Here is a 72,089-nt window from a genome sequence, read left to right as displayed (position 1 = left end):
CATATTGTGCAAGACAGCCAAAAAACGAGCACCCAGAAGAAGCTAGAGATATGGCGAAAAGGAAGTACTTTTTGTTCCTCTTCCAAGGTTGATAAGATTCTAAATGTATTCCAAATTCAATTTTTACTAAGAATAATAGAAGGTGAAACATCTGGCAGTCCATGAGCCACTAGTGTGCTATAGGGACTTGCTGTGTTCTTTGCAGTAAAGCCAAGAAATGGATCTGGACCATGCATGTTAAAGTCTTAATTTTCCTTTATTCATAAAAAAAAAAAGAAATAATCTGTTACCTGTTGTAAGGAGTTTCTAACTTATAGCAATTCATGCTTTGTCTGACAAGAATTCCTTCTGTTAGTGATATTTTCCACTATATTACATGACCCAGCTTTTACAAATGTGTGTTGCAATTGCTTGTGTTTATCAGTCATTGTATAGAGGGCTTTAGTGCTGCCAGTTGCTATATGTGTGTTTAGCTTTTCTGCTTACCATATGTCATGCATGGTTTTTTCTTTTTCTTCATTCTTTCTTTTATTTCCCCCTCTTCAGAGGTTATCAGGAGCAACATTGCTGGTATTTGCCAATAAACAAGATTTGCCTGGTGCCTTATCAAAAGATGCCATCCGTGAGGTGAGAAACAAGTCTTGTGACGTGTATGAAAATGCTCATACTATTACTATTATATACATGATCTTATGTAATGACATCAAATGCAAATCGCTGGAACCCAAGACAACCAGCCAGATTTAACATGGAAGTCCAGTCAAAAATGATTTTTTTTTTTTCTATTAATTATAGCTGATTGCTAAGCTTAGAAAGCCTAATCGAGGCCAGACAATCGGCTTCTTCCTGTTCCTCAGGGACAACCTTTATTTCTCTATCGTTCATTGACGGACTGAGCGGCTCTTCTTGACCTTAGGGTTATATCTCCCCTTTAGGAGAGGACTAGGCAGAAAGTGTTAAAAACAGCAACACTTTCACAGTACCGGGGGCGGTCCTACTGGCTATAACCCCTCACACTGCATCCAGCAGCTCAGTTTTTTCTGCCTAGTGTAAGAGAAGGACCTGGCTCCCGGTGGGACCATTGGTCCTGGGAATTATTTCCTTTTTTTTTTTTTTTTTTCTGCATTTTTGATTCCTGTGATCTACAATCAACAACCAGGCTGGGTGACGGGCTGGATAATATAGATCAGGGGTCTCAAACTGGCGGCCCTCCAGTTGTTGCGAAACTACAAGTCCCATCATGCCTCTGCCTTTGGGAGCCTTGCTCTTAAGTTTCAGCCTTGCAATGCCTCATGGGACTTGTAGTTTTACAACAGCTGGAGGGCCACCAGTTTGGGTTTCCTGATATAGATCCTTGTAGTCTCCCCAATCTGGCCATCGAGCGTGAGCAGGCCCTAGCTACGTGCTGCGTCGGCCACGACATGCTCCGTCTCATCCAGGGGCGGCTGGTGAGCTATATGCTCCGGGCACACATATGACCGGGCTACTACTGTCTGTGTGCCATAGCTGGCAGCTGCCCCGTACTGCTCGGGTGATGGGTCTGTCTGTGGAATGCATCCAGCGGTCCCTGCAGGAGGGGTAAGTATGGTTCCACCTGTCTCGGCAGGATGGAGCAGCTGGGCATTCCCTGGGAGGTCGACTAGGGGGGGTCTCTCACTCTCCCTTTCTTCTGTCGCTTCCCTCCTCCCCATGCTATGGGCTGCTGTTTGACTGGGCACATGGGGCTCTGGGTCCTGGCAGGGGCTGCGCTGGGTTTTGGGGGTTCTGCTCGTCCTCTTCCCTTTTTCTGGGCCCTAGTGGGGTGTTTGGGCTGTGTGAGACATGGAGAGACCTCCGCGGACATATTTTTTATTTTTGTAGCCGCAGACAGTTTTTGCCTTTCAACCATTTTCTTGGTGCCCTCAGCCGGTGGCCATTTTCTAGTATCCTCAGGTAGTTTTGCCTCTACCGCTGGATGCTTGTTTCCTTCTAGAACAGCACGCTTTCCAAATGGACACCCCGTGGATGACACGGGGAGAGCGGACAGCAGCAGCACAGTGCAGTACCTCAGTCAGGGTGCTGAGTCCTGCTGGGGGCCCCTCAGTCTGTGGCAGCTAAGAGGGTGGACTTTTTGTGTGACTTACCTTAAGTCCCTAAGTGGTAACAGGCGAGTGTGGGTCAGCATGGCGTCAGAAGCTGGCGCTTCTTCCCCAGACATCTGTTATTGCAACTGGTTCCCCTGCACCTGCAGGGGCTATGGATACTCTGTCAGCGGTCCTGGAGGCCTTTGTTGCCAGGGTGGAAGTGGCATGCGGGTGCAAGGGGGGTAAATGCCCCCTCCCCCCATCGTCTTCTGGGGAAAGCTCTGATTCAGTCTCGGGCCCCACTGGGGCAGGTGGCCCCTATTCTGATGCATCAGAGGATGCGGACCAGGGCCGTTTGGACAGTGAGGATGACTCCGTGTCAGTGCAGGAAAAGGCGCTTGTAGGAGCACTTATTACAGCGGTGCAGGATACCCTAAAAATGCAGGATACGGTGGGGGCATCTACAGAGGTGTCGGTCCCTTTCGGGTCCCACAAGCCGGCCCGCACAGCTAAGGTGTTTCCTTACCCAACTTATTTTGATAAGTTTTTATTTACAGGGAGTGGGAAAAACCGCAGTGGGCCTTTTCAGTCCTGAAACGCACGGTGGTGCGTTACCCCTTTTGAGGAGAGTCTCCTGAAGAAATGGACATCTCCGATTGACTCCCCGATATCCAGGTTAAATAAGGTAACCACGATTCCAGTGGAAGGGACTCCTGCTTTCAAGGACCCTGCCAACAAGGTCCGAGGCGGTTGCCCGGTCCATGTTTACTGTGGTGGGGTCAGCATTGCAGCCAGTGTTGGCCACGGCCCTGGTACCGCAGACTCTTACTGACTGGGCTAAATTTTTGCACCGTGAATTGGAGAAGCCACAGGCTTCTCCGGTCTGCATGGAGCTGATGGACCAGTTGGTGCAGGGCCTTAAGTATGTCTATGATGTGGCCTTAAATACAGCCCCCTTTGCTCTCTAGAGCTTCAGTATCGGCAGTTGTGCTACATCACCTGATTTGGCTGAAATGCTGGTCTGCGGACCAGGCATCTAAGAAAGCACTGGCAGACTTGCCCTTCCAGGGAGAGAGGCTATTTGGAGCCTTGCTGGATGACATTATTAAAAGTGCCTGCTGAGGGACAAAAGTCCCTGGTTTCGCAAGCCAAACAAGCCTGTGAGCAAATCTGTTAGCGCATGAAGGGTTTCCCCCTGACTCTCGGGTGGGGGGGTCATCTTTGGGAGTTTGCAGCCCGATGGACCTCCCTACTTTCCGACCAGTGGGTCTGCGAACTGGTTTCATCAGGATACAAGATCGTTTCTTGTCCGCCAAACAGATTTTTTTTTCCTTCCAACCTTCATTTTCTTCCGGCTCGTTGAGAGGCCCTGTTTGGGGCAGTACAGGATCTGCTACTGCGCGTGGTGATGGTACATGTACCGACACCGGAAAGGTTGCAGGGATTCTACTGCAATCTGTTTGTAGTCCCAAAGAAGGAAGGGGTCCATCCGGTCCTGGACTTCAAGACCCTCAACAGCTTTGTGAAAGTACAAAGGTTCAGGATGGAATCAGATCATTCAGCGCTGCACTCCATCAGGGGGATTTTCTGGCATCCCTGGACATCAAGGACGCATACTTGCATGTCCCCATATGCATCAAGCAACAGAAGTCTCTGCAATTTGCTGGCGGGGACGTCCACTACCAATTTGTAGCTCTCCTTTTTGGCCTGGCACTGGCACCGAGGGTCTTAACCAAGATGCTAGCTCCAATTTTGGCTTTACTAAGGCAGTGAGGGATCGCAGTCGTTGGTTACCTGGACGACCTCCTTCTGAGGCAGCTTCCGCCTCAGAATTAAGGGAGGATGTGGTAATCGCCATGCAAACTCTTCAGGAGTTTGGTTGGGTACTGACACTACAGAAGTCGGTGTTGGTGCCGACTCAATGCCTGGAGTTCCTAGGCCTGCTTCTGGACTCCTCGGAGGTGAGTGTCTTTCTTCCTTCGGACAAGCTGCAGATTCTTCAAGCTGCGGTGAAGTTGTTGGTGTCCCTCAGGTGGTCGTCTCTGCGTTTTTGCATGCGAGTCCTGGGTCTCATGTTAGCCACTTTCGAGGCGGTACTGTATGCTCAATTCCATACTCGAATCCTGCAAAAGGAGATCCTATCAAGATGGGACAAATCTCTGTTGTCCCTGAATTGTCAAATTCGAGTGAGCCAGCTAGTCGGGGACTCCCTGCTCTGGTGGCCGAGGTTGCGGCTCTTCGGTCTGGGAAGTCGTTCATTCCTCTTCATTGGACAGTGATCACAACGGACGCCAGCTTGACCAGTTGTAGGGGGAGTTTGGGGCATACAGTCAGCCCAGGGTTTGTGGATCCAGGAAGAATCCCGCCTGCCGATCAACGTGCTGGAACTTTGGGCATTCAGGCAGTGCCTCTTCACGTGGTCAGAGGCTGCAGGGGTATCTGGTCAGGATCCAGTCGGACAACGCCACGGTGGTGGTGTATGTCAACTAGGGATGCACCGAATGGGTTTTTTGGTGCAGAAACCTATACCGAAAATAAATCTTCCTTGATCCCGAAAAACCAATACCAAAATTTACTGTTTTTAAAAAATATTTTTATACAGGAGATGGTCGGAGACTGGGGACATGGTACAGGAGATGGTCAGAGACTGAGGACATGGTACAGGAGATCAATGCAGCCTCACCAGTGCCCATCATATGCAGCCTCACTGTGCCCAGTAGCCTGCCTGTGCCTCACCAGTGCATATAAACATACACATATATATATAAAACCACACAGACACATAACTGTTTGTGTGTGTATATGTGTGTATCTGTATATATATGTGTGTGTGTGTGTATATATGCACACACATATATATATATATATATATAACACACACACACACACACACACACACACACACACACACGTGTGTGTATATGTCTTTTTAATAATTGGCAGCTGCAGGTCTGTACCCTCAATCTCCATGCTGGGTACTGCACTGTAGGGGGAGGCAGAGAGCACAGCACATAATGCTATATATCTCTCGCTTGCTTTCACTTTCACAGTAAACAGCGTGACCGAGCTCCTGCACAGCCGATTTACACATCGGCTGAGGAGCCATATGCTGCCACCACTGGGGAGAGGGGGACTTTACAGCGAGACCCCACGGGCCGCCTGCAGCATTGGTGAGGAGGGAGGGGAGGAGGAGAGAGTAAAGACGGAATGACACCCCCATGATGGGTAGCACTGGGGGCGGGGCCAAGCCCAGCAGGCCCCACCCCATTTTCAGCGCCAGTATCGGCGTAAATTCTCTTTTTGGCTTTTGCCGAAAGGGCCATTTTTGGCCAATATGTTTCGGTGGCCGAAATTTTCGGTGCATCTCTAATGTCAACCATTAAGGAGGAACAAGGAGCTTGGCTGCAGCACTGGAGGTCGCTCACATCCTGCGGTGGGCAGAGCGGCACGTGCCAGATCGGTTGGCCGTGTACATTCCGGGTGTAGAAAACTGGCAAGCAGACTACCTAAGTCGTCAGATGCTTGACCAAGGGGAATGGTTGCTACATCCGGATGCATTTCGGCTCCTTTGCCTAGGGTGGGGCACACCAGATGTGGATCTCCTGTCTTCTCAACTCAATTGGAAGGTACAGAGGTTTGTGGCCAGGTCAAAGGATCCCTGGGCGGATGCGGCAGACGTGTTGGTGGCTCCATGGGGGCATTATCGACTGATTTATGCTCTCCTCCTCCCCCCACTCAAGCTTCTACCACTTCGCAGTGTAAGTGTAAGCAGAGGGGATTCCAGATTGGCCTTGGCGTCCATGGTACGCTGACGTAGTATGAATGGTGGCGGATGTTCCTTGGCGACTGCCGATGCAAGAGGACCTTCTGTCGCAAGGTCCAATACTTCATCCTGCTTTAACGACATGGCTGTTGAAAGCCAGGTGCTAAGGGACCGAGGTCTGTCTGATTCGGTAATGTCCACTATGTTGAGGCCGCGGAAGTAATCTTCTCGGAAGATTTATCACCGTACGTGTAAGGCCTACATCTCCACATGTGAGGGGATAGGGTGGCGTCCACGTACAAATTTAGTTTCCAGGATCCTGCTGTTTTTGCAGTGGATCAGAAACTTGCATTACGCATCATTAAGGGGCAGATATCGGCTTTGGCTGTCTCTTTTTCAGTGTCCCTTGGCGACTCATTCATTGGTTAGTACGTTTGTTCAGGGGGTTCGACATGTGGCCCCTTCAGTTCGACCACCGCTACCTTCGTGGGATTTGAATTTTGGTGCTCTCGGTGCTTCAGAAACCGCCATTTGAAAACATTAGGGAGCTTCCCTTATTGACACTGTCTCACAAAGTAGTCTTTCTGGTGGCTATTATATCTGCCATGAAGGTTTCTGAGTTGGCGGCCTTGTCTTGCAAGTCTCCCTACTTGATCCTCCACAAGGATAAGGCGGTGCTGCATCCGCAGCCTTCGTTTCTTCCAAAGGTTGTTTCAGCCTTTTGATCTAAATGAGGACATTGTGCTTCCGTCCTCATGTCCTCTGCTGTCACCCAGGGCTCTGCGGGTGTATCTGTCTGCTACGGCTCCTTTTCGGAGGTCGGACTCGCTGTTTGTATTGGTGGCTGGTCCAGCGAAGGGATTCAAAGCAGTTCCCTATACTCAGTTTCATTCGAGACTGCTGCAAAACAGTATCCTATCGGCCTGGAACAAGAAGATTCAAGCACTAGATTTTCTAATGCGTTTGTCGTCAAAAGTGCGCCAGAGCCTCAGTTAGTGGAGGATATCCGAGAATCTGCAGAAGGGGAAATCCTTCTTACCGGTTACTTGAAAGGTGGTAACAGATGCCAGCCTTTCAGATTGGGGAGCAGTCCTGGAAGAAGCGTCTGTCCAAGGGAAATGGTCCAGAACCAAAAGGACCTTGCCCATCAATATTCTAGAAATGTGGGCGAATCATCTAGCCCTAAGGACCTGGACATTCAGGTTGCAGAATTCTCCTGTCTGGATTCAATCTGACAACACCACAGCAGTGACCTATATCAATCACCAGAGTGGACACCAGGAGTCAGGCAGCCCAGGGAGAGGTAAACCATATCCTAACATGGGCCGTGCGTTTTGGCAATCTTCATTCCAGGGGTATAGAACTAGCAGGCAGACTACTTAAGTCACCAGTAGCTGTTCCCAGGGGAATGGTCCCTTCACGACATCTTCCTGGCTATATGCCAAAGATGGGGGATCCTGGATGTAGATCTGTTTGTTTGCGTCCAGGTTCAACAACAAAGTCAACAACTTTTGTCAAGAACAAGGGATCCACTCGCATGCGGAACAGATGCCTTGGTGACCCCGTGCGGTCAGTTCTCACTGATTTATGCATTCCCTCCTACTCTGCTGCTACCTTGATGACTTTGCAGCATCAAGCAAGAAAGGAAGTCGGTAGTTCTTGTAGTCCAGAAGATCTTGGTATGCAGAAATACTAAAGATGGTGGTAGGGGCCCCATGGGTGTCCCTAGCTTTCAGTAACCACATCCACTGGTGTTTTTTAGGCTCAGAAGGAAGTAGCATTGTCATATGATGCCACTAGATACTGCAAAATAAAGGTAGAAAAACAGGGATTTTTTCATTTTGAGACATGAGGCTGAACGTGGCTCACATTAATGATTGCAGGGGAGAATTTAAGTGTTAGGCTGAACTTCCACTTTAACTTTTTAATTTTAGGAGCTGTCACAATAATTAAAGTTCATTGGTTACATGTTACTTTAACTATTACAGCCAACTATAAAGTAAAAAGAATAACTCTGTTCATTGCTGTCTCTGTCTTCCTGCAGGCACTGGAGCTGGTTAACATTAAGACCCATCACTGGTGTATACAAGACTGTAGTGCAGTGACGGGAGAAAACCTTCTGATAGGAATAGACTGGTTATTGGATGACATCTCCAGCCGAATTTTTACAGCTGACTGAGGGGAACTCAGTAGAAGAAAGGAAGCAAGTGGTTAAAGAACATAGCAGAACAGAGCATACGTCCTATTTATTATTTATTCAGCTGATTAAAATCATAACACAGCTCTGGCATAACTAAGTGATAAGCAGGTATTGTAATGAGAAGGCAGTCAGAAGTGGTGCATGTACTTCAATAACACAAAGCTTTAGTAGTAGGGTATACTGTTCTAAAATAACTTCTTTAAAACACAAGGTTGGTGATGAATATCACTTGAGGGTTTGTTTTTTTTATTTTATGTTTGTTATTTTTGATGACACAATACACCAAAACATTGGTAAATATCTGTGCAGCCCACCATGCACATGGCTCATTCAAAGTTGAGGGTTTTATGAAGTAATGCAACATTTTTTGCCAGCCGCAGACATTTCCTCACATTTACAATCCAATAGCAAACCAAGGACCAATGCAGAAAAGTGTATATAGGACAAGGAAGGGACCTAGCTTGATATGTGGGCATGTATGGCATGTGCACCCTCAGTGAAGAGCTACAACTTCATTTTAGAAGGCAGAATGAGAAGCAAAACATGCTCAACTAACTAGTCTTTCACACAAACTGCCCCAACGACTGACTGTAAATATTGGTGCCGATTGCAGCTGAAAGAACAGGCATCAGCTCCAAAGTGTTTATGCAGTCGTTCACTAGCATTAAAGTAAAGTGTGAGATGAAATGTGTAAAGTATGCACAGCATATTTGTACTTTATGGCACACTTGCCCACCCACCAAAGTGATCCTCTGCACCCGGTCGTCTTCAAAGTGAGGATTCTTTAACCACTTCAGCTCTGGAAGATTTGAACCCCTTTCATGACTAGGCCACTTTTTGCTATTCAGAACTGTACCCAAACAAAAGTATTATGTTTTTTTTTTTTTTGTTGTTTTGTTTTTCCCACAAATCGCTTTCTTTTGGTGGTGTTTTATCACCACTGGTATTTTTATTCTTTTGTGCTATAAATTAAAAACAAGCATACATTTTGAAAAAAAAAATGTTTTTTTTACTTTGTTCTAAAACATATATCCTTTTAAAAATCTAATGTCTCCATCCATTTAAGCCAAGATGTAGTCTGCTACATGTATCTGGTAAAAAACAAAAAGATCCAATAAGTGGATATTGATTGGTTTGCATGAAAGTTATGTGGGTTTATTTACGAACGGCAAATCCCCTTTGCACTATAAGTGCGGTGCAAGTGCACTTGCTGTAGATCCGAGGGGGACATGCAAGGAAGATAAAAAAAAAAAAAAAACAGCATTTTTGTTTGTACATGATTGGATAATAAAAAAAAAAAAAAGAGCAGAAATTCCCCTCAATTCTACAGGGACTGCACTTCCATAGCAACCCCATAGCAGCTACATTAGAGATTTCATATATTATAGGTATTGGAATTTGGGTTTGTTGTGTGTGTGTGTGTGTGTGTTTGTTTGTTTTGTTTGTTTGTTTTACATGGCCAGCCAATAACAGATCAAACTTGAACTACAGATTTCTGTGTTAAAATTCAATTAAATCTACAAGTTGATCTACACTGCTCTGTAATTCACCCTGTTAAAGAAAGTGGAAATATAACAAATAGTAATATTATGTTACAGGGTGAACTCGAGAAAACAAAAGACCATGTTAATGCTACTAACAGACTGCATCATGTACTGTATATAATTCTGGGTTGTGCATATAACTGCACACAGTTTTCCATTTCTTTGAGCCCCTAAACAGCCCTACAACAAGCTTCTAACTTTGTGTACAAGCAGGACTATTTGTTTTGAATAGGAAATTGAAATAAGCAGTCACTTCAGCTTGCATGTCTTAAACAGGTATAAACGTAATTACTAAAACAAAATTGTTCAGTACCTAATAAACATTAGATGATCACCGCCATTTTATTAATTTTACTGTCAATGCCCACCCCAGTGTGAAAGCAGCCTTTGAGTTTTTCTTTGGAAAGCAGCAATAGCCTGCGTAAAAAAGCCTGTCCGCTGCCAGCATGCTGCAGAGAAGAACCCTTCTCTGTGGTGAAGTGGTGGTCTTTCTGCAGAGGTATTGGATCACTCCTGATAGCTCACTGCCTCCACAAAAACTGCAAGCAACAGGCCTTTTTTTTTTCTTTCCCTCAGGCTTTTTTTTTTTTGTGTGTGTGTGTGTGTGTGTGTGTGTGTGTGTGTGTGTGTGTGTGTGTTTTGGTTGGTTTTAAAGAAAATGAACTGTAATACAGCGCACACATTTGTGTATTTTGACCTGAAACAGATTTAGCTGAAAGTTCCTTGGGGCTCTGACTCTTCCTATATACTCCACCTTTTTTGAAATTAAGAAATTGCAGTCAACTGTTTTTCCTACATGGCAATCATTTAAAATGAAAAGCAAACATTTTTCAGTTTTGCCTAGAGTGGGTAATGGTTCCTTTTGTCATTAATGCTGAATGTCTTTCATTTTTCCCAGGAAAGGTTCTAACCACCTCTACCTATTATGAAAAGGTTTTGCTAGAAGTCCACTTTACTAATGCCACCTGGAGATCAGGAATCCAGATCCTTCAGACATTTCTTACCTTCTAGTTAATTGTACTTGTTTCATTATCACCATACACAGTCTGCTGAAAGATGGGTCTTGCAAGAAACGACATTGTTATTCCCCCCCCCACTCTAAAAAAAAAAACGACATTGACAATTTTTATTCACACGCCCATTGTCTAATCTTGATTATTTATATGCAGGCAAAGCTTGAGGATTATGCCTACATAATAATAGACCAAATAGACTGAATATATTAATAATTGGAACTGTGTTTATATTTTCTAACTTCATAAAAATGACCAAACATTATTCTTTATTAAAGAACAAAAAAAAAAAGTTTGTGTTTTTTTGTTTTTTCTTTTTTCTTTCTTCTTTCCCCTCTTTCTATAGGCAATCAGAATGATTGATTACAACTGCTGCTTAATGATTAGTAGTAACAAAGTATTAAATTGATGAAAACAAAAAACTTTTAATATAAGCAATAGTGCAGCGCAACATAGAGCTGGAAGAAGTCTGCAAGAGCCTGGCATGGCACCCGCAATCCACTGATCACAATTGCAATGCTGTACTTTCAGCAAATGTGTTTTTTTTGTTTTTGTTTTTCTTTGCACAAGGTGGACCTATCCTTTTAAAGCTGAAATCTGGGCTCATGCTACTCACACTACTAAAGTTGCAGACTCCTTGTCAATATGATTTCAAAAGTTTAAATAGGCGTGTTTAATATGAACTTGTGGAAGGACTATGGTATAATGCAAGTACCTAGCAATACCTGTAAATACCCTTTTTAAGATGTTTTTTTTAGTACTCTGAGAGCCCCAAATACGAATTTACATGCTGCACATAAGTACCAGTCTGCAAGCAGCTGTGTCCTACTTTTTTTTTTCGTAGCCTGCTAAATGTAGTGCATATTACTGTTTATAGATGCAGCTGTGTGTATGGCCACATTGATTCCTATAGTTCTGAATACAAAATGATACATTGCACACTCCTAAACGTGGTGTTTTATATGCCCATGTGAAAGAACCCTAAACAGCCATTTGAAGGCTGGATCTTATTTCTTTAGTACTTTCTCAGCACACTAAGGCTTTATTCACAAGGCCATAAACTGGTCCATACAGTGTGCCGAGCTTCCATAATGCCTCCCCTGAGAGCGGAGTTGGAAGCATGCATTAGTATGCGTCCGGATGCTTTACACACAGCTACCTCTACCATTTCATGTTAATGAGCTGTGAGGCAATACTCAAGTTCTGAACTTTGTATAGCAATTTCCAGTGAGACTGTGCAATGCTTTGGCAGGAACTTAAACAATAGGGGCATGGCAGTTGAAGTAAGTATAGGCACCTTAAAATGGTAGTAAAGTCTAAAGCCTCATACACCCTACTAGGTTGTTTTTTTTTATTTTAACAGCTCAGGTTGGAGCCACTCTTTTAACAATCTGATGTTAGTACAGCAATCTCCCCCGCTGTGCTGTTGGGTTTGCTTTACTAGAGGCAAATGGACTGTGCAGTTGCTCCAGATCTTATTAAATGAGGGAAAAGCTTTGCTTTGCAAAAAGTACCCAATACTCTGCAAGGAAAAAAAAACTGCATTTTTGCTTGCACGTGATTGATTGATGGAAGACAGCAGAGCTTTTGCTCATTTCACGAAGCTCTGGAGCAACTGCAAAGTGCACAGTGTATTTACCTTTAGTAAATCAACCCCTTTGTGTTATAACAGGGGGTGGAACCCCCCACCAGAACAATCTGGTCAGCAGACCTTTTTCGGTCATGACCTTTTGACAGAAGCCAGCTAAACTTTCGGCTTCTGTTGCTGCCGTACACATGGGCCAAATTTTGGCTGGTATCTATTGAATAGGCCGAGGCCATGCGTCATTCAGCCTGTGTGTACTAGGCTCAAAGCAGGCCATAGATAACCACAAGTTGCATGAAAGAAAATGGAAAATTGTATACTCACCTTTCCGTAATTTTCCTTTCCTGACGCATCTTCATGGCAGCACACACTGGGTTGTGACTCCGCCCCCACAACCTGACAGGATTGGATTAACTATAAATTTGAAGGGGAGACACCCTGCTGCATTCTCTGTAAATATCATCACAAAAGAAACAGGGAGGGCAACTGTGTGCTGCCATGAAGATGCGTCAGGAAAGGAAAATTACGGAAAGGTGAGTATACAATTTTCCATTTTCCTGACGCCTTCATGGCAGCACACACTGGGAAATAACTCGCCAGTTGGGTGGGTGCAAGTAAAATAATATTTATTCCTTATAATGCTGAAGAATTGGCTCTGACGACGGATCTGCCGAAGTCGGCCATGGATAAATGAGCAGAATCCACCTTGTAGTGGGAAATAAAAGGTATTCCTGGAGGACCACGTTCCTGCCCTGCATATTGTCTCTGGTGAGACCCTGCAATACGCTGCCCAAGAGGTAGCCACTGCCCTAGTTGAATGAGCCCTGATGTCTTCAAGAATCACCATATGCTGGGTGGAGTAAGCTTTTTTTAATGGTTCTGACTAACCAGGATGCAATAGTGCATGAGGAGGCGGCTTGCCCACGCCTGGTTCCATGGGGAATGATCAAAAGAGAGTTTGTTTTCCTAAAAGAGGTGGTAGCAGTTAAGTAGTTCATGATGGTTGTTTTGACATTTAGTGGATGAGGATTACCCTGATCGTCCGTGAAGGATGGAAGGATGATGGTTGTAATGGAAGGAAGTTGCCACTTTGGGTATGAAGTGTTCGGAATCGGAAGGTCTGAGGACTACTTTGTCAGGAAAGAGAACTAACTTAATGATTGGATCTCCGACACTCTCCTAGCTGATGTAATCACAATGAGAAAAGACAGTTTTAAAGTCAAGTCCCATAAAGAGATAGTTTCAAATGGAACAAACGGAGGAGAAGCGAAAGCATGGAGAACTATTGAAAGATCCCATAATGGAAAGACTGGCCTCCTGGGGGGTTTAATGTTTAGATAGGCTCTGTAAATTGGATTACCAATGGGTGGAATGCCCACTTAGTATCTGTTTTAGCTGACAGAGCTGATACCTGAACCTTTAGGGTACTTAAGCTTAGACCCTTGTTGACCCCCGACTGGAGGAATTCCAGGACCTGAGAGGGTTGCGGAGAAAGGGAATTCCATCCTTTCTGTTGTGCCATGAAGCAGAATCTTCCCCAAACCTTTGAATAGATGTATTGGTAGTGGCTTTCCTGGCTTGCATCAGGGTTGACTTCATGAGAACAGCCTTGCGCTCTTAGTCTAGCCCTCTCAATCTCCAGGCCATCGGGTGCAATTTCTCTGATGCAGGATGTAAAAATTTACCTTGAGACAGAAGATTCGGAGTTATTGGTAGAGGAACTGGAGGTTGAAGGCTGAGCTGTAAGAGTCGTGAACCACGGCCTCCTTGGCCACAGTGGAATAATCGTAAATACCGTCACCGAGGATCTCCTAAGCCTGGATAGGAACCTCACAATTAACGGAGTTGGAGGGAATATATACCCCAACTTGAAGTTCCATGGGTGAACTAGACAGTCCACTCCCTCCACCGATGGGAATGAACCTCTTGACAGGAATCTGTGGCACTTGGTATTCGTCGGAGTGGCTGCTAAATCTACTTCCGGCGTTCCCCAGATTTCCGTAAGGAGGGAGAAAGTCCGAGGGTTCAACCACCACTCGTTGTTGGATAGCGTTTCTCGACTCAGGCAGTCGGGTAGTATGTTCTGTGCCGCTGGGACATACACTGCTTTTAAACTTGTTAGATGTATCTGAGCCCATTCCAAGATGGGCCGAACTTCTTCCATCAAGGTGGCACTCCTGGTACCCCCTTGCTTCTGAACATAAGACACTGCTACTTGGTTGTCCATTCGAATGAGCACATTCTTGTCCGTCAGAAATGGTGCAAATGCCCTTAAGGCATAAACGGCTTCCCTGAGCTCTAAAATGTTCGAGACCAAACCTTGAGCCTGAATATGCCACTGGCCCTGGGCTGCCTGGTCTTGATAGTGGGCCCCCCAACCGCTCTGGCAGGCATCCGAAGTGACTACTTCCGGGTCTGGAGGGACTATCGGTTTGTATTTCCTGAGATTGCTCGGGCGCGTCTACCACCATATTGATTGCTTCACCGATCTGGAGATGAAGATGGGCTGACGCATTGAGACTCCATCCCACTGCCTGAGGAATGAGTTCTGTAAGGTTCTCATGTGTCACTGTGCCCATCGCACCATGGGTATGGTTGCGGACATGGACCCTAGTACACTCAGACAGGCTCTGGCTGGTAAGTGATTCCTTGATAGCAGCTTCTACATTTTCTGTATCAGAGGCCGGATCTTCTCTTGTGGGAGCTGTATCTTGTTTGTTTTGGTGTTTAGATCTGCCCCTAAAAATATCATATTTTGTGTGGGTCGCAGACAGCTCTTTTCCCAATTGATTATCCACCCACTTCTGGAGGGTTGTAAGGAGGATCTCTCGGTGATGAATCAACGTCTCTTGATCCTTTGCTAAAAGTAGGATGTCGTCCAGATAATGGTGGACGCGTAATCCCTTTTCTCTGAGGAAAGCCACCAACGGTAACAATACTTTTGTAAATGTCCTGGGTGCCGAAGAGATGCCGAATGGGAGGCACTGGAATTGGAAATGATGTTGGTTTATGGCTAACCGGAGAAACTTTTGAAAGGCCGGATGAATTGGTATATGCAGATAAGCGTCCGATAAATCTATTGAAAGCATCCAATCGCCCAGATTTATTGCTAGAAGTATGGATTGAAAGTTTTCCATTTTGAAAGCCTCCACTTTGATATCCTTGTTGAGCATCTTGAGGTCTAATACAGGATCCAAATCCCCTGTCTTTTAGCAGAAACAAGGAAGAGTAGAACCCTCTTCCCTTTTGGCATGATGGGACCTCCAGGATCGCTCCCTTTTGTTTCAATTCTGCTACGTACTTTACTAGCAGAATCCTTTGGGGTACTGAGGATGGTACTCTGGTTGCCTGGAAATGATTTGGTGGGAGTCTGTTTTTTGAATTTCCACCTGTGTCCGAATCGGATTGTGGACAATGTCCATAAATCCTTTATATGGTCTGACCAGATCTTGGTGAAGTTCCTTCTGTTCCCCTGCCGGGGTGGCCTTAGATTTCTGTATCCTTTGAAAAGAAGGTTTTGTGTTTTTCCAGTCCCTTCTAAATTCCCTACCAGGAGAGTAGGACCTGGACTCTCTATATTTGTCCGGAAGATTACGTCTGTAAACAGGTCCTTTCTGTGTCTTGGGTCTCCTGTCGGAGGGGATCAGGCCTGACTTCCCTCCTGTTACCTTGGATATGGCAGAGTCTAACTTGGCACCGAACAGATTTGCGCCATCATATGGAATTCTGCACCAATTTATTTTTGATGCTGTATCGGCCATCCACGGTTTGAGCTGTTACAGAGGCCAGCATAGCCTTGGCTGAAGATCTTATAATATCTACTGATGCCTCTGCTAGCTTGACTTCTTGCAGAGAGGAAATAATCTTTCCCATTTCAATGCCATCCTGTAGGTCTTTTTCTATTTTAGATGCCCATCCTGAGATGGCTGTGGCCACTGCTGCTGTGGTAATTGCTGGTCTACAGGCTCCCCCAGCCATGGAATATGCCTTCTTCAATTCTAGGTCCATCTTTCGGTCGAGCACATCCCGAAAGGAAACAGCATCCTCGATTGGTAGTGTGACGTGGCGGGTGAGGCACATTAATGAGGAATCGATGATGGGAGCATTAATTAAAGGCTTCACTTTTGACTCTTTTAAAGGGTACATCTTGGCTAATCTGTTTGTAAGACTAGATCTTTTGTCAGACCTCTCCCACTCGTCTTTAATGAGATCCTCCAGCTCCACTATAAATGGGAAGGATAACGGATCTCTTTTTAGGTTTGGAAAATATTTCCGTATTTTCTGAGGTTCCGTCGCATCATCTTGCCAGCCGAATGCTTCTTTAACGCCCTTTGCAAAGGGTTCCACCAGGGAAAAATCAAAGCGCACTGACATCTCCTTACCCTCATCTTCAGAGGAAGATTGTGATGCTTGAGTGAGATGGGGGTCTGCTGAAGATGTACTGGGAGCAGCTCTATCTAATGCTGGTGTTGTTGTTTCCAGTATGGACTCCCGCACTGATTCTCTTATGAGGTCTGTAGCAATTCTTGCGTCTGCGATAGGCTTTATTATCTGTTAGTTATCTGGCAGTGCCGGAGCGCCGCATACCCAGCAAGCGTTTGCTGCAGGTTGGGTGTGGCGGCTTTGACATTGTGAGGAAGGAGATCTCCTGCGACTTGATCGACTGTGGCGTGAGTAGCTATGTTGTGAGTGGCTGTGTCTTCAGTGCCATGAAGGAGATCTTGAGCGGCTCCTGCGGGACATCCTGCTAGACGTATGGCTAGACCTTCTCCCATGGCTGGAACTTGCGCCTCTTGATCTAGACGGGCTGCCAAAAAAATGCAGCATTTAACGTCTGGCACTCTTTTTTTCTCCCCTTCAATACTTACCTTGCCCGGTAAAGCCTCTTACCTAACTTGCTGATGGTGGTCTGCGTGGGCAGTGGACTCCATAGAAAAAAAAGGGGTGAAGGACAGTCTGAGATATAGAGAGAAATAATGTGTACATATATACATATACACACACACACACACACACATATATACATACACATACACACACACACAATTCACTTAAATATATATATATATAAATATATATATTATTTATTAACAAAGTTTATTTGCAAGAAACAATATAATAACAATAATAATAATATATATAGGAGTCCCACAGGGACTTACCTGGAGACTGCAGAGTGATCTACATGCAGAGGCAGCAACCTTCCTTAAGTTTTGCAGATTGCACAGAAGAATCACAGAGAAATACAGCTCTGTATTTGAAAATAGCGCCATTGTGGCGGCTAATTGATGCTCTGCGCATGCACAGAAGCGTCCCGAGTGTTCCGGCGCCATTTTGGATAAGGGAACACACATTGAAAACATAGGGAAAAAAAAAAAAAAAAACACTAGCACTGCACGTGCTCAGAGTGGCCGAACGGCGCCATCTAGGCTGAAATTACAGCACAGAGAAAACACCACTGAAGGAGAAACAAACGGCGGCCATGACAGGGGACTACAAGAGACAGCAATCCCAAAGGTAGAGAAAAAAAGGGAATATAAACCACCACTTACTATAGGAATAAAAGATGGATATTATTTAGAGGAATTAATAGGCAAAGGAAGAAGGGGAGTCCACTGCAAAGGTAAAAAAGCTTCTTTAAAGCTTTGGTAATGCCAGAAATCCAGTAGCCCCTTGAGACCACCAGAGCGGGGGTTCCCTCCATAGAAGCTCCTTTAGAGACTGTACAGGAGGGACTTCCAAACAGGAGAGGCTTGAACCTGCTGGGGCGAATGCGGTAGAGGCTTATTTATCTGTAACAGGAAAACTCTGTCCGTCCAACCTGTCAGGTGAGGATAAAAAAGAGAATGCAGCAGGGTGTCTCCCCTTCAAATTTATAGTTAATCCAATCCTGTCAGGTTGTGGGGGCGGAGTCACAACCCAGTGTGTGCTGCCATGAAGGTGTCAGGAAAATCATTTTATTCCTCTATCAATACAGTCAGGTGAGGGCGGCGGCGCAGGGATCCATCATTGCTAAGAGAACACCGTTATTATTGATAGCAGCTATAGCCGCTGGCGGTAATTGTACACTAGAAATGCAGCACGCTGGTTGTACCCAAGTCAATTGGATTGACTTGGATGCAATCAACCCTCTTATACATGGATTGAGTCCCGGCTGGTCTCCGCTGAAACAGCTGAGATTTGAACCGTCTATGCCCAGCTTTAGGCTGCTTTCACACTGGGGCGGGAGTGGCGTCGGCGGTAAAGTGCCGCTATTTTTAGCGGCGCTTTACCGTCGTTTTAGCGGCGGCCTGCGGGCGCTAGCGGGGTGGTTTTAACCCCCGCTAGCAGCCGAAAAAGGGTTAAACCCGCCCGCAAAGCGCCGCTGCAGCGGCGTTTTGCCGGCGGTATTGCCGCGGTGTCCCATTGATTTCAATGGGTAGGAGCGGTGAATACACCGCTCCAAAGATGCGGCTAGCAGGACTTTTTTCACCGTCCTGCCAGCGCATCGCTCCAGTGTGAAAGCCCTCAGGCGCTACACAGGCGCTATTTTTAGCGCTGTAACGCCTGAATACCGCCCCAGTGTGAAAGCAGCCTTATACACCTCCTAGCTATCCTGCATTCGCTGTGCAAAAAAGATCTGTTTATAACGTCTATCTGGTCTGGCCACATGCTTCCACAGCCCAAGATCCTCTGTGTAAGGGAGCACTCAACAACAGCTGGGAATTCCAGGAGCTGTCATGTCACCCATGAGCCTCCATGGCCCAGCCCTTGTTGGTGCTTCCTCCTCTCCCCTGCAGCCTCCGCTTCCTGACACAGGAGAGCCGGAGCTGCAGGATTACATGATCAGAGCGGAATAAAAATAAGTGCACAGATCTTTACAGGATGAGGCCGAAATCAGCCGATGCAGTAAAAACAGGCTGACTGCTGACCCACGTATACATCTGCCTGTCTGACAGAAGCTGGTCTCAAAAGAATGCTGGAAAACCAGCAGCCAACCGCCATCTGATCAGCGTTGGCAACCAATGGCTGCAAGCGCTGACCAGTGTGTCCTGGCGGGATGGGGGCGTCCCCCTTCAGTACACAATGGGGTAGATTGCCACACTAACATCAGTTGTATTAGTACAGCGATCTGTCAGTTGTTTTTCCTTCAGCCCGAAAGAAAAACTTAGTGTGTACCAGGCTTACAGCTTTTCTTCCTAAGTGGGTTGAAGGATGGGTTTTGCCATAAGTGAATCACTTTCCATTGTGTTAGCATTGCAGCCAGAAAATCAGCATTTCCCAAAATGTTAGCTCTGAAAGTTCGGAAGCCTTGGAGACAATATATACAAAAGTGTAGAGGCCGATCTGCTGACAGCCTTAGGACCAGTTGCTGTGATCATTCATCATTATATTACACTAACTGACCACCCACCACATCTCCTCTTGTCCATTTCCAGTACCAGGCAGCCTGGACGAGTTCATTGGCTGCCCACTGCTCAGCTGACAAGTGCAGCACGCATGCGTAGAACCTGTGGTTGGCAGTCTCCTGTCTTCCTGTATCCTTACGGCGTTCCGTACTGTACAGCTGCCGGATGGCAAGTCCAGTCCACTGCGCATGCTCAATGTGGTCACCTGAAGCTCGCTGTCTTAAAGGGGCAGAAGTGACATTGTGTCCGGGGTAAGATGTCCCGGGCTGTTCGGGATCAGTATGACCGGCGGTATCACGTGACCGAGACCCGAACCAACCCAAAAGGGTTCACAGAGTACAAAGTGATGGCAGAGGTGAGCGGACCCTCCCCTGTGTGACCTCATAGTGTGTGTCCCCTGTACTCCTCACTGTCCGCTAACGGGCGATAAGACACCGCTCCTTACCCGGGACTACTCCGCCCGATCACTGCAGATCTACACACCCCATCCATGAGACAGGAGGAGGGAAGAGGACCTGTCATTATAGAGATCTGATCCATGGTGCTACAAGAGGGTGGAAAGATCGGCTGTCTAATGTATGGTGTGCACCGATCTGTCATATAATATACAAGGATACAGGATCTGTCCTATATGGTGTGCACCGATCTGTCCTCATATAATATACAAGGATACAGGACCTGTCCTCCTATATGGTGTGCACGTATCTGTCATTATATACTATACAATGATAGAGGACCTGTCCCCCTCCTATATGGTGTGCACCGATCTGTCCTCATATAATATACAATAATAGAGGACCTGTCCTATATGGTGTGCACCGATCTGTCATATAATATACAAGGATACAGGACCTGTCCTCCTATATGGTGTGTACCGATCTGTCATATAATATACAATGATAGAGGACCTGTCCTCCTATATGGTGTGCACTTATCTGTCATTATATACTATACAATGATAGAGGACCTGTCCTCCTCCTATATGGTGTGCACCGATCTGTCCTCATATAATATACAATAATAGAGGACCTGTCCTCCTATATGGTGTGCACCAAAGTGTGCCAAGAAAATAACCCCCACACCATTATGCCACCAGCCTGAACCTATTTTTGTTTTTTAAATACTCAGACCAGCCTGTCTGGCACCAACAACCATGCCATATTCAAAGTCACTTAAATCATCTACTTCCCCATTCTGATGCTCAGTTTGAACTTCAGCAAGTCGTTTTCAGCACGCATGATCTAAATGCATTGAGTTGCTGTCATGTGATTGGCTGATTTAGCAGTTTGTGTTACCAAACAAATGAAGAGCAGGAGTACCTAATAAAGTGGTGTGTGTGTGTATATATATATTTATGGCTGGAGCCCTATGGCCGATACGTATCTGAACAAAACAAGCTTATCATGAGACACCTTTTATGAAATGGACCTGAAAGTGTGCCCTGGTCTAATGGACGGTATACCAAAATAAGGGGGCATACCCAGTAATTAGAATGAATATGATTGAAGAGAAATGTTTTTTGATAAATGCCCTAAAAAGGGGATGGGAGGGAGGGTATTGCGCACCGGAAACCGACAACCACCACAGGCGAACGGGCTGGTTAAATACCCCCCGGGCTCCTCCCATAAATTCAGGCCACCATACTGGCCTTCTTACTTATGGCTGGAGCCCTATGGCCGATACGTATCTGAACAAAACAAGCTTATCATGAGACACCTTTTATGAAATGGACCTGAAAGTGTGCCCTGGTCTAATGGACGGTATACCAAAATAAGGGGGCAAAACAGTCAGGTAGGGATAAGAGAGTTTTATTGTTTCCTGGTTAATTTTATTGAGCCAGTTGAGTGAATGCTCGAGACATCTCCACCTGTGGGTTAGGGATGTACCGAGTGAAGCAGGCCGACTTCCACCTGCCCAACCTTTTGATGACGTGGTCCGGGACCCCATGCCGGGATGCGGATGAAGCTGCTCCAATGCGGAAGGAGTGGCCGGAATACTCACTAGGATTGAGGAGCAGGTTGCGGAGGAGAATCCTGATATGCTTAATAAATTGTTGGTTAGTTAGTGGTTTCACCGGGAAGGGCAAAAGTGGGCTAGAGTCCGGGAGCTCGGGCAGCCGAGCGAGAAACTGTGTAAGCATCGTGACCGGGCACCAGGCATTGTTGGTTTTGTAGAGGTGGATGTCAACGCCGGTGCCTGTCTGCTGGGTCTTGGTTACCGGGAGGTGGAAGATGAAATGGTCCTGGTGACGGAGCAGATGACGTCTGCGGAGGACTGGGCCGTGTAGGCTGTTGTGAGTGAACTCACCGGGCCGAAGGAAGCCATAGAAGGCTAGGTAAATGGCTGCCTGTATGACCAGACTGGGGAGAACACCAAAGGGGTAGCTGTTGAGCATGGTGGACATGTCCCTGAAGATGGCACTGGTGATGGGGAGCCGCTTGACTTTTACTGGCGGCTGTTGCTTTTGGATGCCGCGTAATATGGCTCGGACAGCGTGGGACGAGAAAACAGAGGGTTTGGTAGGATCCTGGATTGAAAGGAAGTGCTGAACACCAGCTAAGTATAAGCGAATGGTGTTAAAAGACAAGGCCAGTTGGTTGTGGCAGTACGAGATGAAGGCTAGAATGTGTCTAGTATCTGTGGGGGTGCCTACTGAGGAGGTGACCAGAAATGCGTTGAAGGTTCTCCAGGCTACCTGGTAGGCTTTGAGAGTATTGTCCGATAACGAACGGTTGATGAGCTGCGTGGCTCCTAGTAAATGCGGCTCTAGTCCAGGGTCAACTGCGACCAATGCGGGATAGGCGCTGATGCGGCATCTGCACTGGGAACCTGTAGAAAGAAGGACCGGAAATTAAAGCGGGAGAGGGCGTCAGCTGCCCGGTTATATTTCCCTGGGATAAACATGCAGATGACGTTAAATTGGTGCTGTAGTGACAGCTGCACCAGCCTGCGTAGGAAGGACATCACGGAGGGGGATTTAGACCTGCCTTTATTGACAATTTCGGCTGTGGCCTGATTGTCGGTGGTGAAGCCTACCGTTTGTCCGGACCAAGTAGGGCCCCAGAGCTGGGCGGCTGCAACCATGGGGTAGAGCTCGAAGAGTGAAGAGGATTGACTAAAGCCCGGGATGCTAAGTATCTGAGAAGGCCAGGGTCCGGCGAACCAATGGTGGCCAAAAATTGCTGCAAACCCTGTAGAGGCCGCGGCGTCTGTGACTACCTGTGGTGAGAGAGGTGAAATGCACGGGATGAAAAGGGAGATGCCATTCCAGTTGGACAGGAACTCGTCCCACATTGCCAGGTCTGCTAAAGCTGCGGTGTCTAGGCAAAGGATATGATCCGGGTCTTGAGCCTGAGACAGGTAGACCAACAGTCGTGAGATAAAGGAACGGCCTTGTGGGATAATGCGCATGGCATAATTGAGCATGCCCAACAGTGACTGCAGCTGTCTCCTAGTACATCCCCTGGTCCGAGTGAACTCGTGAAGTGCCGCCCTGATGCGGGTTAGTTTGTCAAGGGGCAGGCTGGCTTTCATGGAGCCGGCGTCTAAAATAACACCAAGGAAGGTGATTGAATGTGCGGGTCCGTCCACCTTATGTTCAGCGATGGGAACATTGAGGTTCCCGAAAACGGTCCTTAACTTGTCGAGATCTCTGGGAGGTGCGCCTGGCCGTTCTATCAATAAAAAATCATCTAAGTAGTGGATAACTTGCTGACAGCCGACCTTGTGTAAGAGAATCCACTCGAGAGATTGGGCAAATATGTCGAACAGCCACGGGCTGCTTTTGGAGCCGAACGTCAACTTCGTGGCGAAGTAGTATTGATCCTTCCACTTAATCCCGTGCCAGCACCAGAGGGACGGGTGGATAGGTAACAGTTTAAAGGCGTCGGATATGTCCGCTTTCGCCAGCCATGCGCCTGTGCCTACTTTAAGGATGGCCTGGATTGCCATGTCCACTGAGGAATATTTTAAGGAGAATTCTTCAGAAGGGATCAATGAGTTTAAGCTAGGGATGTGAGAAGAATGAGGCGCAGACAGGTCATACACTAAACGACTTTTATTGGAAAACTTGCCCTTGACAAGCCCAATAGGGCTAACTCTCCACATATTGAAGGGGGGCTGAGTGAAGGGGCCTATAACGAAGCCTCGATCCACCTCGTTCTGCAGCAGTAGGTCGATGGCCTGTTCGTCAGAGGCTGCTGAGCGGAGGTTTCTGCACTCGTGGGTTTGGTGAGGTAGGGAGATGAGGCCGGTGTGAAAACCTGCGGTGAAGCCGCCTATGAGGAAGGTGGTTAGTGAAGGAGTGGGGTGCGTGTTGAGGTAGAAGCCCAGGCAAAGTATGTCTATACGGCTCAGTCATGAACCTTTGTGCGCTTTGACCTCGCACAAATTCCTGGGGTGCGCCCTGTGGCATATAACGCAGATATGCAGTAGACGGCACTGGCTGTAATTACAAGAACCGTAGTTGAAGTTATTGCAGATGGCCGCACCCCCAATGGTTTGGACCGTGCGTCCAAATTTGTCCACCTGGTTTTTTGGTGCCGAGCCTAATGGGCCTGGGGCTGCGGCAGAGGTGGAGGGAAATTCTACCGGGCGAGTAGCCGGTATGTTGGCGCACCAGGGAGCGGTATGGGTGGAGGACTGGCAGACGGCACACAGGGGAGAACGAAGGCCGGCAAAATGCCGGCAGAATAGTTCCGTGTCCATCAGGCTCCAGTCTGTGAGAGACTGGAACTGTGCCAGTTTGGCGGCTGCTTTCGCTGAGAAGGAACGATGGTAGTCGTAGAATGCAAAGCCACCATATTTGTACCCCAGGTCCACCACCGTGTGGAGATACAAATCTAGTTCAACCCTCCTGGCAGGAGAGGCTGAGCAAACGACATCTCTGAGCATGCCGAAGGCTAGGGTAAACTCGGGGATGGATAGCTTCCGGTTTAGCCTGGGGTCCTTAGCTTTGAGAACTACGGATACATCCCCCCAGGTGTAAGCCTTGTTCTCTGCCAGGTCATGCACCGAAATGAGCAAGGAGGCAAGGTTAACATCCTTGCCGTCCAAGATGTCCTTCCTAATGCTGGCCGGCACAAGATGTGCTGGACAGACCACGGGACATGTGCCTTCGGTACCTGTTGGTAGAGGAGACGGGACTGCATCCGGAACAGTGGTGGCTGTAGCTGGAGGTGTTTCTAAGAGGGTCACTCTGGTTTGAACATCCGTGACCGAGCTGGCCAGAGACGACACCATGGTATGCAGTTGACCTATGGCCGAAGAGATGGACTGCAGCGTAGCCTGAGGCGGGGTACTAGGCCCGGCGGTAGCTGGGGGGGCAGAGAGGAGCCTAAACAGCTCTGCCTTCCTAGCTGTGGCTGGGAAGGGAATGCCCCTGCGTCTGAGCTCCGCTGACAGCCTAGGGATAGTCCAGCCCCTGAAAGACTGAATGCTGTCGCCCACTGAAGGCGGGCGAGGTGACAGGGGGGCAGTAAGGTCTTCACTGCTGGTCTGGGACATGGTTCCTGATGGATCGAGCCCCGGGAGTGATGTGCTATCTCTTTTGGGGAAGATAGATGGACGACCGGAACCTATAGAGGATGACAAAGTCAAGACTGTTTCTCTATTTTCCAAGTGAGCCCACCTGTTGCTTGGGTACTAAGGCGGAAGCGAACGCGAATACACATATATACTGACGTTCCTTCGCCTACATACATATGTGTACCGGTCCGTCTCGCTGTCGCCTTTTCCACTCCTAGCCCTTCTTTTTTTTTTTTTTTTTTTTTTTTTTTTTTTTATACCTGGGAGACGACGTCCAAGCTGGTGCAGGGTGGACCTACTAAGCTTTGACTGACCTGGAGAGAGAAACAACAGATGACATTTGTTTGAAGGAGCCTAACAAGGAAAACTGGCATGTGACGGAAGTAGTTGGCTAACACAACTGAAGTGCACCGGTGAGTAGATATTTCTGCGCCATGATTCCTAAACCATCACGCCGTTATTCCCTCATTGTTTCTGTTATCCTTTTGAGATTTCCGTTTTTTTTTTTTTTTTTTTGCCCAGCGCCAGACAACCTGTGGAAAAAATAAATGAAATGTGGCTGTTCCCTCTGGGGCACGCCGAACCGTATCGATGCATCATAGATGCTACTGGATTCGGATCGGAGCGCTATAAGTGACCATGAAATGAAGCACGATTTGCCGTGACAGAGGCACAAACTGGTCGTGTCGTTAGTACAACTGACAGCAGAACGGACTCTGGAGCACGTACTGAAATGAGGGCAACAACCTGGGGGACGAACCGGAACGAATCGGTGCATCCGATCGTGCGACTGGATTCGAACCGGAGCGCGGAATGTGACAGTGAAATGAATGAAGGACTACTGTCATGACAGAGGCCTGGGATGGCCGGCCCCAAACTGAGGCTGGAACCAACCCGGATTTCTGGAGCATGCACTGAAATGAGGCCGAAAAAGCTACAAAATGTGGGACCGTCCGGGCGAATCGATGCAAACGAAATGCGACCGGATTCGATCCGGGCGAACTAGATGAGGATGAAATGTTTTCCCATGGTAGAGCTGCGACTCGGAGAGGACGCGACTCGCAACCGTCAACGAACGGGCTCTAGCGCATGTACTGAAATGAGGCCAACGACAACTGGGACACGTCGACCAAACCTGTGCGTTTTTTTTTTTTTTTTCTTTTTTTTTTTAAAACGACTGGTATTGATTCGAACGTAGTGGTGACGTGAAATGAATCCCATGACAGGGCCCGGGTTGAAATGGTAACGCACGGGCTCTGGAGCATGTACCGAAATGAGGCCAAGCTATTTGGGACACGTTTTAATCGAACCTGTGCGTTTTTTTTTTTTTTTGGCAAACGACTGGTATCGATTCGAACGTAGTAGGTGACGTGAAATGAACCCATGACAGAGACCTGGACGGTTGGAACGCGCGGACTCTGGAGCATGTACCGAAATGAGGCCGAATACCTAGGGGCACCCCGGGACGAATCGGCGCATTTAGGTGATGCAACTGGATTCGAATCGGAGCGTAGTAAGTGACAGGTGAAATGAAGAAATGGCCTACGTGAGCCAGTTTGTGGCAGAGGCATGGGTCGTTATGCCGCAAGATACGACTGACAACGATATGACTGCGGAACATGACGAACAAGATTATGCAACCGGTAGCTAACAAGGTATCACAGACAACCTACCGAACGACGCCCGTGAAATGAAGGGCGTGTGCGGGCAAGTGCGACATGAGTGATAACAACCCGGTATCATCCCGAACGATGTGACATTTTTTAGGGTTTACGACACTCAAATAAAATAGAAATGAATAGAAATGAAGGTCAATCGAGACCCCTACCTGCGGCAGTCGAGCCGGCGAGATTTGTACAAAACCGGACGGAACACGAAAACTACGAGACTTCCAAGAAGGGAGACGTTTGTCTGAATGGTAATCAAATGGTGATCAACACGAGCTGTCGGCCTAGTGACGTGGTATTGCGCACCGGAAACCGACAACCACCACAGGCGAACGGGCTGGTTAAATACCCCCCGGGCTCCTCCCATAAATTCAGGCCACCATACTGGCCTTCTTACATATATATATATATATATATATATATATATATTATATTTCTCTTTGTACCTTTTTTTTTGAAGATATATTTGACTTCCTGGATGTTGGGATGTAACTGATTTCTCCAGGAGTTCAGGAAACTAATAAGGAATCTAACCATTTCTTACTGTATGGAAAATGTTTGTAGGGAGTTGGCTTTGAGGATGAAGTCCTGAACCCAAGGAGACATTACTTTGTGATGATCAGATAACGGATCAGATGACTGATGCTCGTTGCTCTAAAGAAAGAAAATACTAAACTAGGGATAATGATGAAGAAAAAGTATATTTCTCTATATTTAGTAGATCTAAGCACAAGTATTGTCAGTGTGCCTAGGGACATGTACCTACCATGGTATGAATTAGGTCCCATGTGATTTGTAGGACCGTCCAGTCTTGACACGTGTGTGTAGAACATGTGAGGACTGATTAGTCACGGGTTCTGATCTTCAGTTATTCCTTCATAGACAAAAACATTTTAACACTTTGAAATGAAACATTCTGCCTGAGAAGCCTTGAATATCAGCCAGGAAACAAAGTTTCCCCAGAATTCATTCAGGAAGCAAAAAAATGAAACCCCGAGATTGTGAAAATGAAATCCGAGGTTGTTGATTGTGGAAAATACAATAAAGTCCATCCATTACAGTAGCATGACCAGGTCCATCCTCCTCTTTTCAGTTTGAAATCAAGGTGTGTGCAGAGCCAGAACTTTTTTTTTTGTAACATTGAAATGATTATAAGGCATTCTATCCATGCCATATTCTGGTCCTTGATGTTTGTATGCATTTTTATGTTGTTTTAAATGCATGTTTGGTAAAAAGTGTGATCAAGCCACATTTGGGATTGATCGCCCTCCGCTGATCCCTAGTTGGCTGTTGGCTATTTTAGCAGGGAGGTTCTCCCGACTGTGATTATCAAGCCGCTATTAAGTGTTCATGCAGTGCGAAACGCGTAGAATTTTCTCATGCTCCACAGTGTCTTGGTGGAGTGATATTCTGCTTTTATGACTTAATAAAGACAGGGATTTTTGGCGTGCAGCTGTCCGGACATTTGAATTCTGTACCATGTTCAGTGTGAATAGCCGAGCTTGCACCAAACGGGAAGTTTGTGTTTTGCATTGGATAGAATGTGGAAGGGTTAGAACCTCTGTCATAATTTTTGTTTTTCTTAATTTCTGCCTGTGTTCCTTCTACAGAGATTTACCCTCACTATTGATTCTTCTGACCTTTGAGTTGAGCACAAAAAGTGACAGGAAAACCAACACGTTAAGGCCTGGTTCACACCTATGCAGTTTAGAGCTGAAACAACTAATCGATTAATCGACAACTAATCGATTATGAAATTCATTGATTACTATTTTCATAATCGATTAATCGGCCAGTAACAAAATGGGGTTAAAGTTAATGAGTCTGATGATATTTACCAGATTGGCCATTATATACAGTATATCTCTTCTAATAGTATATACAGTATATCTCTCCTATAATGTTATATACAGTATATCTCTCCTCTAATAGTATATACAGTATATATCCCCTCTAATATATACAGTATATCTCTTCTGTCTGTTATTCTCAGAGTGGATTAGATATTTTGCTCCCAAACCATATAGTTGGTTATTTATAGTTACCATTGCATATAGGGATATTTAAGAATAAATTGCCTTTTTTTAAAACATTACATATTAACTAAATTATACACCACACTTTTTTCTAAGGTTATTAATCGAAACAATAATCAGCCAACTAATCCATTATGAAAATAATCGTAAGTTGCAGCTCTAATGCAGTTTGCATATTCCAGATGCATTTTGCATTTTTCAGTACATGTTTTTTGATCCATTTGAAGTCTATGGAAGCAAAAATTCCCTGTCCCTTTCCATAAAATGCATGGATGTAAACGCGACCCATAGGACACCTTGTTGAATGGACTGTAGTGTGTTTCTGCAAGACCGAAAACGCACTAAAAAAATGCATAAGTGTGAACCAGGCCTTAGCCTAGATTCACACCTATGCAGTTTTAGTGCTTTTTGGATTTTGCAAATTTGCACAGATTTGCACATTTATCATGGTTTCCTATGGAACACGTTCTGTAGTGCAAATCTGCAAAATGCAAAAAGCACTAAAAATGCATAGGTATGAATCCAGGCTTAGGCTCGATTCACATCTATGCATGTTGCTTTTGAGCGTTTTTGCAGTGCTTTTTGCGGTCATTTTGCCGCGTTTTTTTTTTCTTTCTTTCTTTCTTTCTTTTTAACGCCATGGTTGCTTAGCAACCAGCTATATACAGTAAAAAAAATGCGAAAACGCAAATCGCGGCAAAAAGGCGGTACTTGCGTTTTTGATGCAGGTTCATTGACTTCTATTACATGCAAAACGCTGAATTTTGAATGGAAAAAAAGTCCCCGACCCTTTCCAAAAACGCAGAGGCACAAAAATGCATTGATGTGAACATGTTCCATAGTAACCCATGTTAAAAAATTTCCCTGCATTTCTGCAAAATGCATCAAAAAACGCGTTAGTGTGAATCAAGCCTTAGGGCCTTTCAAACAGGCAGTGTCCATTCTGTTTAGCAGGGAATCTGTGAACAGATCTGGTTCACATCTGGGATGTCCATTCAATTAAGCTTACTTTCATATCCGCCCGAAAAACTGACAGGCAGATCTGATCAAAATGCTTGTCTGAAAGGACCCCCTGAGTTGTAAGAGCAGGTGATCGGAAATCCTCCATGGAAGAAATCTGTTCTGGTGACAAAGGATATTCTCTTGCCTTGGAGAGCTCTCCTCTTACATCCTGATGGACAAGAAATGAGGGCGATCAAAAAAAAATAAAAACCCAGACAGGGGTCCTAACCCTTCCCTACACTGTGCAAAACTAGCAGAGTTTTGGCTTGACATGCACTTGTTTCATCTTTGAGTGTCATTGTGTAGATGAGATGTCTCCTACCAAAACATGTGCATTTGGTTATTGCATACTCAGAAGTAAAATGATTTGTGTACTTTTAAAACACATTAGCAACAAGACATATAAAAAAGAGCTTTGTAATCTATAACCTCTACTCTGCCTTTTCTTCCTTTCTTTTTAAGAGTTGTTGTCATTGCCCCAGACTAGTGTAAAGGCCCATACACACCATATGAAAATTGTAAGAAAATTTTTGTCCAATGAAAGATCTGCTGATTTTTGGATCCTTAGTTTGGTGCTTTTGACAGACGTTTCTAGTTTTATGTTTGACAAAAGCGGGATGTGCAGACAATAACATTTTTGTTGGATGCAAACTCAACGTCTGATTTTTATCCTTTCATTAATACGGTTTTTGTACGAAAAAAATCATAAGAGCAAGACTAGGCATGCTCAGAAAGGAAAGAATACATACAAAACTATTCAACACATTACGTCATTGTATTCTGCCTTTATGAGAATTTTCGTATTGGTGAGTAACCTCTTTACTTTCGACATGAGACTGGCATGCAACAAAAAATGTACAAACTGTTGTCTGAAAATCTGATTGTGTGTACAAGCTCTGTTTGCTTTCTGTGTGTCTGCACTGTAACTGCAGATAAGAAAAAAAAAAAAAAACAAGGGAGGTTTCTATTTCGTATACAACTCTGATATGTCTTTATGCCAGAGGATATAAACTGCGATTTTTATGATGGAATGCACTTGCATAGCTCCCAACTGTCCCTGATTTCAAGGGACTGTCCCTGATTTGCAATGTCCCTCTGTCCCTCTTTGCTCCTCTTTTGGTCTGATCTATATACCGTATTTTTCGCTCCATAAGACACACCTGACCATAAGACGCACCTAGGTTTTAGAGGTTGAAAACAAGAAAAAAATATATTTTGAACCAAATGGTGTACTAAAATATTTTCCAGTGCCCACGAAATGCAGAGTGACCATTACCATAGAAAGTATTGGCAGGGTATGGCAGAGTATTGGCAGGGTATGGAGGGATGGCTGTGACTGCACTTGTCACAGAGCAGTGCTGTGGGCACTACAGATGCAGCCCACAGCGCTGCTGCCATCCGATCCTGTTCTGATACCCTCCACGCTTTACACGTCATGCCCACAAGCACAATCATTACTTCCCTCTTTCAACCCCACCACTATAGACGAAGTTGCTAAACTACTTGGTAATGTCCACCTTACCACCTGCCCTCTAGATCCTGTTCCCTCACAAATGCTACGTTCACCCTCTGGCTCTATGCTACACTCTCTAACCCACATCTTCAATCTCTCCCTCTCTTCTGGTATCTTTCCCAACTCTCTAAAACATGCACTTTTCAGACCCATACCTAAAAAACCCTCACTGGACCCATTCAATCCTAACAACCTACGCCCCATCTCCTTGCTCCCCTTCTTATCCAAACTCCTCAAACGTATGCTCTACAACCGACTAAGCGTCCACCTCACTGATAATAGCCTTCTTGATCCCCTGCAGTCTGGATTTCGTCCTCAACACTCCACAGAAACTGCTCTCCTAAAACTAACAAACGATCTACTAATGGCCAAAACCAATCGACATTATTCTGTACTCCTCCTCCTGGACCTCTCTGCTGCTTTTGATACGGTTCACCACCCCCTCCTCCTCAAAAAACTCCACACCTTTGGTCTCCTTGACTGTACTCTTCGATGGTTCTCTTCCTACTTATCCAACCGCACCTTTAACGTTTCTTACAACTCTACTTCCTCCTCTTCCTTTCTCTGTTGGGGTCCCCCAAGGTTCTGTTCTTGGACCGCTCCTATTTTCAATCTACACTTCCTCTCTGGGTCAACTGATAGCCTCCCACGGCTTCCAATACCACCTCTATGCTGACGACACCCAAATTTCTATTTCTCTATTTCTATTTCTCTACCCCTCAACTCACTCCCTCTGTCTCCTCACGCATCACTAATTTACTATCAGATATATCAGCCTTGATGTCACATCACTTCCTCAAACTCAATCTATCCAAAACCAAACTTATAATTTTTCCTCCCCCATATGCCCCTTCCCTTGATCTAGGTATAGTCCTGGACTCTGAACTCTCCTTCAAGCAACACATCCAATCACTGTCCAAATCCTGCCACCTCAACCTCCGCAACATCTCCAAATTACGCCCCTTTCTAACTAATGATACAACAAAGCTCTTAATTCACTCGCTGGTCATCTCCCGCCTCGACTACTGCAACTCCCTTCTCATTGGCTTACCTCTACATAGTCTATCACTCTTAAATCCATCATGAATGCTGCTGCCAGACTCATCCACCTTACCAATAGCTCTGTGTCTGCTACTCCTCTCTGTCAATCCCTCCACTAGCTTCTGCTCAGCCAAAGAATTAAATTCAAAATACTGACAACTACGTACAAAGCCATCCACAACTCTGCCCCCAGCTACATCACTAGCTTAGTCTCTAAATACCAACCTACTCGTTCTCTTCGTTCCTTTCAAGACCTCCTGCTCTCTAGCTCCCTCATCACCTCCTCCCATACTCGCCTCCAGGACTTTTCCAAAGCCTCTCCAATCTTATGGAATGCCCTACCCCAATCTGTCCGCCTATCTCCTACTTTGTTAGCTTTTAGACGATCCCTGAAAACCCTTCTCTTCAGAGAAGCCTACCCTACCCACACCTAACAACTGTATTTTCATTTTCTCCATCAGCTAATCCCCCACAGTTTATTGCCTTTTTGTTTCAAGTTGACCCTCCCTTCTAGATTGCCCTGCTCTAACGAGCAGGGCCCTCTAGTCCCCCCTGTATTGATTTTTTGCTAGGCCGAGGCCGCGGCCTTTCCTAAGGCCGAGGCCACAGAGCGCTCCGGATCGTGTCGGGGGGGGGGGGGGGGGGCGGTGCCAATTGTATATTTGCACCATAACACGCAAGCACATTTTCCCCCATATTTCTGGGGGGAAAATGTGAGTCTTATAGTCCGAAAAATACAGTAGTTGCATATAAAATGCACTTTTTATCTATCAAAAAGTGTTTTCCTGAGCTAAACCTTTCATCTGGTTTCTAAATTCCAAAAGCCAATATAAAGGAGTAGTAGTGGTAAAAAGGCACTTGTGGGTATAACCAATCTTGTTTTTTTTTTGTACAATTCTCCTTTAAGGGGCAAGGGGTGTGTCCTATGGTGCATACTTTTGCTGATGGTAGTCCCTCATTCCCATCTCAAAGTTGGGAAGTATGCACGTATGTTATCATTGGAGACCACATGCTGCTACACAAATGCAGTCTCTGCATGACTTTAGCCAAGTATTATCCATCTTTCCCATTTTGCTGCCTGCATAGAGTTTGCATCTTCTTCTGTGGGTTTCCTCCGGGTACTCCAGTTTTCTTCCACACTCCAAAGACCTGCTGGTAGGTTATTTGGCTGCCTGCATTGGCCGTAGTGTGTGTGTGTGTGTGTGTGTGTGTGTGTGTGTGTGTATATATATATATATATATATATATATATATATATATATATATGCATGTAAAGTATCGACCTTAGATTGTAAGCTTTTTAAGGGTAGGGACTAATACAAGTGTACAGTATGTAAAGCACAGTGGAAATTGTCAGTATACATACTAGGGTTAACCCGATACTAGTATAGGTGTTGATACCAGGCATTTGCATGATGTTCCGATGCTAGAACCGTTGCTTGGGCACCCTCAGGGATGACCGGTGCAGCGGTGGGGGGGAATTACAAGCACCAATCTTCCTGTATAGCTTTTCTGACAGCCGTTTCTCCTCTCCAGCGGCTGTCAGGGAGATCAGTGCTTGTACCTGCCCCCCACCGCCGCGCCAATCAGCCCGGAGAGTGTCAAGAAGAAAGCCATTGTTGAAAGAAAGCCATAAGTAGTCCCATTTGCAGTTTGCGAGAAGCCATGTGGGGGCACAGATAACATGTGGAAGAAGGTGCTCTGGTCAGATGAGACCAAAATTGTATCTTTTGGCCTAAAAGCAAAACGCTATGTGTGGCGGAAAACTAACACTGCACACCACCCTAAACACACCATCAACCAGAAACATGGTGGTGGAAGCATCAGGTTGTGGGGATGCTTTTCTTCAGCAGGGACAGGGAAGCTGGTCAGAGCTGATGGTAAGATAGATGAGCCAAAGACAGGGAAATCTTATGCCACGTACACACGACTGGACTTTTCGACGGACTAGGTCCGATGGAACGAATCCACCAGACAATTTGATCATGTGTGGGCTTCATCGGATCTTTGTCTAAAAATCAGATGGACTTTAGATTTAAAACATGTTTCAAATCTTTCCGATGGACTCAAGTCCGGTCGAAAAATCTGTTCGTCTGTATGCTAGTCTGACGGATGAAAACTGATGCTAGGGCAGCCATTTGCTACTGGTTATGAACTTCCTTATTCTAGTCCGGTCGTACGTCATCACGTTCGAATCTGTCGGTCTTTGGTGTGCTTGTGTGTTGCCAAGTCTGTCGGAACTAGTCCGTCCGAAAAGTCTGGTGGTGTGTACGCGGCATTAGAAGAAAACCTGTTCGAGTCTGCAAAAGACTTGAGACTGGGGCAGAGGTTCCAGCAGGACAATGACCCTAAACATACAGCCAGAGCTACAATATTATATTCATGTGTTACAATGGCCAACTCAAAGTTCAGACCTAAATCCAATTGACAATCTGTGGAAAGACTTAAATTGCTGTTCAGACACTCTCCATCCAACCTGACAGGGCTTGAGCTATTTTGCAAAGAATGGGCAAAAATTTCACTCTCTAGATGAGCAAAGCTGGTAGAGACAGACCCAAAAAAGACTTGCAGCGAAAGGTGGTTCTACAAAGTATTGACTCAGGGCGGGGGGCTGAATACAAATGCATGCCACGCTTTTCACTTATTTGTAAAAATAATAATTTTGAAACTTTATCATTTTCCTTCCACTTCACAATCATGTGCTATTTTGTGTTGGTCTATCACATACAATCCCAATAAAATACATTTACGTTTTTGGTTGTAACATGACAAAATGTGGAAAATTTCAAGGGGTATGAATACTTTTTCAAGGCACTGTAAGAACAGGGCAGGCTGATATAGTTTGGGAGCCACAGTTGCATGTGTGCCATCTGCTGCACTAGGACCCCTAGGCTGAAGAGGTAATTCTATAGTAATTATAAAAACAAGCTACTTGCACAAATGTATACAAACTTGTAAGACACTCTAAAGGCCCTTAACCAGGATATTTAAAGTGGATCTAAACTCTCCTATTCCTTTCAGCCAAGAAAGACACATGTGATCAGTTATGACACCAGCCATTTGATGGTTTGACCACACAAGCAAATCCGACAAATGGGACGATTTGTATACAGCACTCCCAAACCGCCCCAAATATGCTGCCTGCAGGACGTTTTCGAACTTCCCGCAAGTGCACTGCCCCAGACTTCTAATCAACTAGCAAAATTCCATTGGCAAGACAAGGACCAGCAGGCCAAAGATGGCGCCGTGCCTCCTCCGATTCGGAACACCATGCGGCTGATGCAGCCAAAGTATTGAAGGCTATCGCTGCCTTGCAGAATACTCTCACAACTAATATAGATGAAGTTAAAATCGACTTCTCACTTATCTGCCAGGATTTATCCAAGCTGAATGACACAGTTACTGAGACTGAAACCCGTATAGGTAGAGGGAAGGATATCTTGCTTCCATTACAACATACCACCAAAAGGATGCAGAGGCAAATACAACAACTTTGTGCTCACCAAGATGACATGGAGAATCGTCTTTAAGGGCTGCAACCTCTGATTTATTGGGCTCCTGGAGAAGGCAGAGGGAAATGACTCTGCAGACTTCCTCAAATCTCCTCATTCAGACCTATGGAAGGGATGCCTTCTCGGTTATGTTTGCGGTAGAAGACGCACACTGCATCCCAGCAAGCCCCCCCCCATACATTCATCGCCAAATTCCTCAACTTCCTAGATGGGGATAGAATCCTACGTCTTACTAAAGAAAAGGGCAACATCCCTGTTGGAAATGTTCAAGTTGCAGTTTTTCTGTATTTTTCCAATGAGGTACAGAGACGGAGATCCCAGTTTCAAGATGTTAAACACTGCATGCGCACTCTGCACCTCAAGTACGCCATGTTGTTCCCGCCAGGCTGCGGATGGAGGAAGATGGTTGTGTACAGTTCTTCGAGGACCCGGACATGGCCGTTGCGTAGCTGGATCAATGCGCTCGTCTTGCTTAGCTGCACGATCGCTCTAGTGCCTGTGTGAGTATGGATTGTCTGACTACCTGCTGTTTTTCTTCCCCTGTGTTGGAGTTCGAGTACTATTCGCATGCAACCTATAGGAGAAACTTCTGTGCCTCGGCCGGACATTGACACATATCCTTTCCTTTGCTAACCCATTTGGATAATAACCTTGCTCGGCTCTGGTACTATCGTTTCCAGAGAAGACCCTGATGCCAAGCGATTCCTGATCAACTACCTGAAGGAATTTTGTGGGGAATTGACCACCCTTCATTACCTCACCACGCACACTGATCAGAGAAAAGTCACCCCCATAGTAATGTGTGTGTGTGTGTTTTTTTTTTTCTCCCTACAATGTGGTTTAGCATTCAGTTCCTGTTTGCAACTCCAGCCAGATCCGTTTTTCTGGATGACCACTCAACTGTTTTGTTTTGGAGGTTATATGCTCTCGAGTTGGGGGGGGGGGTGAAGAGCTGAGAGGGTTAGGGATTGCTCAATCTGAACAACTGAGCTACGGGCTGTTTTTTTTTTTTCTTTCTTGATTTATAGTTTGATCACACATGTCAATTTATGTTGATACATATTATATCACTTGGTACAATACATACAGTGCCTTGCGAAAGTATTCGGCCCCCCTTGAACTTTTCAACCTTTTGCCACATTTCAGGCTTCAAACATGAAGATATAAAATCTTATTTTTTTGTGAAGAATCACCAACAAGTGGGACACAATTGTGAAGTGGAACGAAATCTATTGGATAATTTTAAACTTTTTTAGCAAATAAAAAACTGAAAAGTAGTGCGTGCAAAATTATTCGGCCCCTTTACTTTCAGTGCAGCAAACTCACTCCAGAAGTTCAGCGAGGATCTCTGAATGATCCAATGTTGTCCTAAATGACTGATGGTGATAAATAGAATCCACCTGTGTGTAATCAAGTCTCTGTATAAATGCACCTGCTCTGTGATAGTCTCAGGGTTCTGTTGAAAGCGCAGAGAGCATCATGAAGGCCAAGGAACACACCAGGCAGGTCTGTAATACTGTTGTGGAGAAGTTTAAAGCTGGATTTGGATACAAAAAGATTTCCCAAGCTTTAAACATCCCAAGGAGCACTGTGCAAGCGATCATTTTGAAATGGAAGGAGTATCAGACCACTGCAAATCTACCAAGACCTGGCCGTCCCTCTAAACTTTCAGCTCAGACAAGGAGAAGACTGTTCAGAGATGCAGCCAAGAGGCCCATGATCACTCTGGATGAACTGCAGAGAACTACAGCTGAGGTGGGAGAGTCTGTCCATTTATGCCTTTATGGAAGAGTGGCAAGAAGAAAGCCATTTCTCAAAGATATCCATAAAGTTTGCCACAAGCCACCTGGGAGACACACCAAACATGTGGAAGAAGGTGCTCTGGTCAGATGAAACCAAAATCGAACTTTTTGCCCACAATGCAAAACGATATGTTTGGCATAAAAGCAACACAGCTCATCACCCTCAACACACCATCCCCACTGTCAAACATGGTGGTGGCAGCATCATGGTTTGGGCCTGCTTTTCTTCAGCAGGGACAGGGAAGATGGTTAAAATTGAGGGGAAGATGGATGCAGCCAAATACAGGACCATTCTGGATGAAAACCTGTTGGAGTCTGCAAAAGACCTGAAACCGGAGATTTATCTTCCAACAAGACAATGATCCCAAACATACAGCAAAATCTACAAAGGAATGGTTCACAAATAAACGTATCCAGGTGTTAGAATGGCCAAGTCAAAGTCCAGACCTGAATCCAATCAAGAATCCGTGGAAAGAGCTGAAAACTGCTGTTCACAAACACTCTCCATCCAACCTCACTGAGCTAGAGCTGTTTTGCAAGGAAGAATGGGCAAGAATTTCAGTCTCTCAATGTGCAAAACTGATAGAGACATACCCCAAGCGACTTGCAGCTGTAATCGCAGCAAAAGGTGGCTCTACAAAGTATTAACGCAAGGGGGCCGAATAATTTTGCACGCCCCACTTTTCATTTTTTTATTAGTTAAAAAAGTTTCAAAAATCCAATAGATTTCGTTCCACTTCACAATTGTGTCCCACTTGTTGGTGATTCTTCACAAAAAATAAAAATGTTATATCTTTATGTTTGAAGCCTGAAATGTGGCAAAAGGTTGAAAAGTTCAAGGGGGCCGAATACTTTCGCAAGGCACTGTATTGTCAAAGGTTTCTGTACCCCTGCGGATGCCCTATTGGTCTGACTGATTGAACATCCTTCCACATGGTACTCATCTTTCCAGTGACCTCTGTTAAATTCCTGACATGGAATGTCTGGGGTGTACGCAACAAAGTTAAGTGTACAGCAGCCCTCACAGAAAGCTGATATTATAGTCTTTAGTAGAGACCCATGTCATGGGACACTTATAGGCTGCATTAAAACACCCCTGGTTAGGATGGGCTTATCATAGCACATACACAAATCTATCCAGAGGGGTTTCTATCCTCATTGCTAAATCTACTCCTTTCAAGATGATGTCCATACAGGCAGACCAGCAGGGCAGGTATTTGTTGATACATGCTACACTGGGTGGGACTCCCCTTTTGATATTGGCCTGCTATGTTCCACCTCCATAAAGCTCAGAAATAGTTACGGAGGAACTAGCTTTTGTGGCTCAATACCCGATGATCCCAGATGTGTGGATGGGCGATTTTAACATGACTATGATTTGTGCTTTGGACCGTGTGGTGCACACTGAGGCACACACCGCTGCATTGCGGCATACCTGTACACAGACTGAATTTGCACTGGTTGATGTTTGGAGGTACAAAAACCCTACCCCTAGAGCATATACTTATCATTCAACTAGCCACGACACTATGTCTCGAACATATTTCATTTTGGTCTCTAAAGTTCTTTTACCCAAAGTGACAGGGACAGGTTTTGCTCCTAGAGCCTTATCTGATCATTCCCCCTGCTGGATGAAGGCTTCATTGCTAGTCCCCCACTCCCATGTGGAGATTTAATCCATATTGGCTCTCAAAGCTGCCAGATTGGAATGCTATAGCTAAAAAAATACAGTTCTTCTTTGATAATAACCAGGACTCCTATACCTGTGTCTTTAAAATACATGCACGTAGGATTATATCCACAAGGATAAATAAGCTTAAAAGTTCATCCAAGCTTATACTTCAGCTGCATCAGATAAAATACAAGAACTAGAAGAGGCATTCAATAACAACTCCTCTCCTGAAAATCTTGATAGAGTTAATCTGCAAGCCTGTACGGTCACACAGTTGTATACAGAGAAGGCCAGTCAGCGCCTTTTCTTTGGTAAACAGAGGGTTTTTGATCATGGAGAACATTCTGGGAAACTGTTGGCCTATCTAGCCCACTTAGAGAATAAACCACCAGTGGTTGTTTCCCTAGTGGACTCGGATGGCATTTCTCTCACTGAGTCGTGGCCAAATTCAAAAGCTTTTATAGTACCCTATACACATCACAAAGCACACATTTCCAACAAGTCTTTAGAGAATACCTCCACACTCTACAGTTTCCCCATCCTGCTTGCAAACAAATCAAGATGCTAGAAGCACCTATCACTACAGATGACATTACTTTTGCCCCTAGAATTTTACACTACCTTCCCAGAAATACTCATTCCCAAACTGAAGGTCCTATATCAATTTATTTTTGACCAGGAGATACTCCTATCTTCTATGCAGGAAGCTCAAATCATAGTTCTCCCCAAACCGGGTAAAGATCCCCATTGTAGATAAAATACAGCAATCCAGGAGCTTAAGTTTCAGCTCTCCTAAGGTGGCAGCCCTGTATGCGGATTCCCCCCCCCCCCTCCTCATCTCTCCCCCCCCTCCCCTCATGAACTAAAGAGCATCCAATTCCTCTTTTTGGACTTGACAAAGCAGTGCATTTTTTGCACTCACTATTATATGTACTTTTATAGACTTTGTTCCTTAGTGGGAATCTAATATTATCTTTGATTTGCGCCAAATACTTGTCTTATAAAGATCCCCATTGCCCTGACTCATACCGCCCAATTTCTTTGTTGCAAGTTGACATTAAAATACTGGCCAAAATTCTTGCTTTCCGGTTAAATAAAGTCATACTCTCACTAGTCCACCCCGATCAAACTGGTTTTATGCCAGGAGAAAAACACCTCTTTGAACATCAGGCGCTTGTTCATGAACATTCAGGCATCTCATGAAAACTCGGGTGGTGGTGACCTTGGATGTAGCCAATGCATTTGATTCAGTTGAATGGCTGTACCTCTGGGAATGCCTCCATAGATTTGGTTTCAGGCCTAACTTTATTAAATGGGTCCAGCTCCTATACCAATCACCTAAAGCCCGAGTATATGTTAACGGCTGGTTATCTGATCAATTCTCCCTTGAGGGGGACACACGTCAGTTATGTCCCTTCTCCCCTCTCCCGTATGCCCTGGCGGCTGAACCACTGGCCATCGCCATCAGGGCAGAACCTAAAATATCAGGCTTTCGAACAGGTACCATGATAGAAAAAATAGGCCTATATGCAGGCAACACTATTCTTTACTTAGCTGATCAGGGACGGTCTTTACAAGCTGCTCTGGACATTATAGAGAACTACGGAAAATTCTCCAGATTACGCATTAACTGGGATAAATCCCAAATTCTTCCACTAGATCACTTTCCTTCACTTCCCATACATCCTCATCTATCTTTTTAGCTAGAGTATCAACAATTAAATATCTGGGAGTAGTGGTTACAAGATGTCTTAGGGACTATATCCCTCTTAATATAGAACCCTCATTCGCCTTGGTTAAAGCTAAAATTCAAGCATGGGTTAGATTACCACTGAGTGTAATGGGTCCGATAAATTTAATCAAGATTAAACTCCTATCTAAGATTTTATATATGATGTGGCATGCCCCTCTCTATATACCCCTACAATTCTTTAAGAAGTTGGAATCTATTTTGAATTTTTTTGTATGGGGACATAGTAGACACAAATTAGCTTGGCCTCTTCTTAAAAATCCTACGTCCATGGGAGGAACCGCTCTCCCTGACTTACAAGATTATTATCTAGCTTCTCAACTGTCTCATTTTTATAATTTTAATACAACTGAGCTACAATGCTATCAATCTCTGGTTTTCATTGGCTATGGCCACCCAGCCCATACTCCTATTCAAGCCATTCTACAAGGAGGGCAAACAAGGCAACGACCCTCACAGTATACTGACTGGATGCTTATGCATCATCAACATGAATGGGGATTAACCTTGAAAAGACGCAACATTGGTCAAATCAACTCCCACACCCCTTTATGGCATAACGGCCATATGCTGGAATTTCTCACCATCCTAGACCCTACAGTTTGGGTCACATATGGCGTGATCTACCTACACCAAGTCATGACCACATCATGGCCTAAAACATTCCAGTCACTTAAAGATAAATTTTCACTTCCAAACCATCTATTGTTCAGATATTTACAACTCCGCCATGCACTGCAGACCCAGTTCACGGATCTCGCTGCCTCACTAGACACCAACCCCCCCAACTAGACACCAACCTCATCTCCACTCTCTATTCTACTATTAGACTTCCCAGTGTCATGGCACTGACTCAAGGCCAAGTCTGCGTGGTAACTTGATGTTGGGGCTATTGATGACTCAGATTGGGAGGAAATTCTGGGGGGTACCAAAACAGCATCTCCTAAAATGTTGGATAGACTAACACAATTATATCATTCATAGAACTTAACTGATGCCACAAAGGCTGGCTCATTTTTAGCCAACACGTAGTCCACTATGCCCTCTTTGCGCCTCAGCTCCTGGCACCTTTTATCACCTGTTATGGACTTGTCCAATTATGCAAGCATACTACCTTTAGGTTGTCCACTTCCTGCACGATAAAATGGGCTCCCCTGTTCTAGACCCAAAATTATGCCTGCTAGGCCTATTGCCGGATGCAGGCATAGACAAATTCCTGGCCACTTTTATGTATTGAACACTCTTCCTGGCACGGAAGGCAGTGGCTCGGACCTGGATGCAGGCACTACCCCCCACAATCCAGAGATGGGAAGAGAGATGTTAATGACACACTCTCCCATTTAAGAAACTGATTTATAGTTTGTCCACTTAAATATTCCAGAGTGTGGGATAGGTGGTTGGGGGATGGCGAGATTTGAATGCTGTATGTGCATGTGTTGGGAGCATAACCCCCTAGTGATATACCTCGAGATAACTGCCTTACCTACCCTTTTTTATAGTAAGTTAAAATCATTTGAAGACTGAAACCAAGTATTGCCATAGTAATAAGCTGTTATTTATTTATTTTTCTTTACTCTATGTGATCAAGATGATTGTGTGTGGGTTGTGTATGTGTTTTTTTGTTTTGTTTTGTTTTTACGTATATTTCTAAACTTGTAATATGTGCATTTTTTATTTTTAATAAAGTTGGTTTTCCCAATAAAAAAAATAAAAAATAAAAAATAACACCTTTAAACTGCCTCAGTGTGAAAAAGGTCTTACAGACCTGAAGTTCGTTCCTTTTTTATCTAAAGAACAAAATGTTACAAGGTTTATAGTTAGCTCTGCGACTGAGGCATGTTGTGAAACTTGGCAAACTGCCTGTTTTGTTTTTTGTTTGACAGCCATTGGCTTGAGCAGAGCAAGCGATCCTGATTCTCAATTAATTGTGCAGCTCTAAAATAATGTTGGGGTTTTATTTTTTATATTTTTTTTAACCAAATATAGAAGTATATAGAACATCATTTTTAAAATGTCTCAACAAAAATTTTAAAAAGTTCCCCCAAACCATTATAGTTTCCTTTTTTTATTTATTTATTTTTTCATAACCTTTGACTGACTGGTCATATGTTTCAGGAGGGGGGCTTTTAAAACAAAAAAACAAAAAAAAGTTTTTTAAATATTTATTTTACTATCTGTTTCTTTTCAGTTTATACCAAAGAAGAACCCTCAGGATGTTAAGGAGGTATGTACATAGTCTAATGTTGGCTTTGTATTGACTTCTTTTTGGTTTTTGGTTCAGGGGCTAGTACCCCTCACGTTTATAGAATATATTTTGTATGAACTTGGTGCTCCTCTTCTACTTGTCATTGTCAAATTTGAATAACAGCTAATGCCTAGTACACACGATCAGAAAATCGGCTTGGAAAAAAAAATGCTTTCGGAGTGATCGTACGATAATCTGATTGTTAGTTCACAGCTTTCAAGAGCCAATTACAACAGTTCATCCAACAATATTCGAAGAGGCAAGCACAAATTTTTTTCTCATGATTTTCTTTTAATCAGTACAGTATTCATCTGAAAAAATTCAGAACAAGACCACGCATGCTCGGAATTGAATACATTACATTACAATACAATACATCACTACAAGTTGTATTCTGTCCTACGATAGTTTTCGTAACTTTAGTAACCGCTTACTGTTCAGTTTGTGCCAAATCTTTAAATGAGATGTTTGTATACTTTATCAGTGCTACAGATGAGTAAATGTGCTGAATTTTAACTAGAAATTAAAATTAATGCTTCAACTCAAAGACAATGTATTTACCCGACCTACAACACTAATGTATCGTAAAAGAGCACACCATAACCAATGAGATATGTTTACAAATAGCAATATATAGTAATGCCTATAGGCATTTTTAAACCTATTGCCGACATGTGGGCATTTTTATTTAACGTATTTACATGTAGCTCTTGACCTCATTGGAATCTGTTCTGCTGTTGCTAAGCAGAATGTTCAGTCCCCCCGTCCCCACACTGTCCGATAACTTTTAGCCTCCATACACACTATTCGATTTTCTGCAGATTTTTGTCTTCAAATTTACCAAAACCATATAATATGAGGTCAAACCTTAAGAGCTTCAATTTGTATCCAATCAGGCAGGCCCTTGCACTACATGTTTTTTTTTGTAAATCTGAAGACAAAAATCTGCAGAAAATCTAATAGTATGTATGGGGTCTTAGGAAAGAGATATGTGAGTGACAGCACTTATTCAATTCCTATCTGCCCCTGCATGCAAAAGGTTAGTCTTGCCCCTGTTTTATAGAATGAGGGAGAACTCAGCCCCATGTATTTGGGGGGTAGTGACACTTTCTCAAGGTTGCAATTGAGGCCCCCCAGTCTAGTAACCACGATTAGAGATGCTTTACTACACCTTTTATCCATCACCTCAATGCTCACTACTGTATTCAGATGTGTTCATGTTCGCAGTGATTGAAAACCTTCATGCAAATAATAAATGTATTTCATCTTCCAGATTGTGGTTTGGAAACGTTACAGCGACTTCAAGAAACTTCATGGAGAGCTCTCCTACACTCACCGGAATCTCTTCCAGCGCACTCAGGAATTTCCAGCATTCCCCAGGGCTCAAGTTTTTGGTAAGTGCTGAACACTATTCCTTAACCACTTCAGCCCCAGAAGATTTTCCCCCTTAATGACCAGGCCATTTTTTGCTATACGGCACTAACTGACAATTGCGCGGTCGTGTGTTGCTGTACCCAAATAAAATTTACGTCCTTTTTTCCCCACAAATAAAGCTTTCTTTTGGTGGTATTTGATCACTTGTGCAGTTTTAAATTTTTGCGCTATTAACAAAAAAAGACCGACAATTTAGAAAAAAAACGATTTTTTTACTTTTGCTGTAATAAATATCCCTTTTTTATTTTTTTTTACAAAAAAAAACACATTTCGTCTTCAGTTTAGGCCAATATGTATTCTTCTACATATTTTTGGTAAAAAAAATTGCAATAAGCGTATATTGATTGGTTTGCGCCAAACTTATAGCGTCTACAAAATAGGGCATAGGTTTATGGCATTATTTTTTTTTGTATTGTTATTTTTTTACTAGTAATGGTGGCGATCAATGACAGTGCGGTGGACAGATTGGATTTGGATCTATTGACATTTTATACAACGATCACAGCTAAAAATAGCCACTGATTACTGTATAAATGTCACTGGCAGGGAAGGGGTTAACACTAGTGGGCGATCAAAGGGTTAAATGTGTTTCCTCCATGAGTGTTTCTAACTGTGGGGGGATAGGACTGACTGGAGGAGACATATCACTGTTCCTAATTACTAGGAACAGCAAATCTGTCTCACCTCCCCTGTCAGAACAGGGATTTGTGTGTCTACATACACAGATCCCTGTTCAGGATCACAGGTGGCCGGCAGTCATTGCACCCACGCACATCAGGTAGCAGCCACGCGCCGGCTATGGCTCTTAAAGGAGCCGACGTACAGGTACAGCGATTTGAGGGAATGAGACACTTTGGCGCTGTAAATGTGTGTGAGCTGGTTGGCAAGTGGTTAAAGAGGATCTTCGATGCCCCACAAATTTAAAAGTCAGAAGCTTCAAATACTGTAGCTGGCTTTTAATATAAGAACACTTACCTGTCCAGCGATATAGCGCCCTCCCGTTTCGGTTCTTTACCAGTCTTTGGGTTCCTAGCACTGGCATCTTTACTATAGGAAGTCGGTTGTGAGTCGTAGCGGCTTCAAAGCCAGCATTGTGCGCTGAACATTCTGAATGGTCCAGCAGCTTTCAGGGACCTTTCATGTGACCTAAAAATCTGCAGTGGAGGGGAGGGTGGGGGTGAACTTCCACTGGGATCACCTATTCAATCTGGAAGTGGAAGTGGGAGCAGGTACCTGTCAAAACTAGGTACCTGCTCCCCCCCCAAAAAAATATTGTGTCCAAAGAGGAGGAGGAGGGGAGAAGGCAGAAAATTTAATATAATTTCTCTGTGCTTATCGCTTGCAAAGGGCATTGGAAAGTAGCTGAAACTGTTACATCCTCTAGTAACCAATTTTTGCATCTGCCAAACTGTCGGACAGCAATTAAAAAAATGACAGACGTTCTAACCCGACCTAGAAGTGTAAACATTTGTATGTAGTTGTGCCAGTATCTGAAATTAGTTTTCCCTGCACCCCATCCTCTCACAAGTGAAATTTCTCTTCTGATGCCTGAAAGATATATCATACTATTAAATACTGGGTTTCATGTATCAGATGTGTCTGTTGCCTTTCGCAAACATTCAGATCTTTCTGTTAAAGCCAAGCTAAATCCATTGATTTAATGGTTTTTCAAAGCAGTTACTGTACCTCGTATTCATAGGCCGCGTACACACGGGCGGACTATCCGTCCAACTAAGTCCGTCAGACAATCCGACAGACAGTCCGTCCTACTTTTGAATGAACGGACTTGACCACACACGACGAACAGACGGTCCGCTGAAAGCTTGCGCGATGACGTGTACGGCACGTACGACGGGACTAGAAATTCGACGTCCAATACACTGCAATGCAACCTTCGGCCGTGTAAATCCTTTCTGAGCATGCGCCATACTTAGTCCGTCCAACTAGCCTACTCACGAGCGGACTGTCCGCTGAAACCAAGTTTGGACGGACAATATTACGGAAATTCCGAAAGACTTAGTCCGCCAGACTGTCCGCTGAAAAAGTCCGCTGAAGCCCACACACGAGCGGATTGTCCGCTGAAACACATTTCAGCGGACTAAGTTGGACGGACAATCCTCTCGTGTGTACGCGGCCTTACTCTTGAAATTTTCCACAGTTTGTCATGTTACAACCAAAAATGTAAATGTATTTTATTGGGATTTTATGTGATAGACCAACACAAAGTGGCACATAATTGTGAAGTGGAAGGAAAATGATAAATGGTTTTTAAAATGTTTTACAAATAAATATCTGAAACGTGTGGCGTGCATTTGTTTTGTATTTACTCTGATACCCTTAACTAAAATCTAGTGGAACCAATTGCCTTCAGAAGTCACCTAATTAGTGAATAGAGTCCACCTATGTGTAATTTAATCTAATTGTATAAATATAGCTGTTCTGTGAAGCCCTCAGAGGTGTTTGTTAGAGAACCTTAATGAACAAGCCATCACGAGGGCTAAGGAACACACCAGGGCATAATCAGCGTTACGTTACAAAAAAATATCCCAAGCTTTGAACATCTCTTGGAGCACTGTTCAATCCATCATCCGAAAATGGAAAGAGTATGTCGCATCTACAAACCTACCAAGATATGGCCATCAGCCTAAACTGACAGGTCAGGCAAGAAGAGCATTCATCAGAGAAGCAGCCAAGAGGCCCATGGTAACTGGAGGAGCTGCAGAGATCCACAGCTCAGGTGGGACAATCTGTCCACAGGACAACTATTAGTCGTGCACTCCACAAATCTAGTGGCAAGAAGAAAGCCATTGTTTAACGAAATCCATAAGAAGTCCCATTTTGCAGCCAGAGCTACAATGGAATGGTTTAGATCAAAGCAGATTCATGTGTTAGAATGGCCCCAGCAAAGTCCAGACCTGAATTCAATTGAAAATCTGAACAGCAATTTTAAGTCTTGCCACAGACATTCTTCATCCAATCTGACAGAGCTTGAGTTATTTTGCAAAGAACAATGGGCAAAAATGTCACTCTCCTAGATGTGCAAAGCTGGTAGAGGCAGACCCAAAGAGACTTGAAGGTGTAATTAAAGCGAAAAGGTGGTTCTACAAAATATTGACTCAAGGGGCTGAATACAAATGCACGCCACACTTTCCATATATTTATTTGTAAAAGATTTGAAAATCATTTATCATTTTCCTCCTACTTCACAATTTTATGTGCCACTTTGTGTGGGTCCATCACATAAAATCCCCAAAAAATAAATTTATGTTTTTGGTTGTCACATTTCAAGGGTTGGGAATACTTTTTCAGGACATACTGTGCTTTTAGTTTAATAAATTGCAGATGATTTAAAAAAAAAAACTTTTGTGAAATGATTGTGGGTTTTTTTTTTTTTTATACAACTTTGACACACATCTGTCCTTCATTGTCAGGGCGTTTCGAAGCACCAGTTATAGAGGAACGCAGAAAAGCTGCAGAAGATATGCTCAGGTTCACTGTGAACATCACAGCACTGAATAACAGCCCCCAGCTAAAGGAGTTCTTCAGGGTAAGACAGATGGTAATGTGGAGTATGAGAAGGGGGTTACTTTCTCTAGATTAGTAATAGAGCTATGTGTACCCACAGCCGGGAGAGGTCACCATGCGATCAGATGGCCCAGATGCAACCGAGACGCTGGTCTTGCCCCCTCCTTTAGTTCCAGAGCCAGTACGAAGTTCTTCATTTGAAATTACAGAAGAAGTGACGAATAATTCGGATGTGGCAGAGTCGGTAGAGGAAGCTGAGCACGATGAAGACATCAGCAGTAATGGTACTGTAAGCTTCTGTCTTTCAGACTGGAAAATAAGATTTTTCAGAGTAAGCTGTATGAATTACTAGAATGGTCTGTACAGTCCACTTTAGTGTGTTGCTGACAGCCTAACTTCAAAATCTTGTAAATCAGTTTGTTTACATCCAACTCCCACTGTACTTCCTGGCTGCTCCAACTTTTAAAGGATAAGTTGACCTTTTCACAAAAATATGTTTTGTTTTTTACAGGTAAAAAAAATGTGCATTTATAATTATTTTTTTAATTTTTTTTGCAGGAGCCAGTAAAGCATTGTACCAGCGATCAGCAGATCATTGATGCCATGCAGGTCTCCTGCAGAACTGTCAGTGTGTCGGCTTCCTCGTACTAGGAAGCCGATACATTCTGACAGGAAGAATCAATGAACTACCACAAAGCTCACAGTGCCATAGTAGTTCATTGAAAACTACAAGACGACAGCCGCAAAGGCTGCCAGACCTTGTTGTTTTTCATTCACAGAGTGCTGTGAATAAGTGATGTGGGCGGAGCTTTGCATGCCCATGAGAGAGAGTGTGTGTGTTTGTATATATATCATTTTCGTTTCATTTTTTTTGACAGCTAGCTGATGGGGGTGGGAGAGGAGATTTCCTGCTAGCTCACAGCGGGAGCCGGTGTATTCATAACATGTTACACTCTGAATATGGGTGTAACATGTATTATGTTATGAAAGATGAACTTATCCTTTAAGTGCTTCAGGTCTCATAGACCCCAGCGCTATGGTCACATCAGAGCCCCCCCATCCTCCTGACTATTTACAGAACACATAACCACAGACTCTGTTTTGTGAATGGGCTGGAGGAGAGGGGATGCAGGTGCAACTGTTGCACTGAGTTCTATGTAGTTCTCTCAGCTGGAGCGCACAGAAAGTCAAGCAGGGAATGGACTTTCTCCTACATGTGAATTAATTGATTTGCATGATATAGAATTATACTTGCATGACAGTGAGGTCCTCTCAAGGAAAAATAATGTTTTGCCTGCGGAACACCCGTGAAAGTAGTCTTGCCCAGAGTTGGGTTTTAAAGCATAGTTCACCATTACCAAAAAAATGCTTATGCAGGTAAAAGGTACCTGTAGATGAAAACAAACTGTAGCTCTGATCATCAGGCCATGTATGTACCTCCTAAAGCCTCACTGGAAAAACTCTCAGAGATGTCCTCATCCCATCCTGTCTTGTTGCTAGGATGTTGCTAAGAGACTGCCCATTGTTACTGTTCACCTTCACCATCACAGGAGCAAGCACTTTCTCTGGTTCAAACCCCCTCACATGCACTTTCTCTCCCCCAATACAGTAGCTTTGAGAGCTTTCTCCTGTGATGGTGGCGGTCTCTCAGCAACATCCTAGCAACAAGGCAGGATGGGATGATGCCATCTCTGGGAGTTTTTTAGTCAGGCCTAAGGAGAGACTGTACGTAAATGGCCTACACCTATAGCAAGGGCATTCTTCAACTTTGATCAGAGTTGTACAGTTTGTTTTTATCTGCAGGCTCCACTTACCTGCATAGGCAGTTTTTTGATAAAGGTGAACTATGCCATTATGGCTCTAAAGTACACCATTCAAATTACAGTGCTTTCAAAGGAATTTGAGTGTTTTAGCTGCTTATAACAGAAATAGTTATTGCCTGTATCTATGACTTTGGTGGTCAAATGTTTAGCCAAAATGTTATTTTGGATAGAGTGGGGAAAGATTAGGACCCCTGTTTGTTTTTGTTTTTTGCTATCTGGAGCTCTATTGAGAAGATTGCCTACTCCGCAGAGACAATGTTTACCCATCTGGTAAACTTTTTTTCCTGTTTTTTGATCGAAAGGAGACCAGTAGGTTTCTTTATTACTATCCGGGGCTCTTTGGATGAAATTCATGGTTAAAATGTAAACCTTCTGGGGAGATGTCCAAAGTTACACCTCTATTGGATTGGAGTACTTAACACTATAAATGGAGTATTTCAGGTAACCATTCCGGTGGACCCTAAACCCTGTATTTTGGGGATTTTAGATGACCTTACCATCGAAGACATACCTAAACAGGCCATAGGTAGAACTCTATTAAAGGCCCTTAAGTTGATACGTAGGCATTGGACGTCATAGTATATGATACTGAACCACCCTCGCTGAGGGAGTGGATTGCCCAAACGCTGAGACTAGAGAAATATTTTTTTCAGCCAGAGGATGCTTGTGCAATTGTGACAAATTGTGGTCCCAGTGGCTTGATACCCCAAGACTCTCCCCTGTAAAATTGGATTTTGAACCACCTACTACTTTGAGGTATTTTTGCTTGTTATTAATGCTGGCACCGAGCCCAACACGATAGCTGAGATGATATCAGACAATTCTGTGGAGACCATGACCTTTTTTAGTGAGAGATGTGGCATGTGTTAAGGTACTTGGAACTATTGTGTTCTTTCTATGTATTTGTGGTGCACTTAGGGCCGGTTCACACTGCGACGCGAGGCGAGGCGACACGGCTCGCCTCGCCTCGCTCCCGCAAGTCGCCCCCATTCTGTACAATGGAACCGTTCTGAGAGGAGCGACTCGAGTCGCTCCGACTCAGAAAAAAGGTTCCTGTACTACTTTGGGGCGACTTCGGGGGCGACTTGCATTGACTTCTATACAGAAGTCCTCTGCAAGTCGCCGCTGAGGTCCGTGCAGGTCGCGGCGAGGCAAGTCGGAGACGCCTCGCCGCGCATCGCTGTGTGAATCGGCCCTTACTCTGGAATGTGTACTGTTATCTGTTATTTTGTTTTGTTGTTCTTTAAAGTGGTAGTAAAAAAAAACAAAAAACCCTGCAAGACAATAGCATCGCATACTCGCATATTATGAAATACTTACCTTAGAAAGATGCCCCCCTCAGCGGTGACCGGGCGCTTATATGTTCCCCCGGTGTTTCTTCTGGGTTGTGAGTGGTCTGAGCCATGCGGGAGCTCTCCGGTCCTGGCAAGGAGCTCTTAAGTGCCGGCACGATACGCCAGACCTTTAGAGCGCATGTGCCACTGAGGTCAGTGGCTGCATCCAGGGTAATATCTCCTAAACGTTGCAGGTTTAAGAGATATTAATTTTACCTACAGGTAAGCCTTATTACAGGCTTATCTGTAGATAAAAATCACCAAGCGGGGGTATACAATCACTTTAATAAAACTTTATTGGAGATCAAAAAAAAAAAAAAAAAAAAGAATCTACAAATCCACAAAATGCTGATTTGGCGAGTAGTGATGAGCTAAGTAAGGTTCATGCCAAACCCAGTTTGGCTCAAACCTTGTGGAAAGCTGTCTCATGATAGTAGGCCTCAGGCCCAATCAGCTGCGTCTGGGGAATTTCCTGCCCCACAGATACACATAGCAATGGCAAGGGGATGCTGGGAACATAATTGAATGAAAATGGCCACATGGTCATATTAGATCAGTCACCAACATCCCTGCCCCTTTGTTATGTGCAGCTACGAAGGTAGGGAATTCCTTAGCCACAGCTTATTGAGCCTGTGGTTTACTATCATGTGACCGCTTCTTGCAGAGGGGAGTATAGTGCATGCTTCTTTTTTTTTTTTTTTTCCCAGAAACCTTTTTTCTTTTTTTTTATACGCTATGCTCACCAGTCCGAAAACCACTGATCTACGTTTTTGGCACTCTTCTTTAAAGGGGGTTTAAAGCCTGGACATTTTATCGATGCGGATCTGAAGAGGATTTATTCTGTGGCAGGAGCAGCCTGTAGACCTGCCATAGCCCAAACTTGTATTGATGCGGCCCTTAGTCTGGGTAGCAGACATAGAATCCTGGCTTTCCAGAGAAGTTGCCAGACGTGGAGGTTTATCTCCCTCTCAAAACTCATGGCTCACTCAGTGGCAGCCTGAAGAGCCTTATGGTTGCAGCATTGGTCTGTGGACAAGCACAGCCTTTGTTCCCTGCCCTTTGACAGGGAGCTTCTGTTCAGCAAGACCATGGAAACAGCAATTCAGTGGGTCTCTGGCTGCAAATTGGAGCTTATTCCACATGAGAGAACATGGCAGCATCAGCCCTTTCGCTCATCCAAAAAATCCAAGGATAACTTCAGAGAGTCAATTTCATACAGGCCAGGGAGTCCTTTTTACAGGCAGTAGAAAAATGTTGGTTTAGCCTTTCCAAAGGGTCCAAGGCCAAGTCTATCCATGCATCAAAATTGTCTCACACGTCCTTTTGAGGATGTCTCCGACCAGTACCACCAAGTGGGAGCAAGGCTAGCTCTTTTCAGAAAGGCCTGGGCAGACTAAGTGAGCGATGCCTGGACCCTGGACATCATCTGAAGAGAATATCGTTTTGGAGTTTGCAAGAAGATCCCCTCAAGCCTTCTTTGTAGAAACCTGTATTTTGGGTGTCCTCTGAAGTTGCAGTGCTTGTGAACATACATAAAAGAATTGTTAGCAGCTTGGGTCATTCTGCCAGTTCCTGAGCAGGGTTCAGGGAGAAGGGTTGTTTTTTTTCTTGTCTCAAAACCTTGGGGTCCCATTTTGGATCAAAAGTCTGTCAATACCTTTTGAGGTTCACCCTTTCAAAATGGAATAGCTATAAACAATAATTTTGGTCTTGAAAGTGAGATTGGATGGCCTCCATCAACTTGGCGGAAGTCTATATGTATGTACCTATAGATCCAGCTCACCACTACTTCCTCAGTTTTTCGGTGCAAAGATTGCATTTCCATTTTTGGCGCCTGCCATGTGGGCTCTACACAGCTCCCAGGACCTTCTCAAGAATGTGCAAATATTCCACTATCTCGACGACATCCTTCTATCCTTTCTATCTCGGGCCCCATCAAGGTGTCTTCTCTACGAGCATGTGATCTTTACCTGCAAGTTACTCAGTCTGTTTGGATGGATGAGCAGTCGCCTAAAAAGTCAACTCCAGCTGACACAGGTCCTAGAGTTTCTTGGGGTCCAATTCAATTCAGCTGTAGGCCGCATTTTTCTTCCTCAGAGGACGGTCCAGGAAGTCAAGAGCTCGACAAGGGAGGTGATGTCCAACTCTTACCTAATAGCAAGGGAGTACATGCAGTACTTGGGTCTCCTGTCCTCTACGATACCAGTGCTTCAGTGGGTCAGATGGACGAAGAGGTTTTAGTTCAGCTTCCTCCGCCAGCGGGGTCGGCACTCGGTTTCCCAGGAGATTTTGATTCTGGCCCGACAGCCCAATCATTGACCTGGTGAACAGTCTCTCGCAATCTGTCTTGCGAAATTCCACTTGCCTCTCCAAACCTGATAGTAGTAGCTACAAATGCCAGCCTTTTGGGCTGGGGAGCCCACTGCCTGGGTCAGTGAGTTGGTGGGAGGACTTTTCTACACATAATTCAAACATACTAGAGTTAGAAGCTGTTTGGCGTGCTTTTCTAGAGCTCCAGTTTTGGTTGTGTGGTCAACCAATGAATGAAGGTTTTGCCGGACAACTGTGGCCTATGTTGCACGTCAGGGAGGTACCAGGAGTCTACCACTCCTCAGAATAGTGTGCCAAATTTTCCTATGGGCTGAACATTACGTCAGCTCTCTAACAGCAGCCTATCTTCCAGGCTCAGGACATCTTAGCAAACCAGCTGAGCCGGAGGTTCATGGACCACAACGCGTGAGCTCTCAACCTCAAGTATTTACGCAAGATCTTCAAAACATGGGAACACCCGCCATAGACCTCATGGCCATCAGAGGTGAATTTACAGCTTTCTCGCTACTTCTACTGATACTGGGATCCAAAAGCCCAGGGCCTTGTCCAAGCCATGGAATTTTGATCTAGTATACATATTCCCTCCGATTTCATGAATTCTCAAAGTGCTTCTCAAGATTCAATTCGAAAAGGTTTGTGCTGCAGTGATCCTTTCCATTTGGCCTGGGAGGCCGCGGTTTTCCTAGGTGTGAAGGATGTAGCTCGGTCAGCCAATTCCACTGCCTCCATTTCAGGACCTCCTGATACAAAACAGAGTTTTTCATCCGAAGCCCAACAGGATGAAATTTAATGGCGTGGAGATTGAGAGGAGATCTTTTACGTCAGATTTGTCTGATGGTGTGGTTGGCACCTTATTGCAGTCTTAAAAAAAGTCTACAAACTCAACCTACCATCAGGTGTGGAAAGCTTTCCTCCCCGTTTCAACTAAAAAGAACTGGAATCCCTTGTCACCTACAGTATTTAATATCTTGGAGTTGCTGCAAACAGGCCTAGAAAGCAGCTTTGCTTACAACTCTTTTAAGTCTGAGCTCTATCGGCCATGTCAAGCAAAAGATGGGCCTTTGATCCTTTAGTTGTCCATTTCCTTAAAGCAGCTATGATAAGGCTATGATAAGGCCACCAGTGAGATGTTTTTTTCCCAAAATTGGATTTATCCCTGGTCTTAAAAGCTTTGCTGCCTCCCCCCATTTGAGCCAAACTCCTCATGCTCTGTTTCATCTGAGATTGAGAACTATTTTACTGATGGCTATTGCTTCTGCGAGGAGAGTTTCTGAGTTGTGTGCCTTCTCATCTAAGGAGCTGTACTATTTGGTACTTCAAGACAGGATTGTGCTAAGGCCAGTGCCAAATTTTTATTTCATTAAATTATTAACCACTTCCCACCCAGCCTATATCAAAATGACAGTTGGGCAGGACTCTTGTCGATCCGGGTGGACATCATATGAAGCCCTCTCGGATAGTGCCTCACACGGGGACGAGCTGCAATGCTGTCACCGGCTGTGTCCACCGGACACAGCCAATGACAAATAACTGTACTGGCCTGCTGCCGGTACCATGTGACCACTGTAGCTAATCACAGCAGGTCACATGATAGTTGTAAACAATGGGTGGCTTCCCTTCAAGCCATCCATTGCGTACAGTTGTGTTGCTAGCTGTGATTGGTCACAGTGATCACATGGTGCAGACTGGGCCAATCACAGACCATCTGTGCCATGTGATCAGCTGTGGCTAATCACAACAAAACAAACTGAATCAATTTCATTCAGTAAAGGGCTTGCTTATATATTAAAAAAAAAAAAATTCCTGATCACTTCCCCAGATTAGTGCAATGTTACTATTGTAACATTATATTGCTGTGGTGAAAGTGTTTTTAAAAGAAAACAAATCTAATAAAAAAAAATTGAATTAATATATATCTTTTTTTTAAATTTCTTAAATGTCCCCAAAATTATTACAAAATTAAAACTTAAAAAAACTTGTCATGCCTCTTACTGAATTCCTGGACTGTCGACATTACAAAAAGGGGTAATTTTGTGTGTCCTTGTGTTATTTGTACTGTTCTGACATTTTTGGGCCTTAAGAAATAAGATGGGCTGTCAGTACATCAGGATTGATGAATTTTCAGATACATACCATAGTTTGTGGACTGTATAACTATCATACAGGCTAAATAATAAAACCTGATTTCGGTTATTTTCACCAAGAAATGTAGCAGTATACATTATGGGCTCAATTTCTGGAAAAAAATTGTTTATTTGTAAAAATTTTTAACTTGTTATTTTTTTCGAAATGTTTAGGTTTTTTTTTTTTTGTTTAGCAAAAAATAAACCCCAGCGGTAATTAAATACCACCAAAAGAAAGCTCCTATTTGTGTGAACAAGATGCTAAGAACGTTTGGGTATTATAGTGTTGCATGACCGTGCAATTGTCGTTCAAAGTGCGACAGTGCTGAAAGCTGAAAATTAGCCTGCCAGAAAGCAGCATACAGTTCTCTGTGTTTTCCTTCTTCTTTTTTGGCAGTTGATTTCACTCCGTTCTCTTTTGGCATTGCTTGTTGCATCCCTTGAAAGGCTGATATGAGGAGGTCCAGAAATAGGGAAAATTGTTTTCCTTGCTTACCGTAAATTTCCTCTCCAGGAACCTCCTCCTGTTAGCCAGATATTCCCCACCCAGTTCCATCACGAGGTGGCGCATTTAGAACAATGTTGGAGAGAGACAGCCGCACTTTATAGGCTAGTTAAAGGAGTTGTAAAGGCAGAAGGTATTTTATCTTAATGCATTCTGTGCATTAAGATAAAAATCCTTCTGTTTGTAGCAGCTCAACTAATACTTACCTGAGGTCCCTCTCTGTCCAGCGATGTCCACAAGTGTATCAGCCGTCCAAGTTTCTGCCTTCTGATTGGCTGAGACAAAGCAGTAGTGCCATTGGCTCCCACTGCTGTCAAAGTCAGCTAGCTAATCAGAAGAGAGAGGGGGCAGGGCCGGGTCGGGGCTCTGTGTCTGAATGGACACAGGGAGCTGTGACTCGGCTCAGGTGCCCCCCATAGCAAGCTGCCTGTTGTGGGGACACTCAACAGGAGGGAGGGGCCAAGAGAGCCAAAGAGGGACCTGAGAAGAGGAGGATCTGGGCTGCTCTGTGAAAATCCTGGAGGGGGCGTAGGATCCAGGAAAGGCAAATGACGGCAAGGAAGAAAAAAATGTGTGTGTGTGTGTATAGAACAATGCACTTTTTTTTTTTTTTTGTAAGGTGTGTATTTTTAAAAAAAAAAAGGTGCTATGTTATTAGGCTTTTTTCCTTTGCTGTGAACTGTTTTTCTTTGAATTAAAATGGAAAATACTGCAGTTGGCCACTGGTTGGAACTAAGTATCACAGGCATTTCTAGTGGCCAAATGTGGTAGTTTCCAGTTTAAATCAAGGAAAAGAAAACAAATAATTTTTTTTTTCTATGTTCACACAGAATGAATGTACATACACTTTTACTGATAGCATTATTTTGCAGAATATATATATATATATATATATATATATATATATGTGTGTGTGTTCTGAGTACGGTAATTCATCATCTTTTCTCTTTACAGAGCAAACTCAGCTTGATGTACTGTTTGGTCTAAATGAAGACTTGTGTCAGTTAGAAGCTGATAACTTTCAGGACCCCCCGCCATCTACTAGCACACTAACTACCAATGACTTGGCAATGTTCGATCCTTGTTTCTCTGAAGGTGAGTCACTATAAGAAATAGTAACAAACTAAACTCTAAAGCTGGCCATGGATGGACTGACTTTTTGTTCCATCTATGGTTGTTCCTGTTCAGGTAGCGTCGACATAGTTATCAACTCCTCTTGAAAAAGAATGTTGGAAAGTGTGTGTTCGATCAATCGGCTGCAGCGCTGAGTAGTGTAATCTGAAAAAGAAGTCCCCGCAAAAATAATTTTTTGTTTTCTTTTTCCACATGATTGGGTCTTGCAGACATGGTTGATGTGCAGATATGAAGGGAACAATTATTTCTCCTGCGCTCGTGCAGGCGGTATTGATGTAAAGTGGTGGTAATTTTGAATGATGGGTAGTATAGGAAGATCACGTGTGTCCCGCTGCCTAAACTTACCAGGGGTGGTCCGAAGAAGGCCGTGTGAAAAGAGAGGTGGAAGGAACGTGATCTAATCCATGGGTCTAAATAATAAAGTTGATTCTTAGACAAAGTAGATGAGTACAAATAAGTTACTACGTATTCATAAAAACTAGGTTACAAAATATTAATTTAAAATTAATTATGCCCATGCAAGGGCAAATGCTCAATGGAAGGCTAATGCGTTTCAAGTGGTTCCCTCTTCATCAGAGCCTTGGAAAGCAAAAGAAGGTCTGTAAAGTGTGGTAGATATACATGGAGAAGATTGGCTGATTTGGAGATGTATCACATGGTGGGTGATGTATTCTCCCTTTACTCTAAAAGTATCCACATCCCAGCGCTCATGACATCAGTTGCAGAGATGAAGTTGATGAAGAAACGCATTAACCTACTTTTGAGCATTTGCCCTTGCAGGGGAATAATTAATTTTTAAATGAATATTTTGTAACCTAGTTTTTATGGTCGATGTGCACTTTCATCATGATGGTATCACTGAATGGAGTTATATATGCTAGAAATTCTTAAATCACGAAATACATAAAGACGGTGAACTAAAATTTAATATATATATATATATATTATATTTTATGAAGGGGGATTCTGGGCACTGTAGAACCCACCTGAAGGTGCCATGCTAAACCAGTATGTTAATCATCATTCATTCTAGAAGGTGCAGTTGAAGAATCAGAAACCTCTTTGCATCTGCTGTCTCTGAAGTGTGAAGTGAAGGATCATCCTGTTGGTGTAGAAGATGGTGGCACTTACCTATCACAAGCCACATTAGAAGTTCAGAAAGCGATGGAGTCAGAGCTGTCTGGAGATTACCCTGAGGCCTTCAAACTATTCCGAAATGCTGTGGATATCTTATTAAAGGGAGTGAAAGGTAAGCTATGTGGATCACAGTTCTGTAAGCTATACTGTAATTTGACCATAAACTTGAAATGTTAAATTAGAACACATTGTAATGTTACTAAGGCCGGCCATACATGGAGCAAACTTCTTTCCTGCAATCACGGGTTGCAGACAGTGTTGATGCGAGAATCCCTCTTGCTGGGTCATTGTCTTCTCCTGGCGAGAAGTCGAGGGAAGCTATTCCCCAGGAGAAGACAGTGATTATTGCTAGTGGCTATAGCAGCCGTTAGGGATAATCGAAGGTAAAACCTGGCATGCTGGTTGTACCCAAGTTGATTGATCCATAAACTTGGTACATTCAGCCTACCTATGCACCGTTCAAATCTCGGCTGGTTCAGCAGAAACCGTCTGAGATTCGAACTGTGTATGGCCTGCCTAACCTTGACATCAAATACTAAGATCCTTAAATGAGATCTCCAGGAATTGTATGCAGAATTAGCAGTGGAATGTGAGTTTATTGTGTTACTAACACTTGGGTTCAGCATTAAAACAAAGAAAACTGATTGCTAGGCAAAAGGGGGTTGATTTACTAAAGACAAATAGACAAACGAGGGAATTTTCCCTATGCTTCGTGAATGAGCTGAAGCTCTTCTGACTTCAATTGTCCAATTATGTGCAAGCAAAATACTGTGGGTTTTTTTATTTTTTTATTTGCATTTAGTAAATGAATCCCAGTAAGTGGGATCACACTAATATACTAGGCACTGGCTCTGGAATTTTACCCGCAATGGTAACTTTTTGCCCAGCTTTTGTCATTTCCCTGGAAAAATCAAAGTCTTATGTCAGATACCTTCTAGATAAAGCTCACATGAAGATTAAAGCCCACTATTATGTATAAAGATTAGGCAGTGAGACCTATAATGTAGTTGCATTTTCATTTCAGGGTGATCCTTCACATAACTTATTTCTTAATAATTTAAAGTGGTATTAAACCCCAAAATAAAAATGGAAAATAATGCAGCTCACCTGCTCTTAGACGTGGCAACTACATTAGTTTACTTGTTTTGGCTTCTCCCCCCCCCCCCCTCCCCTTTTATTTTCGGCTGTTATTTCTGCCTTTAGGTCTGTTTTTCACTTTCCTTTTTTTTACTTTCTTTGTTTTTAGCCAAAAAAAAAAATAGGTTTTTATTTAGAATTGAATACATTATAGTCCAGAGATCATTTAGTCCATATACAGCAATTATATACAGTCCAGTATACAATGGAAACATTTCGTATTTCACCATGGTCACCATCATCATTTGTAGATATCTGGATTTGGTCAATATCTTCTGCCGTAAATTATATGTGGGGAAACTTTTTTGGGGTTTTCCAAAAGCTAATGCCTCAAGGGCAGTTGGAATGGATTTTCCACCCACCGTATGTAGCATAATACTCTCGAGAGCACTGGGGATTCTGTCTGCCTGTTCTCCTTCCGCTATCATGGTGCCTTTTAAGCGTTGCAATTGCAATGACAGATAGTACAGCCATGGATTTGGTAACGCAAGTCCATCATCGTCCTTACAATGTTGCAGTTGCTCTAACTTTATCCTAGGGAGACGGTTTTTCCAAATCAGCTTGTGGAATATGGTATTTACTATTTTACTATCCTAAGACCCCTTTCACACTGGTGAGTTTTGCAGGCGTTATAGCGTTAAAAATAGCGCCTGCAAACCGCCCCAAAACAGCTGCTCCATTCAACCCCTCGGGCTTCCACACTGGACCGGTGCGCTGGCAGGGCATCAGAAAAAGTCCTGCCACCAGCTTCTTAGGAGCGGTGAACTCGCCACTCCTCCACCGCTGCTCCCCATTGAAATCAATGGGGCAGTGCTGTGATACCGCCAGCAAAACGCTGCTCCGGCAGTGTATTTAATCCCTTTTCGGCCGCTAGCGGTGGACTAAAATGACGGTAAACCGGCTTTAAAAATAGCGCTGCTTTACCGCTGATGCCCGGGGCAGCTCGGTGTGAAAGGGGTCTAAATGTTTTAAGTGGGATTACCACTGGGGAGTTATGGAGCATGTATAGCAGTTGGGGCATAAGAATCATTTTAATTAGGTTCACTTTGCCCGCAACTGACATACACAGAGGGTTCCAAGATTTGACACGCGATCGAAATCTGCCCAGAAGAGGAGAGTTATTAAGGTGGCTGTAGTCCTTGATTCACGGTGTCACCTGTATCCCCAGATATTTAAAAGAGGTGGCTATAAGGATATCCCCTACTGGTCCCTATGTTGCAATTGTTCGTCATCTATCGGCATTAGAGCTGATTTGGTCCAGTTTATTTTTAGGCCTGAGAACTTCCCAAAGCGGACTATGGTATCCATCGTCTCATTCGGGGATCGCTCTGTATCTCTCAGCAGAATCATTGTGTCATCTGCATATAGCATCACTTTCTCCTGCCTACTATCCCCGTAGCAGACGCCAGTGATACCTTTGTTATCTCTGATCGCCATTGGTTCGATCGCCAGGGCAAACAGCAGGGGGGATAGAGGACACCCCTGTCGGGTGCCCCGGCCTAATGCAAAGGGTAGCGACAATCTACCTGCCTAATAACTGCCTGGGTGGGGATACAGCAAATGCACCCAGGAGATATATACATCTCCAAAGCTGAATCGCTTCAATACCTCCCAGAGATATGGCCATTCAACATTGTCAAAGGTTTTCATAGCATCCAGTGACAGCAGGGCTCTATGGCCCATATTATCGGCTTGGGACTGCATGTTAAGAAATTTTTCAGTTTCCTTTAAAGTGGAACTTCATTCTCTCAATCATCATTGACTATTTTGAATCCTTTTACATTTATTTAGTTACTTCCTAGTTTTCATGCCTAGGCAAATGATGTCATACATGCCAGGAGTCTTCAGGAGGTGAGGAGGGCTTTTCTCAACTAAGCACACCCTCCTGTCTAAATGCCTGAGCTAAGGACAGGTGGATTCTAGGAAACAATTACATGAATCATCTGCCTTTACTTAAGATGGCCACAGCCAGAAATGCTAGGGGGTGTGATTTCTCAGTAAAATAAATCATGGAGACATGGATGGATGGGGGAATTTGCTTTGAATATCCACTTCAATACAGGGTGCTTTTTCCTGCACAGGCCAATTTTCAGTTTTCAGTGCTGTCACACTTTAAATGACAATTGCACGGTCGTGCAACATTGTACCCATATGAAATGTTTATCATTTTTCTATAGACATTCGAGTTTTTTCTTTTGGTGGGTTAATCACCACTGGGCTTTTTATTTTTTACTAAACAAACAAAAAAAGACCAAAAATGTTTAAAAAAAAATTCCTTTATACAATTTGGCAAATAAGTAATTTTTCATCTGCACTGATGAGGCAGCACCCATGCCCTGATTATCAGTGTAAATGTCCCTTATAACTGGAAAGCCAATTATCAGCTTTTCAATCCTCAGGCACTAAGAGCGCTGAGGAAAGAATTTGTTTACATGTGATCAGTTGGACACAGCTGATCACATGGTAAAGAGCCTATGTTACCAGATCTTTACCCTGCTCGGTGATGGGCTGTGTCTGAGGGACACTGCTCACCATGATGTCCAGTCAGGATGGTAAAGCCACTGCCTGGCCATCATTCTGTTATAGGCCAGGCTGGAAAGTGTTAAAAAATGAATTAAATAGTGCTTTTGGTTTGTGGTGCTCAGATACAGTGTAGTTCTGCTTTTAACAGACCAAGCTGTCAAGTAAAAGTAGCAGTAGAGGGTTGACACTATTTAACACTGACAGGGGTGTTTGCAATAGTCAGCTTGTATTCATTTATATAACAACTTTATCCCAAAAGGAAAAAAAAAAAAACTCTGGAGTTCAGCTTTAAAGTGATATTAAAATCTAATTTTTTTTATGTAAAAAAAAAAATAACAAACATGTCATACTTACCTGCTCTGTGTGGTGGTTTTGCACAGAGCAGCCTGGGTCCTCCTCTTCTTGAGACCAACGTTGGCACTCCTGGCCCCTCCCCCCGTTGAGTGCCCCCGCAGCTAGCTATGGGGGCACCCAAGCTGAGCTGCTGTTCTGTGTGTCTATTCAGATACGGAGCTGCTCCTGATTGGCTTATTGGCCGTGATTGACAGTAGCACGAACCCATGGCTCCCGCTGCTTCCAAAAGCCAATCAGGAGTGCGAGTCCTACATCGTTTTGTGCTTTTACAACCACTTTAAACAGTCAGCCAATATGGCATCCTAAAGCCATATGACCCATGTTGGCGTACACGGGGAGATTAAATAAAACTGGAGCACTCAAAATCTGGTACAGCTATGCATAGCAACCAATCAGCTTCTAACTTCAGCTTATTTAATTAAGCTTTGACAATAAAACCTGGAAGCTGATTGGTTTCTATGCACAGCTGTACCAGATTTTGCATTCTCCGGCTTTAGTAAATAACCCCCAGTGTCTGGCAACCAACCTTTTACCAGCCATAAAGAAAAAAGGCCGATCTTAATTACAATGCATAACATTTGGCTTTGACAAACCAATGAAGGTAAACTTTTTGTCCTAAAACAAAAAAGGCTTTATACGTGCCTGTTTCGTGTAACAGTATTGTACAGATCGGTTGCTTTCCTCCTCTTTGGCCTACCCTTGGCAGCTCTGTCCACCTCTTCTAGATTTTGCCTCCTCAGCAAGCCATGTACTAAGAGGTCACCTGTACAGGCCTGCTTCAGAGCCGGGCTGTGTGTGTCCATAGATGCACACAGTGCCGGCAATTGACTTCTACCAAAAAAACACATCTAAGGATTGTTAAACTGCAGTATATTACATGTTTTGGCTTTAATACTGCTTTAAGCTGCATTTCAGCCTGTGAGTATGGGCATGGTAGCCTCTTTTATAGGTTTCTGACTCAACATTTCTTGTAATAATAATAAAAAAAAAAAAAAAAAGGGGGAAGCCATGACACTTTTACCAGGCTGAGGATGGGGGATCATGACATAGATATCTTACTGGAGCTTTTTCTTCTTTAGATGATCGTTGTCCTGAGCGACGTGAGGCCGTTGCACGCAGAACGGCAGAATATCTCCATCATGCAGAGAAGATCTTTCAGGAGCACATGGATGGACGTTTATCAGATGAGCACAAAAAAGCTCCTTAAATGTAGCTGTAAATGACTTTTTTTTTTTTTTTACTTTTTTTATATTAAAAACTTTTTTTTTTTTAAAGCCCTGGAAATGTGCAGAGAGAGGAAATGCACATGAATACAAACGAACAAATTTGTCTTTCTATTATTTTTTTGGTTTACAGCAGCAGATAGAATCAAGTACTTCTTCCATGTGTTTGGGAACTGGACACCCCTGCAATGACTTTTATTTAATACTGCTATGTCTTGTTTAGTGGTTGCTATAAATGTTCTCACTGGAAAAAAACGCTTTATAAAGCAAAAGTGATTTCTGCTAACTGATAAAAAAGCAGTGTTTGTGTTTTATATTACTTAAGCTGTTAAACAGATCACCTTATTGTAAATAATATTATCAATGTATGTTACTCTTTTTAAAAAAAAACTTCATTCATTCTATATATAGTTTTGTAATTATTAATGTACTTTTGGCAGAGCCTTATTTGCTCATTCCATACTCGGGCTCTGCTTCCTGCTACACAATGGTTATGTTGTACCACTGCTCCACACAATGCGCCTTTTTGAGTCAGACAGCTTAGTGAAAATATAGTACTGGTTTAATGGCTGATATAATAGTTAGCAGCAAAAAAAGGGGAGGAAAGTTTGGGGACTTTAGATGAGGCAATGAATGGATAAGTTAATCTGCCTCCATCCCTAGTGTATACAAAAAATATCAAAAAGAAATGTTGGGACTTTAAATGAAGCACAGCTAAGAGCATAAGATATATAGAAACCACATGATCATGGATGCCAAAAGCATATACATTGAATCAACGCGATAACTTAAAAAATTTGATAAAGTCTTAATTTATTATGCATGATAGTGACATAATTAATAACCAATCTATAGATAATAAAAATATTGGTACATGATAATGTGATCATGCTAATTCTTAAGCAACATGATTGGTTTTGAATTATGCCATTATCAACACAATCTATAGATAATAGAAACATTGGTACACGGTAGTGCGATTATGCTAATTCATAAACAACACACATAGCAATGATAATAAATTAGTAAAACTTTGATGATGAGATTAATATCACTTGCTACGGAATCTCAAGATCACGTGTTTATGTGGTGTAGCATAAGGCTTAGGCTCTACGCGTTTCATGGGGGATAATAGTTGTTTAAAAAATAAGTTTACCTTTAATAACAACACATAGCAATGATAATAAGATTAATATCACTTTCTGCAGAATCTCAAGATCACATGATTATGTGGTGTAACATAAGGCTAAGGCTCTACGTGTTTCGTGGTGGCTAATAGATGTTTAAAAAATAAGTTTACCTTTTCACAAAAAATGAAAAAGTGAACTAACTCCAAATATCCTGCCCACTCTTATGGACCCCGCTGATCATACCAGTTTTCATGCTTCGTGCTGCTGGCGCAGCAGCCCTGGCGTGAATATCTAACATAATGCTGACAACAACAAGCACTCGTTAGCTTCATGACCATGCTAACCAATGAGAAGCGCTTTTGAGGTTTCTTCCTCCAGTAAGACATCCCAGAAAAAAAAGCAATTCTCAAAGGTCTGCGCGGTCGTACTGACCAATAAGTGATTGCCATTATGATGGATTTTCACTTTGAGACTTTGCATTGTGGTTTATTGGCTACTACACTGGCAGCACACGACATTTGAAGTTGGTTCATCTGTTCGTTTTTTGTGAAAAGGTGAATTTAATATTTTAAATGGTTAGGAAGTTATTATAGTAATCTACTCTTCCCCAGTGGCTAATTTACAAACCCCTTCATACAATACCGTAAGAAAAATATAGAAAAGTGATTATCTAAACTTTTAAGAGCCGTGTTAAAAAAAAAAAAAAAAATATGTACATCCCGTTTCATCGCAAAGGTGTTCAGTGGGGTTAGAATCAGGGTTTTATGTGGACCACTTGAGTGCCTCTACAACAACCTTCTCAAGCCATTAACTGATGGAGATGGCTTTGTGCAGTCGTGGTGGAACAGAAAAATAGAAGATTGTATTTTCACCTTTCCGAAATTTCTTTCCTGGTGCATCTTCATAGCAGCATGCAATGCTCCTGCAGACTTAACATACTAGCTTGTCAGGCAATGATTTTCTACTCCAACATGCAGCAACCATTAGGGCTGGTAACCTGTGGTGTTTGTAGATGGGTAGCAATACTAATTAGAGTCAAGACATTGACCTTCATGAACAGGCAGACTTGACATACTAATGCCAAAAATTACAAAAAGCCTTACAACAGGAGGGTGCTTGGCTGACAGCGCTACGTTCTCCCTAAATTGACCATAGCAAACCAAAAAGCTATGTGTGACATAAATATGACCTCAAATTGTAAATAGAAATACAGCAATCAATAGATAATCTAAACTACAGAGTGGTAGCCCAACACATAGACACACAGCTACTACACAATAGGAGAAGTGCTGCTGTAATTAGGGAGAGGGAACTCTATCTTTAGTAAAAACAATATACAGTATCTCTCACATTTTTGTAAATATTTTATTAGATCTTTTCATGTGACACTGAAGAAATTACACTTTGCTACAATGTAAAGTAGTGAGTGTACAGCTTGTATAACAGTGGAAATGTTCTGTTCCCTCAAAATAACTCAACACACAGCCATTAATGTCTAAACCACTGGCAACAAAAGTGAGTACACCCGTAAGTGAAAATGTCCATATTGGGTCCAAAGTGTCAATATTTTGTGTGGTTATTTTCCAGTCCTGTCTTAACCCTCTTGGACATGGAGTTTCCCAGAGCTTCACATGTTGCCACTGGAGTCCTCTTCCACTCCTCCATGATGACATCACGCAGCTGGTGGATGTTAGAGACCTTGCACTCCTCCACCTTCCATTTGAGGATGCCCCACAGATGCTCAATAGGGTTTAGGTCTGGAGACATCCTTGGTCAGTCCATTATCTTTACCCTCAGCTTCTTTAGCAAGGCATTGGTCATCTTTGAGGTGTGTTTGGGGTTGTTATCATGTTGGAATACTGCCCTGCGGTCCAGTCTCTGAAGGGAGGAGATCATGCTCTGCTTCAGTATGTCTCAGTACATGTCGGCATTCATGGTTCCCTCTGAACTGTAGCTCCTCAGCGCCGACCCCACACATGCAGCTCCAGACCATGACACTCCCACCACCATGCTTGACTGTGGGCAAGACATACTTGTCTTTGTACTCCTCACTTGGTTGCCACCACACACGCTTGACACCATCTGAACCGAATACCTTTATCTTGGTCTCATCAGACCACAGGACATGGTTCCAATAATCCACGTCCTTAGTCTGCTTGTCTTCAGCAAACTGTTTGTGGGTGTTCTTGTGCATCATCTTTAGAAGAGGCTTCCTTCTGGAACAACAGCCATGCAGACCAATTTGATGCAGTGTGCGGCATATGGTCTGAGCACTGACAGGCTGACCCCCCCCCTCTCTGCAGCAATGCTGGCAGCACTCATATATCTATTTCCCAAAGACAACCTCTGAAAATGATGCCTAGCATGTGCACTCAACTTCTTTGGGCGACCATGGTGAGACCTGTTCTAAGTGGAACCTGTCCTGTTAAAACGCTGTATGGTCTTGGCCACCGTGCTGCAGCTCAATTTCAGGGTCTATTCTTATAGCCTATGCCATCTTTATGTAGAGCAACAATTCTTTTTTTCAGATCCTCAGAGTTTTTTTGCCATGAGGTGCCATGTTGAACTTACAGTGACAAGTATGAGAGAGTGAGAGCGATGACACCAACTTTAATACACTTGTTCCCCATTCACACCTGAGACTTTGTAACACTAACGAGTCACATGACACCGGGGAGGGAAAATGTCTAATTGGGCCCAATTTTGACATTTTCACTTAGGGCTGTATTTATTTGTGTTGCCAGCAGTTTAGACATTAATGGCTGTGTGTTGAGTTATTTTGAGGGGACAGCAAATGTACACTGTTATACAAGCTGTACACTCACTACTTTACATTGTAACAAAGTGCAATTTCTTCAGTGTTGTCACATGAAAAGATATCCACACAGTCACAAGAAAATGATGGATGAGCAGCCACAGTGTCTGGATCATGGTGTAGCCAGCTGACTGGTGAAGAGCTGGGCTGGATGGCAGAAATCTCTGCTACTCTGGCTCAGCTCGCTCAATCCCAAGGACAGCGCTCCTGTAAAAGTAGGATCGCAGGCCATGTTTCGAAGACTCCTCCTCTTCTTCAGCTAACCCCCACAGGCTACCCACTCTTGTCTAAATAGACCACCACAAGCTCCAAACCCGTATTCCCCCTCCAGGTCCACCATCGTCGACTGAGAGCTGCCCTTGCCTTGCTTTAGATTTGACATAGTAGCTTATCAGGCAATAACTTTCCACCACAAACAGCAACTATTAGGCTGGGAGCCGGTGATGTTTGTAGGTGTGGAGTAATGGTAGCTGAGCTGATGACCTTGATCCACATTGTCTGGATGTCTGCTCCTAGTTAGCGACTTGTCTTGACCTTTAGAGGGCTACCTCCGTCTTGGGGTTCTTTCAGGGATGTACAGTGCCTTGCGAAAGTATTTGGCCCCCTTGAACTTTTCAACCTTTTGCCACATTTCAGGCTTCAAACATAAAGACATCAAATTTTTATTTTTTTGTGAAGAATCACCAACAAGTGGGACACAATTGTGAAGTGGAACGAAATCTATTAGATTTTTGAAACTTTTTTAACTAATAAAAAAATGAAAAGTGGGGCGTGCAAAATTATTCGCCCCCTTGCATTAATACTTTGTAGAGCCACCTTTTGCTGCGATTACAGCTGCAAGTCGCTTGGGGTATGTCTCTATCAGTTTTGCACATTGAGAGACTGAAATTCTTGCCCATTCTTCCTTGCAAAACAGCTCGAGCCCAGTGAGGTTGGATGGAGAGCGTTTGTGAACAGCAGTTTTCAGCTCTTTCCACAGATTCTCGATTGGATTCAGGTCTGGGCTTTGACTTGGCCATTCTAACACCTGGATACGTTTATTTGTGAACCATTCCTTTGTAGATTTTGCTGTATGTTTGGGATCATTGTCTTGTTGGAAGATAAATCTCCGTCCCAGTTTCAGGTCTTTTGCAGACTCCAACAGGTTTTCATCCAGAATGGTGCTGTATTTGGCTGCATCCATCTTCCCCTCAATTTTAACCATCTTCCCTGTCCCTGCTGAAGAAAAGCAGGCCCAAACCATGATGCTGCCACCACCATGTTTGACAGTGGGGATGGTGTGTTGAGGGTGATGAGCTGTGTTGCTTTTACGCCAAACATATTGTTTTGCATTGTGTGTGCAAAAAGTTCGATTTTGGTTTCATCTGACCAGAGCACCTTCTTCCACATGTTTGGTGTGTCTCCCAGGTGGCTTGTGGCAAACTTTAGACGAGACTATTTATAGATATCTTTGAGAAATGGATTTCTTCTTGCCACTCTTCCATAAAGGCCAGATTTGTGCAGTGTACGACTGATTGTTGTCCTATGGACAGACTCTCCCACCTCAGCTGTAGTTCTTTGCAGTTCATCCAGAGTGATCATGGGCCTTTTGGCTGCATCTCTGATCAGTCTTCTCCTTGTCTGAGCTGAAAGTTTAGAGGGACGGCCAGGTCTTGGTAGATTTGCAGTGGTCTGATACTCCTTCCATTTCAAAATGATCGCTTGCACAGTGCTCCTTGGGATGTTTAAAGCTTGGGAAATCTTTTTTTATCCAAGTCCGGCTTTAAACTTCTCCACAACAGTATTACGGACCTGCCTGGTGTGTTCCTTGGTCTTCATGATGCTCTCTGTGCTTTCAACAGAACCCTGAGACTATCACAGAGCAGGTGCATTTATACAGAGACTTGATTACACACAGGTGGATTCTATTTATCAACATCAGTCATTTAGGACAACATTGGATCATTCAGAGATCCTCGCTGAACTTCTGGAGTGAGTTTGCTGCACTGAAAGTAAAGGGGCCGAATAATTTTGCACGCACCACTTTTCAGTTTTTTATTTGCTAAAAAAGTTTCAATTATCCAATAGATTTCGTTCCACTTCACAATTGTGCCCCACTTGTTGGTGATTCTTCACAAAAAATAAAAAATTTATATCTTTATGTTTGAAGCCTGAAATGTGGCAAAAGGTTGAAAAGTTCAAGGGGGCCGAATACTTTCGCAAGGCACTGTAGATATTACAATAGTATTGGCTCTCTTTTTCCCAATATCTTCACGACTTACCTAATCCCTTTATCTTACAAGCAATGAGTGATCTTACTGGGCAGTTTTCCCACAAAGAAAGAGCAAAGCAGCTGACTGAAATAAAAGCAGCATGGTACAGTGATCCCAGAGGTAACACTAAGAAGGAGATAGGAAAAGCCCAGGTGAATGCCATAAAAAGGGAAAATATACCTTTAAACAATGACCACATAAGCATCCAGCATGCATGAATAGAGAACACCAAGTGTTGCCCAAAAAAATATTAAATCATTTAAAACTGTCACCCTTGGCCATTAGTGATGATATTCATGCCTAAACATGTTCAGATCGCAGTCTGGGGCTCCTAGCACTATTTTGGAAAAGTGCAAGCCAGGAAACTTGCCACAGCAGTTGCATCATTTCCTGCCATCCATGCTCAGTGTACTTTCACTGCTGCAGCCATCTTGGAAATGGCAAATGTCCACAATACAGACAGGTGCAGGAAAACACTGACAGAGAAAAGCAAATGTAAAGGAAAAGCAAAAATGCTGTCACTTACCTCAAAGTGTATTGAAGCTTTCTTTAACTGGCCTGCACCACCAAAATGGGGCTCCAACCACATAGCTAATTTAGAGGGTGTACAGGAAGGACTTCCACCCAGGAGAGGCTGAACCATTCCCCCCAGAATTGGGCTCCAACCCTGTAAGGGCTTTAACTAAACTGTAGCCACAAAGTTGGAAGCTATTGTTTAACTCCTCTTTACACTATGTTTCAACACAGAATAACATTTGAAAAGTTACCTTTTAAAATGTGTTGCATATAGCCCTGAAAATGACCTAAAAACCCAAAACATTTTCTATAAACAGAGAACCTGCGGAATAAAAAGATGGTTGTTGCAAATTTAGTGATTTTTCATTTAATTTATTATTTTTTCTTTCTTTCTTTTTGAACTTGATTACTTTCACAAAGAGGCAAGCCCCTTTGTAATATATTATTATATTTTACGTGACAGGCCATTTTTGTGGAGATGCCAGTGGTTCTCCCCAGCACTACTTGCAAATACATAGAGTAGGAACAGTACTCAATTTTTTTATTTGTTTACATTTCTGCCTGTCATCTGCTAGAACCTGAGCATGGCAAACCTGGAAGTGCTCAGAACAGAGCAATTCCGGGTTCACAGCAAGGTGGGAGGATCTACAATATGAATGTTCACCAACCTCCTCCCTTTGCTCTGCCATTCTAAAATCTGACCTCATTAGCGCTTACCCCAAGAGATGCTCAGGGTACTATGTAAAAGTAACGCTCAAGATTAACCATTTCACATAGAATTACAAGCCCAAGTAATGCTCAGGGTAACACTAACACACGATCGGTATTCCGGCCAGAAAAAGACTGATGACCGTGTGTATTTTCCATCGGAAATTAGCTGTCCGAATTCCCGCCAGCCAAAAATTGATAGCATGTTCTCAATTTTCCAGACAGAAAAACGTTCTATCTGTAATTCCGATCGTGTGTATGCAATTCCGACACGCCAAAAAATCATGCATGCTCAGATTCAACTACGAGACAGAAGCTATTGGCTACTGGCTATTGATTTTCCTTTTTCTAATCCCGTCGTACGTGTTGTACATCACCGCATTCTAAACTATTGGAATTTGTTGTGACCGTGTGTAGGCAAGGCAGCTTGAGCGGAATTCCGTCGGGAAAACCATCAGAGCTTTTTCCGAGGAGAAAGAATTCCAATCGTGTGTACGCGGCATAAAGAGATTAAATATCTGTATGCAGCAGCATAATCTGTACACTTTACTGGGAAAACACGAACTTGATCATTTGAAGAGGTCTCCACATCTTTTTGGCCATATAGTAGGCAAGATGGTAAGGTGTCCACAAATTTTTCAACAGAAAGTGTGCTAGTATTAGGAGTTAACTTTACTTACATGGCAGAAGTGTGTTAGACACGGTAAGCCCGACTGCACCAAAAAGGCTAAAATTAGCTACCTCTGAAAAAAAGCTTTTAGGA

General features: G+C 43.8%; 2 protein-coding genes across 2 annotated transcripts in view; both read left to right on the top strand.

The window, feature by feature from the left end:
• ARL2 (ARF like GTPase 2) overlaps nt 1–9,904 on the top strand; it is an 18,822-nt gene extending 8,918 nt beyond the window's left edge. The window contains exons 4-5 of the mRNA XM_077459430.1: nt 547–627; nt 7,871–9,904. Of these exons, the coding sequence (XP_077315556.1) occupies nt 547–627; nt 7,871–8,005 (216 nt within the window). The 3' untranslated portion in view covers nt 8,006–9,904. The remainder of the gene's footprint in view (nt 1–546; nt 628–7,870) is intronic.
• Nucleotides 9,905–19,733: 9,829 nt separating this feature from the next.
• On the top strand, nt 19,734–64,309 carry SNX15 (sorting nexin 15). Its single transcript, XM_077459420.1, has 8 exons — nt 19,734–19,911; nt 43,266–43,301; nt 44,596–44,716; nt 48,188–48,303; nt 48,382–48,565; nt 57,352–57,492; nt 58,565–58,780; nt 63,762–64,309. The coding sequence occupies exons 1-8, from the start codon at nt 19,813–19,815 to the stop codon at nt 63,887–63,889; spliced, it is 1,041 nt and encodes a 346-aa protein (XP_077315546.1). The 5' UTR covers nt 19,734–19,812; the 3' UTR covers nt 63,890–64,309.
• The last annotated feature ends 7,780 nt before the right edge of the window (nt 64,310–72,089 follow it).

Source organism: Lithobates pipiens, unplaced genomic scaffold, assembly GCF_037356315.1.
Source record: "Lithobates pipiens isolate NorthernLeopardFrog02 unplaced genomic scaffold, aLitPip1_a1.2 Scaffold_10, whole genome shotgun sequence".
Taxonomy (NCBI): Eukaryota; Metazoa; Chordata; class Amphibia; order Anura; family Ranidae; genus Lithobates; species Lithobates pipiens.
This window is presented reverse-complemented; position numbering and strand designations above follow the sequence as displayed.

What these genes read in the sequence shown, in the direction of transcription:
- SNX15 (XM_077459420.1), top strand. Translation starts at nt 19,813, where the DNA reads ATGTCCCGGGCTGTTCGGGATCAGTATGACCGGCGGTATCACGTGACC. An exon ending in TGAAGACATCAGCAGTAATG is followed by an intron (nt 48,566 to 57,351) that starts GTACTGTAAGCT and finishes TTCTCTTTACAG; the next exon opens with AGCAAACTCAGCTTGATGTA. An exon ending in CTTATTAAAGGGAGTGAAAG is followed by an intron (nt 58,781 to 63,761) that starts GTAAGCTATGTG and finishes TTTCTTCTTTAG; the next exon opens with ATGATCGTTGTCCTGAGCGA.